Source organism: Carassius carassius, chromosome 37 (genome assembly GCF_963082965.1).
Source record: "Carassius carassius chromosome 37, fCarCar2.1, whole genome shotgun sequence".
Lineage (NCBI taxonomy): Eukaryota > Metazoa > Chordata > Actinopteri > Cypriniformes > Cyprinidae > Carassius > Carassius carassius.
Window position 1 is genome coordinate 25,768,042 of NC_081791.1, and position 72,089 is coordinate 25,840,130.

Genomic DNA, 72,089 nt, shown 5'->3' on the forward strand with positions numbered 1-72,089 from the left:
CCATCTTGTGCTGTGGCGCTGGGCTGGCGGCCATCTTGTGCTGTGGCGCTGGGCTGGCGGCCATCTTGTGCTGTGGCGCTGGGCTGGCGGCCATCTTGTGCTGTGGCTCTGGGCTGGCAGCCATCTTGTGCTGTGGCGCTGGCTCAACAGCCATGACGTTAACCGTCTTGGGAATCTCTAGGATCTTGAACAGCGTAGCGAAATAATCCAAGAATGAGTCAGCGGCCCTCTTGGGCGTTGGCGCTGAGCTGGCAGCCATCTTGCACCGTGGCGCTGGACTCGTGATCGCCTTGGGTTGTGGTGCTGTGTTGGCGTCCATCCTGCCTCGTGGCGCTGGACTAGCGGCCATCATGGGCAGTGACGCCACTGTGGCGGACGTGGGCTTCCTCTCTCCTCTCCGTCCGCCATGGTGAGACGGTGGCTCTAATCCATCCCACACGAGCCCCGGGACGAAGGGCGGCCCTGGTTGAGAGCGGTGCTGAGTATCCTCTCGACCACTCCCTCCTCGGCGACCTCCTCTGGTTCCCAGGAAAACCACCAGGCGAGTTCCTTCAATTCCACTCCTCTCCCGCACTGTGGCTGGGGAGGAGACATAAGCCGACATACCGCTGGCTCTTGCAGTGACGGAGTCCTTCTGTCACGATCGGTGTTACAGAGAACACAGGAGAGAGAACCAAGTGCAGGTATGTGACTTTATTAAAGGGCAAATCCAAAGGGTAAACAGTCCAGGCATGAGTCGAAACCAAAACATCCATCCAAACATAAACCAAACAAGTAGGCAAGGCAAGGCAAGGCAAGGCAAGGCAAGGCAAGGCAAGGCAAGGCAAGGCAAGGCAAGGCAAGGCAAGGCAAGGCAAGGCAAGGCAAGGCAAGGCAAGGCCAAGAACTGACGGACATGAAATAACATTAACATTAAACAAGGACTCCGTAACACAGACTCAGACAGACCGGGTATAAATACACAGAAGGATAAAGGGGAAACAGGAGACAGGTGGGGAACAATCAATTAACTAAACAAGGAGGAAGGTGACCAAATAAGGGAACAGGAAGTGATAAGGTGACAGACACCGTGAGAAAGGAGGACATCTAGTGGAAACCCAGGGACACAACCCAGACACTGTGACAGAAACTATCCAAAGCTCTGCTAATCCTATAAAGCAGCCAAAACTGCATCTCTATATATTTATCCTCAGTGTCCTCTTATGGAGTAAATGTATTACTTTTATTTATTTATTGTTAACCTAGTAACACATCCCTTATGCAAATGAACCATGTTTTTTACCACAAAGAAAAAAAAGAAGAGAAAAAAAGAGAAAAAACAGCTCCATGTGTAATGTTCTCTCTCTCCCTCTCTCTCTCTCTCTCTCTCTCTCTGATGATGATGACACCTATTGACTCATATGATACGACACTTGTTTTATAGAAGAATAAAACATCATCAGCATGCGCTAGTGGTAAACTAAAAGAGAATGATGAATCAAACTTTGGCAGTTGTAGTTGTTAGGTGTGCGGAGAAAGAGGAAGCAGTGAAAGAGGAAGGAATAAGAGCTTGAGATATGCAGTTTTATGTTTTAGCGCCATGTCATGTTGATTTCATGTCGCATTTTATTGGCTGGTCAGTAAAAATGAGTCGTAGCAGCAAACACACTGTGTGATGATCATGCTGAATTTCTGTCACTGTCAGAAAATTATCGTAGGCTCTGATCTTTTCTGAAAGGATCTTTGGTCGTAAGACGTTGACAACGGCTGTCTTTGAACCTCTCTCACTGTACGACACAGGACCACCGATTATGAGCCACGATCACTCACAGAAATCACCACGATTGTATCACGATGCCAAACTTTCATCTGGTACAGCCAAAAATCGTGCATGTGTTTCGTGCTCTGAAGTCCCAAAAATTCGGGAACCTACTCCGAAGTGTCAAGCTAAATAAAAATTTAGCAATCCTCATTTGTGAACCATCATTTCAAATCGGGACTTTGGAGCCTTCAATCTTTCAATTCGCAAAATGTCACGTGAACCTGATCAATCCGAAGTTCCGATCTGAATCAAAAGATTTACAATCCCGTTCCAAAGTCCCGATCTAAATAAAATGATTCACAATACGCACTCTGAAACCCTGATCTGAATCAAATGATTTGCGATACGCTAACAGTGGATTTACTGAGTTGGTATTTCGAAAGCTCTTTCACCCATCACTATATGCTTTTTAAAATGATTACAAGACATGTTGAAATTTGAAAATGAATGGCTCTTTTGAACTGGTTTTTGCTAGTAAATCACTTGAACTGAATGATCAAAGGACTCGGTTTGAATCGGTTTGTCTGTTCCTCCACAATTCGCGTCTTCAGCCATGTTTGTACAACACTGTCAGTACAACTACTGGATAGATTAATGACATTAACTAAAATAAGTGAAAAAAGTATGTTTACAAATATAATATCCAGGCCTTTCCACCGAATGGGTGCCATTTCTGTCCCCAGGACATTATACATGCACAAACATAAATACATTTTATTATTAAGCAAAGTGTCCTGCACATTAATCTAACTGCAAATTTTAAATATATAATTTTAAAGAATATTAAAACTACCTAAAACACTGAAAATATTACATTTGTACATGTCCCTAGTGCTTAAAACTTTTTTACATTTTAAAATGAAATATTTTAAATCCTTCAGAAATAATTTTTATTTTGCATTTTTGTGTACCTCCACATCCCATCGGTGCTTTAAATACATTTATTTCAAAATAAATGTATCATATTTTGGATAAAATACACATTTTAGTCATGTCCCCAGGTTTTCACCCCCCCCCCCCCCTCTAAAAACTGGGAAACTTCAACAAGATACATTTTCAACATAATATTGCAACATCTGGATCATCCGAAGGCAATGACATGACCAAAAGCATGTGGTCTTATTTATTTATTTATTTACTGTCCTGTTACCTAAATTATTTCTTAGATGTTACTTGTTTATTTTAAAAATACAAATCTTTGGTGAATCACTGTACTTTGCTGAGTATTCTCATAATATTAACATGTTCTCCATGAGGCTAGATTATATGTATTTGCTTATTTTATCCTGTTACTTTCAGTCCTGTTACTCATGTACTCATTTATCTTATATATAGTAACTGAGTAAAAGTAATAGGAGTGAGTAGTGTCTTCAGGTTTATTAATGTAAATATTAGGCTACATCCATTATTCTATCCACACCGAGACAATGCTTTTGCCCAGAGAAAACCTATGGTTGTTCCTGCATTGTTGTTTTATATAACATTCCTGCAAGTATGACAGAAAATGTACTTGAAATTTTTGTCCTGTGGCAATTATGTATCAGAATCATACATGGAATGGCATTTGAGTGTGAGCTGTAAGAAAACAACATCCACAGAAAAACTGAAAACATAAACTTTATCATTCAGTGGAACTGTGCATATACTGTGTTTGAAACACTTCGGCTACCTTTTATGTTCTTATTCTGCAAATGTATGTCTTTGAGCATATTAGTTACTTCTCAGGTAATATCAATAGTAAGAACTATTTCAGATGCGGCATGAATTACAGCAGTGGTTACTTGTGCATATATTTAATTGCTTGGTCAAAAGTATTGGTAGTGACACGTCTCTAGCATCCCTACTAATTCTTCCGAACACTTATGACTACCTTTTAATATTAAGTTACACAAGGTTGAGTAAATGATGGCACATTGCTCATGTCATGTTGAACTATGTCTTTAATGGTCAGCAGGCTTCACGTGAGGTTAGCGTGAGGGTCTCAGAGATATCACATCTCTCAGTGACGTGTTAATAACAGTTAGGAGAGCGGCCGTGAGTCCGCAGGACAATAGCAGCTCTGTTCTGCCTCCCTCTGTCAGCAGCTCTCTTAATTTACAAATACTTGAAGGTAGCACACCTAACGAATCCTCCTCAAGCACTTCCACAAATGCTGGCACTCTATAGCCAACATAGCTACATTTTTATCCCAAGAATGCTTATGTCTGTGAGAGAATGTGTCTAGATGCTTCTAGAGCAGCAAATAAGAAGGATTTCTGAAGATCATGTGACACTGAAGACTGGAGCAGTGATGCTGAAAATTCAGCTTTGATCAGAGGAATAAATTACATTTGAAAATATATTACAGTACAAAACAGTAGATTTTAATTGTAATAATATTTCACAATATTACTGTTTTTATTGTATTTTAAATAAAATAAATGCAGCTTTGGTGAGCAGAAAAGGCTTCTTTCAGAAACACACACACACACACACAAATCTTACCAACCACAAATTTTGGGGTTTATAAATATTTAAATAATTGTGGGAGAATAATGAAGACTCTGGGAAGGTCCCGGCCCCCTGAGGCTTTAGGAATCTGATCCAGACTCTGATCTCTCTGTCTGTCGGCTGTGACACACATTAGTGCTGACAAGGGTTCTCCAGCAAACCCCTCTCCAGCCCCAAACCCATGATCTCGTGCGCACACACACACACACACACACACACACACACACACACACACACACACACACACACACACACAGCTGGGACAGTGCGCCTGCGTGGGAAAACACCAGCATGAAGAGCACACTGCCCTCACAATTAAGTGCCTAGAATGCCATGCATCTTTTGCCACATGTTAATTGTTTTCCAAATTTGTGCTGCCCTGTAGGCGGTCCTGACACATGCCCTCTTTGGAAATATCAGACTTAACAAAGCAAACTATTAAGAAATTAGCTGTAAACTTAATCATAATGAAATAATTATATATATATGTATATATGTACACATACAGTATATAGCCATGTGGAAACCAACACGAGCAAACCCTTTTTTTCCCCCCAGGAACATGTAAAACTATATATTTTAAATGTCTTCATGTAGTAAATAAAGAACGAGTCATTTTACAGAGAGAAATAATTTGTTTATTTTTATAAATTGGTTAAATAGACAAAAAATGCAACAAAAGAGATACAGAAAGTCTACGATTCATGGATATAGTCTAAATTCTGAATTAGGCCCATCTACTCTTTACAAATGTAGAGATAATTAGGAAGAAAATCCTAAAACACATGCGATTGCAGCTGAGTTGAATGTACATTGTATATTGCATAACTGTATACCACATATTTATTTCATACTGTTCTAATAAAAACTAAGATTTTCAGAAAATAAGAAATAAAATAAAATCTTTTACTAGCTTAATTTCTTTTTAGTCTACTCTGGTCAGAACTGGATGGCCAAGCAAATAAAAGACAATAATTGTAAAGTGGTTTAGTTAGTAAGTTATGTTTAATAAACAATCTTAGAAATGAAAACAATTATTATTATTATTTTATATAGAAACTGGGCTGAGCTTAAATAACCAAATAAATTGGAATAATAATATATAGTGCTCAATTTGATTGACATTATGTTAAATAAATACTTGTGATTTCTATGGATTTATTAAAGTGATGCAGAAGTTTTGCATGGAATTCAAGTGGAATTCAAATTGGCTTTGTGGGTTTCAGTGATTGAAATCAGCAGATGACGGGTCAGTTTTTTCACAATCAGATAGTGTATGATTAAATAAATAGATTCTTTTCACATGCAAACGCACATGATGTTTGCTTTATCCCGTTGAAAAGGCATCTTAATGCAACGGCTTTTATTGCATGATGCAAAATGAGTAGTGTTAGTATAGTTAACATATTTTACATTTTAACATGCACATAAAAAAGGGAGTTTATCTTCAATGCAGGATTACATTTTCACTTTCACTTTTCCATCTCATGCCACACCATGCAACTCATTTCTCTGTGAAAAACAACACCTCCCTCTGGTCATAAACACATGTAGCACTTGCTTTACAGGGTGATCATTACACTTACTTCTGCTCTCACTAAATGCATGGAGATTCAGATTATAATTTCATAGTTACTTCAAACTTGGGCCTTGCAAATCAGCATAATACCTCCCAACTTTGGTAAATATGTTCTTATGTGCATGGCTGCCAATGGTTTTGGCACAGATGAGTGATCAAAACAAAGGCAGGGTTTTATTTGGCCTTCTCGGGTGCCACAGGGTCCGTTTGCACTCCAGCATCAGAATGGCGTTTTTGGCCCTGTGAGACACACCAACGCATAACGCAACATTAGTGATCCTAACTTAGTAAGAAAGTGTGTGTTTTTTACTGCTCGTCCGTAAGGTTGCCTGAAGCAAAACCTGTTTGACAAGTGGTCCTTTATTTGCAAAAGCGGATCTTGCTCCAACACGTCTTCAAAGCGCAGCTTTGGTGAATTTGTGTGCTTTATTATCTGAGATCATTTAGCTGTCATCACACTTTTGTCCGAGATACATTAACAGGGATGATCCCGTTTGAAATAACCATAATTGTAGATAGATACAATTATATTACATGACAAAAAGTATATATATTTTTTTTATTTATGAAGAAGTTATATATCGCAACAAAGATTAGAATTACATGTTTAGATGATGAGATTGAGATTTCATGCAATAAAAACAAAATTGCATGCTAAATTGTAGTGTCCTGTTTAATTAAATAATTTAAAATATTTATTACACTTTATTAAAACGCAACACAAACAAGCTGCTATGGAACTGATCAAATAATCTAGATAGGTTGATAATTGAGGCCATCTAGTGGTCATACACTGTAAATTTAGATTTTTGTATTTATAATTCCTCACCTCATAGATTACTGTTTTCAGATTAATAGCCAGCAATATCGAAATAATCAGGATGGTTAGATGTCGGACAGAATTACGAAATGTTTCTCGACAGCATTTAACTGGAAAACTACATACAACTGAAGAGTTAAACTACACAGATTGTGAATGCTCCCACAGTTGTGTGGGTGGAATCCCTAGCCCTGGAGAATCTCTGGGTTTCTACTTAACCAGGTTTTTGAAGAACAGCTGGAGGGAGTTCCTCTTCTCCAGCTTGCGGGGCATGTTGGGGGAGGCGTTCTCTGTGCTGTCGGCTGATTTGTTGTCCAGGGCCCCTTGCGTTACAGGAGTGGTGGGTCTCGGCTCCTCTTTGGCCTTTGCGGGTGGAGCAGCTTCTGCCACGGGAAGAGCAGCTGGAGTCTCCTTCTTGGGCTCTGGTGCCTTGTGTTGAGAGTTACGAATGGCGTTTAATGAGATGATTTTTTTTTAATTCTTGTGCACATTATATTTTAGATTTTGTACACTCTTGTTCGAAAGTTTGGAGTCAGTAAGTTAATGTTTTTATTCAGCAAGAATGAATTAAACTGATCAAAAGAGACAGCATTTGGCATTTATAATGTCACAAAAAATTCTGCTTAAAATAATTATGTTCTTTTAAACTTTACGTTTGACAAAGAATCCAAATGAAGATATAAATCTGGTTTCAACATCGAAAATAATTAAAGTTGTTATTTTTTCACCACGTAAGGATATTATAATGATTTAAGTCGTTTTAAATTGTAATCATATTTCATAATATTACTGTAATATTGATCAAGTAAATGCAGCCTTAATGAGCATAAGAGACTTCTTTTAAAACCACATAACATTTTGTCTCCAAACTTTTGAATGATAGTGTATACACACATATACACTAACACACATGCATACACACACTAAAAAAAATACAAAAAGTAATCAAATAAAGTAAATAGTGAACAAATAAATTAACCCACTTCAAAATCCACTCGAAAGAAAGAAAGAAAGAAAGAAACAAAGAGAAAGAAAGAAAAGGAAGGACGGACTGGAATGAAGGAAGGCTATTTAAAAGTAAGTTTGAAGTTTAGAAATTTTGAAAGGAAAGAAAGAAAGAAAGAAAGAAAGAAAGAAAGAAAGAAAGAAAGAAAGAAAGAAAGAAAGAAAGAAAGAAAGAAAGAAAGAAAAAGAAATTGAGTTTAAAAGAAAATTTTAAATATAAGAAATGTAAGGGTGAAAAATTAATTTTTCAGAAAACAAAGGCCATATTGCACTGCTGAAATATTAAGTTGGTTAATATGTGATACTGTAGATGTGTTTTGACTCTTGTATCGTCAGAGAACAGCTGTGAGATTGAGAACAGTGAAATCAGTGAGTCTGGTTAATGCAGAAGGGGCCTGATCTAGCGGCGTTTACCGCTGCAGCAGACATGAGGGAGATGCTGGCGGCAGCGCTGGACGCCGCGGCCTGGATCCTGCTGCTCACCTGGCCGAGCAGAACCTCGAATTCACACACAGCTGTTACTGCATGCACTAACACATCTGATACACTCACACACCTGCACTCCATGCATCCATTCTTTACCTTGGGTTTGAACATTTTTCCAAAAGTGGATTTCTTCTCAATTTTCTTCTCCTCTGTTTTTGGTGCTGGAGGTTCTTCAGGTTTGGCTGCGGCCTCAAGAGTGCTGGTCTTAGACGCGTCGACCTGATGTGTCAGAGGAAGATCAGAGAAGATGAAAAGAACAGTGAGAAGATTCAAGAAGATGGTCAACTGATTGTGTGAAAGCTTACGACTGAATCATCAGTAGAGAGACTAAAACAACTTAATATCTAACTACTGACAACTACCAAAACTCTTTTTTTTTTTTTTTTGGCACATTCCAACATTAGTGTACAAGATAGTACAAAATTAAAAGAAAAGGGAAAAAATAAAATACAATTTTGTTAACTGGGTTGCATATATAGTATATACATATATATAAATATATATATAAAAGCCCTAAGACTGGCAAGAGTGGCTTCCATATCTTCTATACTTTTCTTGTTGGATCTGTCCGCTGCTTTTGACACAGTTAACCATCAACCCTACTGGCAAAGGGCATCTCGGGAACTGCACTCCAGTAGTTTGAGTCTTATCTCTCAGATAGGTCCTTCAAGGTATCTTGGAGAGGTGAGGTGTCCAAGTCGCAACATCTAACATATGGGGTGCCTCAGGGCTCAGTTCTTAGACCACTTCTCTTCTCAGTCTACATGGCATCATAAGGCTCAGTCATTCAGAAACATTGCTTTTCATATCACTGCTATGCAGATAACACTCAACTCCTCCTCTCATTCCATCCTTATATCTTCCATCCGAAGATAGCTGCTCGCATCTCCGCTTGTCTAACAGACATTTCTTGCTGGATAAAGGATCATCACCTTCAACTCAACCTTGCCTTGCCTTGTGGTTCCATCAAACCCATTGTTTCATTGTTTCCTATCCCCATCCAGTTAGACACATCAACCATAACTTCTTCAAAAACAAGCAAGAAACCTTGGAGTTGTGAATTATAATCAGCTGACTTTCTCAGACCACATTTGCTTTATACGACATCAAGAAGATAAGGTCCTTTCTTTCAGAACATGCTTCACAACTCTTGTTCAAGCTCTAGTTCTGTCAAGGCTGGACTATTGGAATGCTCTCTTGGTCGGGCTACAGACTTGCATTAGACTTGCATTTACTAACTTATTGTTTTCTTAAAAAAAAAAAATACTAACACTAGCTTTTCTATTCTTTTTGTATTCTATCTATTTTTCTTTTTATTTATTATACAATTAACAAAAAGCAAAAAAGGCCTCTAACACTAGCTTACTCTGTTCTTTTTCTATTCTGTCCGTTTTCTTTTGATTTATTATATAATACAAAACAAACAAACAAACAAAAAAACATTAGCAACCCAGTTAACAAACTTTAAATAAATAAATTTAAATAAATTGTTAAATTGCATGAAAACCAATAGGGCAAATTCTTTTTATAAAAATGTAATAATTATAATAATAATATTTTTTTATATATATATATACACATATTTTTATGGCCAAAATACTATATATTTCATTTCAAGCTTTTACCAACCTTTTAACCTTATACCAAAATATATTTCTTAATGTTTTACAGGGGCAAGAAAATAAATTTCCAGTCTTACAGTGAAGTGAAGTGAAGTGACATTTGGCCAAGTACGGTGACCCATACTCAGAATTTGTGCTCTGCATTTAACCCATCCGAAATGCACACACACAGAGCAGTGAACACACACACACACACTGTGAGCACACACCCAGAGCAGTGGGCAGCCATTTATGCTGCGGCGCCCGGGGAGCAGTTGGGGGTTCGATGCCTTGCTCAAGGGCACCTAAGTCGTGGTATTGAAGGTGGAGAGAGAACTGTACATGCACTCCCCCCACCCACAATTCCTGCCGGCCCGGGACTCGAACTCACAACCTTTCGATTGGGAGTCCGACTCTCTAACCATTAGGCCACGACTTCCCAGTAGCCTACATTTAAGCTAAATACAAATATAGATGGCCTATTAGTGATAAAAAGAAGATTTATAGTGATTTAATAATGTTTAATATTTTTATAGATTGCAAAATTTGCATTTTTGGTAGCACTTTAAATTATGCCCCTCACTGATTTTTATTTAAACGAGTAATATGTTTGCAAACGTTATAGACAACAAATCAGGTGTTTCTTTAAACGTGACGTGAATGCATTTTTTTGGACTAAAATATAGATGGTAACATATATATATATATATATATATATATATATATATATATATATATATATATATATATATATATATATAACACATAAATGCTTTCTAAATATATATTTATACAATTAAAATATAAACATTTTTTAGAAAATATATTTACGTAAATATATTTTGAAAATATATAATTTATGACTTTTTGTATACTTTGATATATATATATACTTGAAAATCTTTTTTTTTTGCTATATGAGAAACTAAATTCAATGAATTTATTAATTTATTTTTTATTCATTTGCTTTGTTGTTTTTTTATTAATTATTATTATTAATATTATTTATCCAAGATAGGTAACAGAGTTGAAGATAAGTCTAATTTTTTATATTTTGGGACCAAATGTTGGTTTATAGTTACTAATATTATTATATGTCCCATAAACCTATTTTGGTAACAGGCTTGAATGGCTGATTTTGATGAATACAACCAAAACTATAATTTGTGTAAAAATTGATTGAAAATATTTGTTTCAGTCAAAGTTTGGCCACTTTTATATAATTTAAAATATAAAATATGTAAGAAAAAAAGAAGAAGAAAAAAAGCACAACATTAGATAAAATCTTCACATGTTAATAATGCAACACTGTATACCCATAGAAAGTGCCAAGTACAAAAGTGTAAATATGAGATGAATGATTTTATTCAGGAAGACAGTCCCACCACCGTGCAAAGAGACAATCGATCAGCTAAATGTATTTACCTGCACCTCAACCGGCTTTTTCTCTTCCACCACAACAGGCTGCAGGCAAGCACATATTGGTATTAATTTTGCAATAATCTACAAGTCCTAAGGCACTTTACACCAGCCATTTATCCTAGCAGGGACAAACACTGAGTCACTGGTTACGCCAAGTCTTACAAGAGCCGCTGGATAAATCTGATGTCAGTTATGAAGTGGTGGAGTGGAGAGTCACATGGTTTAGTTGGCGGATGTTGTGACATGAGGTAATGGCTGCTGTCAACATGATGTCACCATAATGGACCTTCACTGATTCATTCATTATTTACAATGAGTTTTCCACCAATTGAATAGCATAATGTATCTTGCCTGTGTGGGAAAACATTGCAAACACATCTTCTACCTTTGGATATTATGCATTATAACCAGAGCCTAAAATTAACACTCGCCACACGCCAAATGAGAGTAAAGATCAGCATTGGTATATGTGAAACTGTGTTACACACCGGTTGGCTGGTAACTTTTTTATTAACTCTAACAATGTCAGAGAATGCTTCATGGTTTAACGTGATAACTAAATTGCAAAGACTGTGCTGAACATATATATAATATATATAATCTGATAAATAAGAACTTCTTTCACAGTTTTCAGTAAATGCTGCTCCACCTGAACTGTTAGTTTGAGTTGCATAATTAATGCAACATGCGCCAATCAACACTTATACCATAATATGTAGTGGTATTATTATTTACTTATTATTATGTTATTATTAATTATAAAGAGATACTTTTCAATTCAACCGCATTACAGTAATGTTTTTATTGATTTATTTAGTTTTTTTTTTTTATTTGATTAACTACTATTAATACTACTACTACTACTACCACTAATTATTATTTTTTATTAATATTATTATGAAATTAATTATACAAATTAAATAAATGTTTAAATAAATAAACATTATTATTATGAAATACTCAATAAAATTATAGTGATATTTATTTATTTGATTTGTTAACTTTTTATAAATGGATTAAATATAATAATAATTATAATAATTATCATATACAATCAGATTATTATCATGAAATATTTCACAATTCAGTGATATTTCTTTAGTGATTTGTAATAATAACAATACTAATCAAAATATTATTATGAAATATTTTACAATTGAAAAAAAATATATCGATATTTTAATTGATTTAATTTTATAATTTGATTAAAAATTAAAATAAAAATAATAATAAAATAATAATAATAATAATAATAATAATAATAATAATAATAATAATAATAATAATTATTATTATTATTATTATTATAGCTATAAGATCTGTTTCCCCAATTTGTTCAACCGTTTGTTTATTTATTTATTTTTATAAATGAAATAATGCACATACAGTTTTATGGCTGGTAAAAAAAAAATTTATTCAGTAAATTCTGGAATTGGCAGGTGAGGCAAAATGTAAGATTTAGGCTCTGATTCCAGCTCTCTCACACAAAAGGAAAAACAACAGTAGCTCTTTATACTGTATTAATTTGCATGTCTGGAGTTAACAGCAATGGGTCAGTTCTGTTAATATCAGAAGAGCCTGTGCTTGTTCTCATTTACCACTCCTGATGTCTTAGCTCTGGCTCCACTGCTTGTCGCCGCCTGAACTTTTGACACCACCTTGCCTAGCAACACCTCAAATTCACATTACTCTGTTATAGTGTGCCACATACGCTACATGTAGATTTGACATGTATAATAAGAGTCCAAAGCTCGCCCCAGAACCAGACAGAAAGATTTTATTAATATGGTTTATTGTTACTGCTGTCAGGTTCGAGCTTACCTTTGAACGGAAGAGTTTGCTTAATGCACTGTCTTTAGTTTTGCTCTTGGCAGATCCCTCTGCTTTTGTTGCAGCTGCTGTTGCTGCTTTTGTTGCAGATGTTTCCTCTTTCTTCACCGCCGGCTCTGCTTTGCTTTCCATCTTAGGTGGTGCTGGGGGAGGAGGAGGTGCCTTGGGTGCTTCCTGTACCTTAGAAAAGAGTGCCGTTTGGTTTATTTTATGCATAAAACAGCAGTTCGGTATACATTTTTATTTATTCTTTTATAATGCTTTATTGTCAACAATGCACTTTTTTAAAAAACAATTCTTTTTTACAGCAGCTTTCCTGTGGCGTTGTTGTATCGCTTAAGGTGTTTGCGAAAATATGATTATAAAAATGATGGTGAAGGTGGAAATATTATAAATATTATAAAAGCAATCAAATATGTGATGTAAATGTAATGGCTCACATTTGTTGATGGTGCTGGCGGGGTCTCTTTCTGTGACTGAATAATAAAAATGAGGACAATACATATTATTTAATCTATATATCTTACTATAATATATTGCCCCCCCCCCCCACCCAAAAAAAAATCTAAGCTTGAATTGTTTATTTATTTAGTCATAAATCTATAAATGCATAAAACAAAAAAAAACAAAAATCATAATCGCATGAATAAATAAAGCGTGCTTACATAAATAAGTAAATAATTTAAAAACATTTTATTTCTACATTTTCTATTTATTTATAAATTCATAATTCATTAATAAATTAACCACCCGCAGAAAAATAAATAAATGTATTTTATATTTATTTTATGCATTTATTTATACATTTATAAATATTGCATGCTTAGATAAATAAACAATTTAATAAAATAATACATTTTGTCTTTTTTTTTATTAATACATTTATAAAGCATGCTTAAATAAATAATGCATCCTTAGCGAGATTATAAATAATAAATAAATAAATAAATAAAACCTTGATAAGTCAATACAATTTGTATTTATTTTATATTTATTCATAAATGTATAAATAAAGCTTACAAACATACATATGTGCATAAATACATTATTTATTTTACATGTATTTATTTACTTATACATTTATTAATAAAGCATTCTTTAATGAATGGAAGAATGGATAAATGAATAAATGAATGAATGAATGAATGAATTTAGGGAGTCATATAAAAAATGATTACAATTTAGGGAGTCATTAAAAAAGAAAATTCACCCCTAAAATAATTACGAAAAACAATCTGCAGAAATAAAAAACTTATATTATAATATATTTATATTGTAATATTAAATAATATTAATACAATAATTTCAATTCTTAAAAATGATAATATATTATAATATAATATCTCATGAATATGAATGAGTAATGCTGTGAGAGTCAAGGTTTTATTACCTGCTCTTTTGAAGCATCTGGAGTGGCTTTGGCTTCTTTGCTTGTTTTGGTCGGAGTCACCTTCGCATGCAGAAAAGAGAGCGGAGACACGTAAACATTAGAGTGACTGTGAAACACCATCAGAGTGGCATGTTTAAGCATATACTGCTCCTTCAGGTACTCCATGACTCCAAACCAGGCCTAGACATCAAAGATTGAGATATCAAAAATATAATGGCCGTCTGTCAAACCCAGACGCAGTTCAGCCGAACTGGCTTTGCCACAGGCACACAAAGAGCTCGCTGGCAGTGGCCGATCCCAGCATGTTTCTGCTATTGAGTCAGCCATTGTCCTCTGGAGATGGCGTAGGCCTTCCCGTGCTTTATCACAACTCCAAATGCACAGGCCTCCCTTGTGAGCTCACATTATGCAGCAAACAAAAGCCTACCACAGTCTGACATGTCCAAAGGATTGATTTAGCAGATTAAAGACACAGTGTAAAAAACACCACAATGATGGAGTAAAAATGCATCATTGTAGTCTGGCGCAACAAGTCTAGATTGTTCGGTTATAGACCAATGCACACTTGTTATGCTCATAAATCATATTCCATGAACACTGCATGGTTAAGTTTCTCAATAATATTGCAGTTGATCATTGTAGCTTAGTTTAAAACACCAACGAGTTCATGCATTTCAGTGCAATTCACTCTCATTTGAAAGAGAATTAGAACTGCATTCAAAAGTATTTAAAGAAACAATGCAATTAAAATGTACTTACAAATGTTTTGAAAAAGTTCATAACTGTCTTTTCTGCTGCTTTGGCCTCCTCTGATGGTTTGTTTTCTTCTGCGGCTTCCACAGGACTGGGTTCGAGAGCTTCAGCCTCCGGCTCCGGCTCTGGCTCTGCGCTGCTCTTTATGTCCACTGGATCCTATAGACAAATCCAGAGAATTAGCCCTTGGGAATGTGTTACAACCCTTTACAGCTGATGTGCAATAGATGCATTGAAATAGGGGCACAATTCCATCCATGCCTCTGCCTACTCCAACCAGCGGCAACAATCATCCTTTTATTAACGCCTGTTTCCCCCCCCTCACTCATTGATATTCAGCAATGTGCTGGACTTAACGTCTGCGTGTGCTTTATCTGAGAGTAAAATCTGTCATATTTAGATTATACAGTATGTGTTTTGCTTGTTATATTTTAGTGGAAATCAGTTATGTCGAACATATGACAGATGTAACTCCACAACAGCTGGTTGGTGATGACTGGTGTACAGTTACAGGAGCTGTCCATTAGTTGTTAAATATTATTTGCCTTTCATGCAAATGTAAAGTACACAAGGAAAAGACAAAACAAACATGTCTGAGACAGATGAACTACCAGTGAAATGTGTGGAATAATATATATATATATATATATATATATATATATAGAGAGAGAGAGAGAGAGAGAGAGAGAGATACATACATATATATAGTATTTCACAAAAGTGAGTTCACCTCTCACATTTCAACAACCATATTGGTATAACTTCTCAAGGGACAATACTATAGAAATGAAACTTGGATATATTTTAGAGTAGTCAGTGTGCTGCTTGTGTAGCAGTATAGATTTACTATCCTCTGAAAATAATTTAATATACAGCCATTACTGTGAATATAGCTGGCAACAGGAGTGAATACACCCTAAGTGAACATGTCAAAACTGTGTCCAAAGTGTCAATATTTTGTGTGAGCACCATTGTTTTCACCAGTTTTCACAATTGAGTTCACCAGAGCTGCACAGATTGTGTGAGCGGCTGGATGTTAGGCACATGGTGCTTCTCCACCTTCCGCTCAGTAGAGTTCAGGTCTGGAGACATACTTGGCCACGCCATCACCTTCACTTTCAATTTCCTCAGAAAGGCAATTGTCATCTTGGCAGTGTTTGAGGTTATCAAAACTGCCGTCCTGCCCAGTTTCTGAAGGGAGGGCATCATGTTCTGCTTCAGAATGTCACAGTACATTCTTACGAGCCAGATTCAGAAGAGGCTTCCTTCTGGGACAACGGCCATGCAAACTGACTTGTTGTAGTGTGTGGCCTATTGTCAGAGCACTGACAAGCTGACCTTCCACTTCTGTAACCTCTAAAGCCATGCTGGCAGCACTCATGCATCTGTTATTTGAAGCCAGCTTCTGCACCTTGATGCACAGCACGAGGACTCGACTTCTTTGATCGACCCTTGCAAGGTTTGTTCCAAATGGAGCCCATCTTGGAAAACTCTGTATGACCCTGGCCACTGTACTGTTAATCAGTTTCAGGGTGTTACCGATCTTCCTATAGCCTAGGCCATCTTTGTGGTGAGCAACCTTTCTAATTCTCAACTCCTCAGAGAGTTCTTTGCGAACCATGAGGAGCCATGTTGAGCATCCAGTGGTCCGTATGAGAGAACTGTACTCACATCACCAAATCTTAACTGCTCTAATACAAGATACACCAATTTGTATGCTCCTGTCAAGCAGACAAAAACATGAACATGATGAACAGGACATGCAGCTTTGTTGTCACTTAGGGTGTACTCACATTTATTTTCTTTAATAATGGCTGTATGTTAAGTTATTTTCAAAGGATAGTAAATCTATACTGCTATACAAGCAGAACATTGACTACTCTAAAATATATCCAAGCTTCATTTCTATAGTATTGTCCCTTGAGAAGATTGCTGAAATGTGAGAGATGTAGTCATTTTTCTGAGATACTGTATATGTGTGTGTGTGTGTGTGTGTATGTATATTATCAATGTTGAAATGTTTTTGTGGAGACCATTACACATTTTGTATATATAATTTATATATACCATTCAAAAGTTTAATTCATAAGTAACATTTAAAATAATACGAATAATAATACAACTTTAGAAAGGCCACAGATATTGATCAAAGTTGACAGCAAAGACATTTATAATGTTACAAGGATTTTTTTTTTTTAATTTCAAATAAATGCTGTTCATTGAACTCTATAATCATCAAAAAATCCTATACTATATTTTTGTTTCCATACAAATATTAGGCAGCAAAAATAATTTTCAACACTGATAATAATCCATTATTAATAACTGAGCACCAATAATAATTGACAATAATAAAGCAGAAAAATAAGCATGTTAGAATGAAAAAAATGCAACATATTCAAAAACAAAACAGTTATTTTAAATTGTAACAATGTATCACAATATTACGGGTTACACTGTATTTTTTGGTTAAAAATATGAGATTTATTTCAAAGACTTAAATACATCTTAATTATTTCAAACTTTTGATTGGTAGTGTTCAGTAAATAGAGACAAACATTTATGGGTTTTGATTCAATGTTACTTTAGGAATAAATCTGATCGTTGATGTTAATTTTTGTTAATTGATGACAAGCATCTTGAGGAAAGGAGTTACTAGTACATCTGCATCTTGATTGAATCGCATGCGTTGAGGTCGTCCATGCTGTGGTTTTCTCGTCGAACGATCGACGGTATTTGAACTGACTTTATTCAGACATGTGAGCTCATCTGGGCAAAGCTCAATCGTGACGTGAACACTGCTTTTATCAACATATACATCGACACTGAACACCTTGTAAGAAGCATCTTCAAAAACCTTAGTGCACACAGACCTCAGCTGGGAATGCAATTGAGAAGAATCTGCTAAATTACATTTACTTCTAGTGAGCACAGGTTCTTCAAAACTCCCAGAGATGTTCACTGGTTCCTCAAGGATCTCCCAGCTCTCCTCATCAACCACCACTGATCCACTAGCGGCTTCTTCTTTAGCACTCAGCACTGGTTTCACAGAGGTTGTTACTGGTCCCTGTGCAATGAGCAATGCCTTCTTGAACTTGTTCCTTTTAAGTTCTTCTACATCAAGGCTTTCTTGTTCCTGAGTGACCTGCAAGATTTCTGCAATTTCTTCAGCAACTAGCGATGGCTCTTCAGCTCCAATAACTGGTTCCTCAACACGAGACAAGACCTCAATGGTATCAACTGCTTCATCAGCTACTTTCGTCAGGTTTTTGGAAATAGATGCAAGCTCTTGTTTGGTTCCATTTGGTTCGCTTTCACATGCTTGTTCCTTTTCATCCGATATTATGCTTTCAACAAGTTGTTTAGGTTCTTTGTCTTCTTTCAAGGCCTTGTCATCCTCCTCAGCCTTAGGTTCTGCATCTGCAGACTTTGGATATCGTATATGTATCTCACTGGCTTTTCTTTTAACTGGCTCTTCTGTTATTGATTTTTCTACAACAGCTACTGGTTCTTGTGTGGCATGCAAATCTGGGAGGATCTCATCTGTTTTCGAGGAATTCTTTGTCAAAGAACTTGAACTTATGGGTTGCGCGGGAATGGCGTCAACCAATTGCAATTTGATCTGCTCTGCGACTTGCTCAAGAATCTCCTTTTGGTCTGCATTAATGAAGACTTTATCCTTTTGGAATGAGAAATTGGTCACAGTCAGAGTGCAATACATTTTTTTGCGATTTACTTGGATTTGTTGTTGCCTGGTAGATGGTCGGCAGAAAACTTCCTGCTTTATGATGAATGTGCGTTTTTATATAATGCATTTTCCAGTGTCAAATAATGTTTCTGTCCACACTAATAGCAAAAATACTGTGCAATGTGACAAATTATAGCTAATTACTAATATTTGCTGTTTAAAATACAGCCCGGTTCACTGTGGACGAAGCTACCAGAGAAATCTGGAGACTGGGAAACAGTTCAATAAAAAAAAAAAAAAAAAAAATAATGACAGTTTGTTGAAACTTTATTCACTCTCAGGCCATCCAAGATTTAGATGAGTTTGTTCCTTCACCAGTACAGATTTGGAGAAATGTACCATTGCGCCACAAGTTCACCCATGGATGCTCTGCAGTGAATGGGTGCTGTCAAAATGAGAGTCCAAACAGCTGATCACAATAATCCACAAATTCATAATCCATAATAACGATTTCTCTAGTGAAGAAGTTCATCCGCTGTTGTCCATTCATATCAAAATTCACCCACACATTTAGACTTTTTGGACTGTTTTTGGCTTGTAAACTATGCTCGATCTGTGCATATATTTCTCCTGATTCAGAAAATATTTATTTTTTACTGGAGAAAGCATTATTATGGATAGAGGAGCAACAATTTAAAAACATTTCATTGATGTTTTATGTGTTTTACGTGTTTTATGTCTTGATGGATTTGTTTCTAGCAAACAAGCAGCTTTTCAATTCATAAAATGTTAACTGATGGACTGGAGTGGTGTGGATGATTGTGATGTTTTTATCAGCTGTTAAGACTCTTATTCTGATGGCACCCATTCACTGCAGAGGATCCATTGGTGATGCAATGCTAAATTTCTCCTGTTCTGATGACGAAACAAACTCATCTACATTTGAGGGAGAGTACATTTTCATTTATGCAACTTCTACTTACAGTCTGCATGTTGATTTTGAGATCCACCGCTTTGGCCGGTGCATCAACTGAATCGTTGTTTTCTGCTGCAGGTTTCACAGGTTCGCTCTTCTTTTTGAACATTTTACCAAGGAAGTTGGACACCTCATCTCCACTGGGCTTTGGGGCTTTTTTGGGTGGCTCTGCTTCTGTTGCAACTGTCGTATTTTGCTCAGGGGTCGCATCCACATGTGCGGTTCCGTTGGCTTTACTGCTGTCTACCTCCTCTTTTTCTGATGGTTTTGGTTCATTTGTGACAGGCGCTGGCAGGGTTTCACTCTTTTGCTCCACTGCTTCTTTTTTGCTTGTCTCTAGACCAAAAACATGAAAGAAACAATGTATGCAGTGTACAGGGACAAATAATGTCTATTGCCTTCAGTTATCAATATGATAATAATTTTGACCAGTCATAAATTACAATACACAACCACTTCTTATACACACTTGACATTTCAAAGGACATTTGAGGTTACAGACAAAATAATGCAAGAGGACAACTATATTCAACAAGACGCGTTTGCATTCTAGCATAAAGTGGGTTTCAGGTCTATTTTTATGTGCATTGCTTTCATTCTCTCATAAAATGTGCATGAACAAAATCATGCATCTGTATCTTCTATAAAGGCTTTGTGAAAGTGTTAGCAATAACAAACTAGCAATGGACACAAAATGCTAATTAAACATTGCTTTATCCACCATACATCCTACTACAACACCCAAAGTTTATACAGAGCTTTGAGTCATGTTCTTGATTGTTGGTTAAGGTTCCTGAGCTAATCTAAACAGTGTAAACGCCTGTCTGTTCAACTTTAAGTAGCTTCTGATCCTTACATTGAAATTATGTGAGAAGATACATTTAGTCACATGAACAGAAATGTGCTGTATTTCAGATACATACCAGGTTCAGTTTCATCTGCAGCTGGTACTGCATGTCCATTCAGCTCTCCATTTTGGGCTTTCTTCTCAGCATTTGCCTGGTGAATGATATTAGTTAGTTTCATGATCTTTTATATATATATATATATATATATATATATATATATATATATATATATATATATATATATATATATATATATATATATATATATAGTTTCATTGAGATTCTATTATGGTGTATATTTTATTTTATATTTTCCATTTTAATTTTAATTGTATGTATTTTATTTTACGTCTGTATAATTTTTCTTAATTATTATTTTCGTTTCAGTTAGAAATTTTGATTTTAAAATTTAATTTAAATTAAATTCAATTAATATAAGTTTATATTATATTATATTTTCTTTTTTTTTTCTTTTTAGTTTTATAGATTTTTATGGTTTTAATTTAGTTAATTAAAATAACCCTGGTTTAAATGGGCAGAATTGTCTGAGTAAACATAACGTTTAATGTGATAAAGTTTTTAATCAAATAATTGAATTGGAAAATGAGAATTATAATAATTTATATGAATTTATAATGCATAATGTATAATCATTTATAATCTGCCTTTTCTGAATGGAGAATATACACAAATATCTACCAAAACAAACACATAGCTGACATAAAATCAGTTGCTATACATTGAAAACTATCATCTACAACTTATTTCAACAAAATATTATAAAATATTACTAAATATTATATTTGTACATTTAACAACTGTATTCGTGATGTTGCTAAAATGCTGATTAACATTTTTTTAATGCTGCGAAATAAATGATACATTTTTGTTCTTGTATATTTCACTGAAAAACAAAGATGTTGCATAAAGCTTGTTAATATAAAACAATTTTAAAAAATCACCTTCTGAGGTTTATTCTGTGTTGAATGCTCGTTTCCCATGGTCACTTCAAGTCAGCAACTAAATATCAGCATTGACAGTGAAAATAGTTATTAATCATATATATGATGAAAATATCCACAAATACTTTTTCATGCGCCTGAGCTAATAGTTAAATTGAATCATATCACAAGTCCTAATAAGAAACTACAGATCGCTGCAGGGTGGAGTGCCTCATGACCTGTTTTTGTAAAGGCTATAGGTTCAATCCCATGCAAGCTTGATAATTAGAAACACTAATTACTATTTATGATTACTATATATCTAACACACAATTGCATATACTGATTTAATAAAAAATACTTCAATTAATAAAAAAATTGTATTTACCTTTCCACTGTCTTGTGCCTAAAAATGAGAATTAGAGTCAGTGTAGAGTTTCCAAAGCTCGATTAAAGTAATCTCCAGCAGTCTGCTGTCTGTCAGCCCGCGTGTGTACACATATACCTGTCCTAAGAGAGGGTGGGGCTCCAAACTTATTACCTTAAGATACTTGTGAGACAAAACTGTGGCCTGTGAACCTATTAGCACTGATGAACTCATGTCCTATTGTTTCTCACTGATGAGCGATTCCACCTAAATAAAGGTGACATGATTATCTCATACAGTACATCAAAGATAAGACATCAGACGTCTCGTCCGATGCTTCACTCAAAGCACCGAACCGGCGAGAGTGTCAGGCTTATCTGAGAACAGCTCTCGTGGGGCACAGCCTGTTTTGTAGGTGTGGTTGAGCCCAAACAGGATGTGTGTAGAGGATACAAGTTTATTTGCGCTGTATGACTCCGATCCAGGGCTTGAGTACAGAGAACATGACATCAGACTTACCAGCCTAAGCCTTTATTTATTTAATGATTGCTCGCCTGCAGAATACGAAACATAAAAAAACACTTAATTTTTAGGAGTTATGTTGTTCTTTTGAAGTTTACATTCATCAAAGGTTCCTGAGAATCCACAAAAATATGAAGCAGCACAATGGTTTTCAACATCGTTAATAATGAGGAATGCTTCTTGAGCAGCAAATCTGCATATTAGAATGATTTCTGAAGGATCATGTGACACTGAAGACTGGAGGAATGATGCTGGAAATAAATAATAGGAATAAATTACATTTGAAAAAATATTCAAATAAAGAAGAGTTAAATTATATTGTAATAATATTTCACAATTTAACTGTTAATCAAATAAATGCAGCCTTGGTGAGCATGAAAAAGGGTTTAAAAAGTACTGTAAGCTGCCTTAAAAATGAATATCAATTTCAGACAGATGATTATAATTTCCAGCATGAGTTGAGATTATTTCAAAAAGCATCTTGTGCTTTAACTGAAGTAAGAAAAATCCAAAAAATAGTTTACTTTAATGCTTAAATTAGATTTTTACTCATATTTTGAGTTACATTTTATAAGTAATTTACTAATAATCATTAGTAATTTTATTTTGTGTTTTTGTCATTGTGATTTTATTTATTTTTGAAAAATTGAAGTAAAAGTAATAGTAACAAAAAAAGCATTATATTTTATTTTAATTTAGTCAACCTTTCTTTCTTTCTTTATTTAGTGAAATGGTTTTAGGTTTTTTAACACAAAACCACTGCTTTGGACTTAACTGAAGATTCATTGACCAGAAGATCTGATCTTTCCAGCCTGTTAAACTCATCAGTTTAAGCTCATCATCAAACATTTTTGTTGATGTGTTTGGGCATCGTGATGAACCCTGGTTTTGATCAGTGGCTCCAGATAGCAAAAAAAAACTCCTAAAGCATACCATCTAAATACAAAGTATTTGTACAACAGACTGCTGTACACTACAATGACTCATGTTCAATAACATGGAAACTATATTTCAACATCTAAAGCAAATATTGACATATGAGATGCGCTGCAATTCATTTGATTAATTAATCAGATAATTGTATAATAATTGTAAAATATAGGAATAATGATATAGAAAAAGTACATACAAATCTTGACAAGAAAAAAATACTATTACTGAAAAAGAAAAAACAGACAAAAAAAATTAGTTAGGCTTACATAAAGTTGATTGTAATCTTGTGTTGTGATCACAGCATAATTAAATACATGGCACTGTGAACCCTATATTCCTGGCATGCATTGTTTTATCATAAATTATTAATCTAATTGACCTTTATGATATGTTCTCAACATAATACAATTCTTTACATGCATTATGCACAACATGCATAAATATAGTCTAAACACATGCCAAATCAGGCCATTTCAGTCATTCTCCATTCCCATTAAATGCAGCTATTCAATTGACACATGTATATTTGTTCTGAGGAATCCTCTCGCTTTGTCAGAATGTACCGTAAACTCTTTAATATCTTATTAGATGCCAACAAGAACACTCTACAGCGCGCTGTGTTTTCCTCTTCAACAGAAAGCATGACAAGGAACAAAGGAGCAGATCAGCCAATGGTGAGATTTTGTCATGTAAGCGGCGTTCATGGATACAGAGTCACATTGTAAATGTACACACTGGGGGCGAACAGCAAATTCCTTCGTGGTCACTGTGAACTTGGTCTGCCACCATGAAAGGAATTCTTGCAACATGCTAAAAACCTTGAAAAAACCTCAAAGGCATTCCACTAAATCATCCAAATGAAGCAGATTTTCATTAAGATATAAGGCTGCACAGAATTCAGACATGTTTTCACATTTATCAAATGAATATTTGTCATCGAGAATCAAATATACACATGTAAATTAATGACAGCTATTAAAAACAAACATATATGAATAGTAATGTTGAGAAAAAGCGAGGAAATTGGATATCATCCCAATATTTGTCTTTGGGTGGAACGCTGTTTACAAAGAGGATGTTTAAGAAACTAGCACTAGCAACCACAGTGAGTTTGTTCAGCTGTCATTATGTTAACTAAATATTCAAGAGCTTGTGTGTTCTGTGGCTGGACTTAACAGGAGCACATTGGGATCATGTGGCTATTCTGAAGCTGAAAAAGAGAAAGATTCATTTCTTAAAGACATTTTGAGATGTCTTGAGGTTCGGTTTTTCTACTTAGCAATACAAAGATTGAATTGAAAAAGAAAATGCATCGGAAAAAAGCACATAATTTATCACAAATGCATTTGAAAATTACTAAAAAATACAATGGGAACAATCAAAATAAGTACAGTAAAGATGGGGTTTATCAAGACAAGAGCAAAGCTGAATGGAAGTATATGGGGTTTTCTTCATATGGCCACTTGTGGCCGTTTGGGTTTTTAGAAAGTAAACAAGTAGGCCTACAATAACGTTGTGAAACATGTCATTTTTGAGATGCTTATTTATTTATTTATTTATTTGTGGTTCTTTGAAAAGGCTATATCGACAGGTATAAAGGTGGAAAATGGAAATCAACACCTGGGACAAGAAAAAAAAAGAAAAGGCTACTGGTTCAATTTCAATCTACTGTATGTAAAAAAAAAAAAGTAAAAAAAAAAATACTGTCCAGAAGATGTCAGTGCGTGTTCTGAAAACCCAGTGAAAACCGAAAAAATGGGTAACTAATACTTTTTGGAGTATATTTAAAGATGGGTACTTTTACTCTTACTTGAGTAATTTTTTTGGGAAAAATCTGTACTTTTACTTCGTTACTGTGGGCCACGCTCCTCTCGTTACTTTATCTTAATGCAATAAATGTTATAAATGCTTCACTTTGATCCAAACGCGCCGTCTACGTACTTTTCTCTGGGCAATGAGCGATGCCCATTCGTGAATGATTCATTGTTTTGAGCTGATGATACTGCGCATGTGTGATTCAGCGTGAAGCAGACTGATACACAGAGCGCATGAACCGAACTGATTCTTTTGGTGATTGATTCTGAACTGATTCTGTGCTAGTGTTATGAGCGCGGGTAAACCGAAGCCTTGAATCAAGGGCAATCATCGCAAATGACGCCATTACATCGAGCACAAAAGAACCGGTGAACCATTTTCTTCAACCGGTTTATTGACACGGAAGAGAAGACAATGCTGAATAAAGTCGTCGTTTTTGCTATTTTTGGACCAAAATGTATTTCCGATGCTTCAAAAAATTCTAACTGACCCTCTGATGTCACATGGACTACTTTGATGATGTTTTTCTTACCTTTCTGGACATGGACAGTAGACCGTACATACAGCTTCAATGGAGGGACTGAGAGCTCTCGGACTAAATCTAAAATATCTTAAACTGTGTTCCAAAGATAAACGGAGGTCTTACGGGGTTGGAACGACATGAGGGTGAGTTATTAATGACATAATTTTGCTATCTGGGTGAACTAACCCTTTAAGAACAGAAAGAGCGTTGAAGACATGGCTGGATCTGCACTGAATTGAAAGCAAATCTGCAAAGGCTATTATTTGCTTGCGATGAAGATCTGCATTGGATGAACACTACGTGCGCTGTCTACAGTTCAACAGGTATAACTTGGGCTACACTCGATTAGAATACAAGATACCACTATGACATTAGTTTGTTGTACCTGTAACTTATAACAGAGGGGAACCAAGTTGAATGCAGCTTCCAAAAGACAAAAAATAGCCGATTAATATTTTCTATATTTGATACAATCACACCGGCGTGAGAACTCAGTGAGTCATATCATCAGCTGCTAAATTCAGATCTGTGTTCGCTGGCTGGTGGTCAGCCAGAGACAGACGCGTTTTTACAGCAGTGTGCATTATAACCAATCACACAAGATTCTGTTGAGCTTATTAAACCATTGGCCAATCAGAGGTGTTCCGATGAGTCATCGCTGAAATGCCGGTGCTTCCTTCACTCGCTCTCTGACGGAATACCGCTTTCTGGCGAATTCTCTCTTCAGAAACAACAAAGTGCAGATGTGTTTACGAATCTTTAATTAAGATATTGATTTCACAGTGTTAACAGGTTCAGTGATTTTAATGGGAGTTTCTGAGAGTGATTGATAGACTGTCAGTGAAAATGATCTTTGACCATGTAAATGTTATTTGCTCTCTTTCTGAACAATGAAAGATTAGTAGCAGTTTTTATATCACATTGACTTTCAATGTTAAATTCACATTTAATATTAAAAAAAAGGCGTATTAAAAATATGTTATGGCAAGACACCTATATTACTTAAGTAAACAGACAGGTTTTTATAATAAATTACATAATTAGGCTACTTTGACCATCGCATATTATAATTATTAACAATTTATGAAAAGTGAGAATCCATATATCTCATTATATAGTTCATGCTTCTGGGAATGCTTCTAATAAAAATGAAATAATAAATAAATAAATAAATAATAATGCTTAATAATAATTTGCCAATGCCGTGGCTGCTGTGTGTCACATGACGACCCCCCCCCCCCCCATGCCTAGACACAATTAATAATGATATTTCCACAATATTGACGCTTGCAGAATTATACATTTGCTTACATTTTGCAGAACAGATGAAAGAAGATCCGTCAATGTGCATTTGGTTCGTTATGTTCAGATGTTCAGTAACTTAGCGGTTATGTTAGGAGTTTTCACTCTTCTTTGTGTCAGAGGTTATTTATACATATATAATACATACTTATATAATTTATTTTGTGATGCAAATATATTTTCATCAGCTGTAACTCCAGTTTTCAGAGTTATGATCCTTCAAAATATAAATCTAATATATTGATTTATTATCAGTGCTGGAAACCGTTTTGCTGCTTAATATTTTTTTGGAACCTGAGATTTTGTTTAGGATTATTTGATGAATAGAAAGATAAAAAGAACATCATTGATAGTAAATCAACATATTGGAATGATTTCTGAAGGATTATGTGACATTGAAGACTGGAGTAAAGGCTGATGAAATATATATATATATATATATATATATATATATATATATATATATATGTATACACACACACATACATTACATACATTTTATCTATATATCTAAATAAAAATAGACTCAGTATATATGACCCAAAGTAACTAGTAACTAACTACTTGAGTAGATTTTTTATCCGATACTTTTTTACTCTTACTCAAGTAACTATTCAGACTAGTACTTTTGTAAATATTTCTATAAGTACTTTTACATTTAATTGAGTACAGTTTTGGGTGCTGTACCCACCTCTGTCCAAATGTCAGTCAGTTATAAAAGTCACCCAATAGACCCTTTTCACAAGTCGCATTTAACCGTGATCAGCATCGTCAAATGTTCTATATAGAACTAATATATATATATATATATATATATATATATATATATATATATATATATATATATATATATATATATATATATATATATATATATATATATATATAATGTTTGACTTAGAACGATAGCCTACTTTGTATTACATCACATTTGCATAAAAAAACGGCTAGTGACATGGTTCTCTCTTTTGACTGCTGTAATCAGTATCTCTCAATTAATTGCCCTTTTTGAAAGTCATGAAAACACCATCGAGGAAATTATTTTTTGCTTTTTTGAGCAAATGAGAATCCTCTCCCATTCACTGTTGTTGACTTTAACCTAACTATGACGATTTCCGCTGCTAAGAAACCCAGAAATGTGAAAAAGGTCCATATATGTTATTCCCCACTTGTGACTTGAAAAAAGAAGCACATTTTTGAAAACGCAATGAAAGCCCACGTGCTCCATTCCGCCGCCATTCAGGCGCGTGCACGCAGTCCGCTTCCAGTTCAAGATGGCAGCCACCATGAAGAAAGGAGTGGTATGTGTTCAAATAAACGCCGTTCTGTCTAGATTGCCTTCGCATCTTTGCCGCTCTTTAGTAACACGTTAGTGGTTCTGAAACGGTGAAGGACTGTGAGAGCAGAGTGACTCTGCAGAGTGTTTGTTTTCACTGGCTGTGAGAGCAGCTAAAGGGCTAACGTCACATTATTGTGACTTTCGGGCGTTGACATTTTTTTATTATTATTTACATTTAAGTTAATCTTTCAGCTGAAGATCATTTTCCTTCTGCTTATGTGCAAGTTGATATCTGCGAACATCACTGTGTGCTTATTTTTTATTAAGTTACAGTTTTATGCCTTTTTTCTATATGAAGAGTTTGCAAAAAACAACTCAGTTTTTTAAAATGTTCAAAAGTCATATTTTGTATTATGTAATAATGTTTTCACTGCGTTAATTAGCTGTATTTCGGTGTTATTTAACCTAATCAAAATAACAATACTTCAGTTTGACTGAGATTAATTAAAATGCACAATGAAAAAACATGATGTTTGAAAATGTTTAAAAATACAGTTATCTGGTTTTGCAAATGAATTCTTCATATATATATATATATATAACATTAATCAGCTTCAGGTTTTCTGTAACAAAAACATATATATAAAACAAATAATTGTAAATCAAAGCAACTGGTCATATTTTAACATTCAAACAACAACATTCAGTGCATCAAAGAAAATGATTTTATTATAATTTTTATATCATAACTTTTAAACATAATTCTGTGTTTATTTGCTCTAAACTATTATTTTATAATACTGTTTAGGTCTACAGACACAGTATACGGTCGCAGTTATTGCAGGGCATTATTTATTGAGTTTATACTTTACTTAAAAATATACTTGATTTTAACTTCTAATGTGCATTTTAATGTGGAGAGCAGAAGGATTAGTTTATATTGGAATAAATGCATTGTATTAATCGGAAAACTCGCTCGCATCGTAACAGGCAGCTGAAGATGTCAATGTAACATTTGAGGACCAGCAAAAGATCAACAAGTTTGCCAGGAACACAAATCGGATGTCTGAACTTAAAGACGAAATCGAGGCCAGAAAGGTAAATAGATGGTTTGAAATGCAGTCTAGTTTGCATTTTGTTCAGACGGTGGCTGATCAAACTCTTTTCATCCAGAAATCCGTACAGAATCTGGAGGATGCCAGTGATGACCTCATGATGTTCGAGGACGACGCACTGCTTATCCCGTATCAGATCGGAGATGTGTTCATCAGTCACTCTCAAGAAGAGACGCAGGAAATGCTGGAGGCTGCGAAGGTGACCAACCAAACCCTCAGAGCTAGGCAGCCCGACTGAGCCTGGCCTCAATCTGAAAAAACTTGTAGCCTAGTGGTTAAAGATCTGAGCTGGAAAGGCTGAAGGTTCAAATCTCACAATAGTTGATTCGACTCTAATCATTGTGTTTGTGCACGTGACTTAAGCTCAGGTTACTGCAGGAGGACGTATAAGACCTTTACTAGATTTACTGGCTATTACTGTAAAATGTATTTAGGAGCACATGTGCATATAAAACCAGTCCCTGCAGGTATTTAAAAAGTCTTGAATGTCTTAAATTGTATAACAGACATCTTTTTTTATATTTCAAAGTTTGCAATAGGTGAAAACTGCACATTCAGTCAGTAGATTAATTATTATCGACTGTTGATGAAATATTATAATGTTTTCTTCATGGTGTTTATGTTGTGGATGGTTGTAAGAGTCCTTCTTTTTCTGAACAAGTAGCTAATAATAGTAAATCATATACATTTCAAAATAAAAGTCCCGGTGTATTTCTGGATTGTTCATAATGAAAAGTCCTTCATCAGTTTTTTTTTCTGGTTAATATTGGTATTTTGGTATCTTTATCTAGCATTTTATTAAACATTAATTCTTGTAGTTTTTGTCTGGGCTGCCCTGTTATTTAACACATATTACTCAATATACAGATTCGGCTAGTATTCGCACAAATCGAGTTGCAATTGAAGACAAGTAGCTAACGCAAAACCATCAAGCAAAAAAAAAACTGACTAGAAAAAATTTTTCCCAGAGTTGTCAGATGTTAAATTATTTTTTTATTGCTTGCCGAGTTTGATTTGAAGCCTAGTTGTAGTGTTTAACATTTCCATACTTACATTCTGGTCTCCACAGGAAGCTCTGCAGGACGAGATCAAAGCTCTGGAGGGTCGTGTGTCTTCCATACAGGGGGTCCTTGGAGATTTGAAGGTTCAGTTATATGCCAAGTTTGGAAACAACATCAATCTAGAGGCAGACGAGAGCTGAGACCTCAAACATGTGGACTTGACCTCACAGACTGTCAGTCTCCAACAGGAAATGGCATTTCTACTCAGACAACGAGTTCTCGGCCTGTTCACTCCTGGTGATGTTTGTTGCATTTCACATGTCGTTATGTTTAGTGAGTTGTTTGAGCTGTTGCATACAGGTGGTTTACTTAAAACATCCAGCAAGATAGAATGAGAGGCACTGATATCAAAATAAAACAAAGCTTAATATTTACATTGTTTCCATCTGTTTTAATTTTCTAATTCATTTTATTATTATTGGTGCAAATATGTAGGCTTAGCATAGTGGTTAAAGCTTTGAGGTGAAAATGGAAAACTTACAGCTGATTTCTAACCAATGTGCCCTTGAGCAAGACTTTTAACCTATATAGAGGGAATAGCGTATTGAGTGTACTTTGAATCACTTTGGATAAAAGTATCAGGTAAAAGATTTTTTTTTTAAGTTTATTTCTAAACCTTTTCTAAACCTTTTCAAAAGTTTTTGAGGTCAGTTTTTGAAATTAATTCTTTTATTCAGCAAGGATGCATTAAATTGATCGAAAAAGTGACAGTATATAAGTTTGTTATAAAATATTTCTATTTCAAATAAATGCTGTTCTTTTGAATTTTGTTAAAAAAATAAAATAAAATAAATGCATCATGGTTTCCACAAAAACATGAAGCAGCATTTTTTTTTTCATTTTGATATTTTTTATCAAATAATTGCAGCCTTGGTGAACATAAGATAACTCTAAAAATATAAAAACATCTTACTGACCCCAAATTTTTTGAACAGTAATATGTTTGAAATTAGTTTAATGGTAAAATCTTTGGATTCATTCAGTGCAGTTTACAGACTATAATCCAAAGGAGTAAGCATTCCGTTTGAGTTCTTGAAGTGTTGTGATAGATGTGCAAATAGCAGTTGTTTTTTTAGGTTTTAAGATAAATGTTTGAATTAACACCGGCCCCAGCGAGGATCAAACTCACGACCCCTGGTTTACAAGTCCAGTGCTCTAACCACTGAGCTATGGAGCCAACTGATACTCACTGCATAGTCCACCCAGAAATGAACATTTGCTGAATGTTTAATCACCCTCAGGCCATCCAAGATGCAGATGAGTTTGTTTATCATCAGAACAGATCTGGAGAAATGTAGCATTACATCACTTGCTCACTCTGCAGTGAATGGGTGCCGTTAGAAAGAGAGTCCAAACAGTTGATTAAAACATCACAATAATCCACAAAACTCCAGTCCATCAGTGAACACCTTAAGAGCTGCATGTTTGTAAGAAACAAATCCTACATTAAGTTATATATATATATATTCTTTACTTCCATCTAAAACATCCTATAATCCATAATATTGCTTTCTTCAGTGAAAAGGTTGTCTCGTCCGAATCAGGAGAGAAACAGGCAAAGATCAAGCACCGTTTACAAGCCAAAACAGTCTAAAAAAATAAAAGGCTGATTTTGGACAACGGGATGGAAGTTTTCACTGGAGGAAGTGGAGTTATGTGGATTATTGTGATGTTTTTATCAGCTATTTGGACTCTCATTCTGACGGCACCCATTCACTGCAGAGGAAGAGCTGAGCAAGTGATGCAATGCTACATTTCTCCAAATCTGTTCCGAGGGAGAAACTAACTCATACATCCTGGATGACCTGAGGGTTTCTGCAAATTATAATTTTTGGTTAATCTATTCCTTTAACATTCTCTTTTAAGTGTTCGAAGGAGAAATTAATACCTTTATATAGCAGAAAATATGGGCTGTAACTCAGGATGCAAATGATCAGATGTGTTCAGAATTCCGAAAGTTTCTAAAAAGCCTGGATTGAATCTGAGTTGAATAGCAGTTTATTTATGTGTTGTTTTGATTTTCAGAAGGATGCTTCGAAGCATGCATTGGCTGGACTCCATTTTTTATATTTTAGTGTAAATACAGACAGCTGCATTTGTGCATTAAAAAGCTGTGACCTTCATGCATTATTTGCACAAGATATCATCATAATTAATCACACACAGTTTATTCTACTGAGCAAGTAGTATAATTATTACCCTCTGTAATAGCATCATTACAGTGTAAGCACAGTCACTACATGGCAGAACCGTGCTAATTGGCTAGAAGAAGTGAGTACTGAATTCCAGCTGTTGGGATTTCTTCATCTGCATAATCAAATGCTGGTTTGGTCCTGCTGGAGCCGCGGTGATGGTTCTGGCCTGATTAAAATGAGCAGATAAATGAATGGAGTCTCTGGAGAACCCAGATCTCAGTGAACAAGTTCCTCTTCCCTGCAGGCACAAAGACAAGCTCCGCCCACTGAATCCTCAATCTGATTTCTAACACAACTCTACTTCATTCTATCCTGTTCTATTTCTTCATTTTTTCCATCTTGTGCCTCCCCCTTTTTCACTCATGTCCATTCTTCCTTCACCCCTCCATTCCTGCTATGTTTCATAAACTTTTTTTTTCTCCCATCGTCCTTGATTTCCTTCCTTCTTTTAATTTCTTTAAAGTTTAAGCTTAAATTTCCTTTCTTCTTTCATGTTCTTCCTTTTCTTGTTTCTTTTTTCCTTCATTTTCTTTTTTAATCCAGCCATCCTTCCATCCATTAATTTCCTTTCTTCATTTTCTGTCATTCTTCCTTCCTTCATTCTATTCATTTTCCCTTCTGCCTTCATTATCTTCCTTTTCTTGTTTCGTTCATTCTGCTTTTATTTCCTTCATTTCCCCTATCCACTATTCCTATGTCTACATTTCCTCTACCTTTTTTTTCTTCATCTCGTTTGTTTTTATTTCTTTCTTTATCTTTTTTCATAATTTCCTCCCTCCTTCCTTCTATTAATTTTCTCTTTTTTTCTTGACCCTACTTTCCCTCTTGCATGCTGTCTTTAATCATTATTCTTGAGTGTGTGTTGGTTTCAGTTAACACTCGGTGAGGCTGCAGGCACTGAGCTGGTGTTATGAGTATAAAGTCATCACAGTAAATTACCTTATGAGCCTTTTGCACTTCAGATCAACAGTGTTTAACTCGAGTGTTACTTGTTTGAGCAATTAGACTTTTTTTTTTTTTGGGTCAAATCTACTGTACTTTGGAAATGTATCACACATTTTAGCATCTACTGTACCAGGTGAAGCTATACTCCAAAATGTAACACCTAAACTCAACTGAGGTGACTCAGCAGCTTTAGAAATCCAAATATGTGAAGTCCACATCAATTATGCAATTTGATGCCAACTGTGACACCAGTACTTAAGAATTAGTATTTACAAATTCCGCAGTAAGGTATGATTCATAGTTATATGGTTTGCAGTGCACTTCCTCAGTCTTTCCACTAGGGGACTCTCAAGTAATTCCATTCTAGGCGGATTTATTTTAGACTCCAGTTATTCCAGATTGTCTATGGGGGTTATACCGAAAGGTCACCACCAGCAAATCAAGGTTTCTGAATCTCTCATTCTAACAAGCCCACTGAACGTGTCTTGTTTATTCATTTTGATCACCGTGCAGTGTTATTGCCCACAAACAGATGGCAAACACATGGTGCGCTGTGCTGCCCATGGGAGAACAACCACAAATCTGTCTCCCAAAACTCTCTCCTTCCCTCTGAGGGTTCATAGTCATCGCTCAATATCTCCCTTGAGCCCAATGAAACTTAAAACTGCACAGAGGCGTATCACACATGCTCCTTTTTGTGTCAGAGGTAATCTCAATTGCCAAGGAACGAACATCACTAATTTTTTTAATGCTTTTTTATGCTGCATGCTGCTACTTGTGGATTATTTAGGAGTATGAGAATCCCTGGTCTGAAATCGCTGTGCTTTCCTTGTGTTGCCTTCAATCTATGTGTACTGTCTAGTCTCTGGATAGATTATATTGCTCATTTTGAAATATGAAACAGACTTTTACAATTCTTTTTAAATCCAGACGCTCAGGTGTAGGAAATATTTTGTGAAAGATCCATCTCGAAGCCCAAATCTGAAGTTCATCTTTTAAATATCTAATGCACTCAGCAGGGGTTTTAAGTCTTGGAGTTTTTGCTGAAATTTCCTACTAAAAAACAGTGCAACTGAATGTGGCTTGACTTGAAATGCATGTGGGAATCTAGTGCTCTGATTTTTCTGCAATGTGGATGTATCATGTAGACAGCTTATTGACTTCAAAGCAAATAAAATGCATCAGTGAGCCGAAGGTCACACAAACACATGATAATAAAACCTGTTCAGCAAATGTTTGAAGAGACAGGTGTGTAGAACACATTAGACCATCTTCTATGCTGATAATAGTATACCTGTCTAACAAATGCTAATGTTGCATTGCTTTGTTTATCCTCTGCAATTGAGCAGCTAAGAGGCATTTTTATAAAGAATCATCAACACATTTGCAGAGTAAAACCGCTGTCTTGTTTCTAGTAGGATATCAAGTACAAAGCCAGCTTACTAAAATATGTTTTAAGAATGTTTTACTAATGTTCAAAATGTCAACTTTTAAATGTTTTGAAAACACTATTTTCTTGGTTATACGAGGAGCATTACATTTAATCATTTTGCAAACATTATGAGAAACCACAGTTGGTGGTTGCCATTGACATCTATAGTAGGAAAAAAAAATACAATGGAAGTAAATGGCAACCATCAACTGTTTGATTTCCAGCAATTTTCAAAATATCTTCTTTTATGTTCAACATAAGAATATCTGCTGAACGCAAACTGCGTACGGTATTCTGTGTCAGCCGCCCGTGACACAAGGATACGTTTTCTACGCGTTTTTATGCTTTGATTTGAACAAAAACAGCGCATCCGTGCAGCGCGGCTTTATTTATTTATTTATTAAATAAATGCAGCCTTGGTGAGCAGAAGAGACTTCTTTCAAAAACATTTAAAAACTTACTATGATGCCAAACCTCTGAACTTCAACTAGAACCATATTCTGTTTTTGAGGCAACTTTAAAGTATTAAATTAACTTTTAAAACTATTTTCCTAAATAATTTGACATCACAGCTCAAAATTCAAAGGCTAGTTTTTCCTCTTTTTTTGTTGTTCTTTCCCATCACCATAGAAGTATATACTTTTAAGTATGTAGTGTATGAAGTATCAGTGTGTGCGTTGACACTGAGACGTAAGATGACGTTTCTCTGCATCTAGCGCATTCAAACTGACAAAACCAAAATTCAGCTTCCCCTGCACACACAATGGAAAACAATAGCCTTCACATCACAGCCCATAGAAGACATTATGACAGCCTGACATGTACAGGAGCGCCGGGGGATTTGTGGCAGATTCTAAACCTTGGCCCACTGCTGGATGTGGCATGGAAAAGAGCTCAGGGACGCGTGATACGATGCACAGCGTGGGCCGTGTAAGAGAACTCATTGAGGATTCGGCGTGAAAGAGATGCTACGTTGGCCCAGATGAACTTGCAATGAGGAAGCAATCACTGTCAGGGACTCGGAGATGAATTAATTTGCCAATAATTACATTTCAATCACTGCAGCTTGGGACACTGCTAGGATGCCAAGGGCTTGCTGAATGAAGTCATATTAATGTGTGTTTGAACTTTGCAGGGAACAAACTCTTTGAAACAGAGTTTTAGAGCCATGCCTGTCATTATCACCAGTCTGTCATTGCCTTTGGGAGAGGCAGTGTTGTTTTAAAGGGAAAGCTCATCCTATTCAATTAAACTTCTGTCATTATTTACTCACCCTCGTGTTTATCTAAACCTTTGTGACTTTCTTTCTTCTGTGCTTCAGGAATGGAGGATGAATATGTCATTTTTTACATATATTGAAATTCAAAAGATAACTAAGGCTGTCAAGCTCTAAAAATAAACTGAAAACACCAAGAAAATGTGTTTGAATCAACATAAGAGTGAATAAAAGATGACAGAATTTCAATTTTTTGGGTAAACACACTCTTTAAATGTAAAAACAATGTTTTATACATGTTTTTGTTTTTATTTATTTTTTTTATAACTCTGGTGGATCTTTAAAATCATTTGAAACCCATCTTATTTAAGGTTGGCCATATTTCTTATACATCATTTATCCTGACATTTTTGATCCAACATTATATGATTTGATCAGATAATCTTCAGAACTTGGCTGTCAAAAATGTTATTATTCCAAACCGTTTTCCTGAAACATTTCCACTATTAATAAATAAATAAATAAATAAATAAATGAAAAAGAGTTTGGATCAACATAGGAGTGAGTTAAAGATGACCATTTTCATTTTTGGGTTCAATTCAACCGTGTCTTTAAATGTAAAAATAATATGCATTTCATGATTTGGCACAGTCTGGTGGATCTTTAAAATTATTTAGTTTTATTTAGTTTTATCTAGAGAGAGAGAGAGAGTTAAGAACTCTTTTGTTGTGTTGTCTTTTTTGTTGTGGAAAATGGTTCAGGAAAAGAGTTTGGAATATAAAAACATAAATAAAATAAAAAATTAGAGATAAGATTTACTCTAGCATGGGTTATTTTCTTATAAATACTTGAATGTGGGCTATTTTCATAAAAAAAAAAAAAAAAATTATATATATATATATATATATAATAGTAATTTTGCATGTGCATTTGCAGACAATCTTTTGATCCTTCTTCTTCTTTCTGTGTTTTATCCAGAAATGTATCACTCAATCAGAAAGTGCATAATAGTGCCTCCTACTGTATATCAGCGAAAACACGCAAAGCTGGAAAATTCCATCAATGGTGGGGAAAGAGGCGAAACACTGATCATTGTTTTGGGATTGGAACACATCCATCTGCAAGCTCCACCAGCCCTCTCTCTCCCTGTCTCTCTCTCTTTCAAGGGCACATATCCAAACAGTTTCTGATTACAGAATCACTGGTAATTTTGCTGCCGCCCTGCATTTGATTCATTCTCAGCATTAAACCCATCCAGTCATTCCAGGCACGTCACATGTCCACTTCTCAACACAGAGAGTTTTCTGTGTGCCTGCATCAAATTATGAGGAACACCAAATCCAGAGCCTCTGAGCATTGTTTAGCAACTTTATAATCAAATCAAGTTTTTTGTTCTAAAGCACTGAAATTTTGAGTCTAAAGCAGCCTAAGAACAGTCCTGTAAACGTTGTGGTAATACTTTCCAATAAAGATCAATGCATTAACATTACCATGAACCAAGCAATACTTTACAGCAGATTTTAGATTTAGATAATAAATGGTGTAAAATTGTTGTTCATGATTGAACCTTATCGCAAAGTGATACAGTTTAACTATTAGTTGTGTTCAGAGTAAGTTGATTTGAAAATGTATTGATTTGAATCTACATCCACTAAACTGATGAGAATCTTGACTTTTAACTTATAGGCCTGTTTTCATTTTTAAAGGGCACCAATTATACCCTTTTTACAAGATATAAGTCTCGGGTGTCCCCAGAACGTATCTGTGAAGTTTCAGCTAAAAAATACCACATTTTGAAAATGTCTATTTCGAGTGGAAGCAGAAACACACTTTTTTCTTTTCTTTTTTTTTCATTTTCTCTTTAAATGCAAATGAGCTGCTGTTCCCCGCCCTTTTTTTTCCAGGGCTGTGCCTTTACAGCTTGTACCTCAGATACTCTGCTAAAAAAAAATCTGTTTGGTTTTAGTTATGTCTATCATGCTGAAAACATGCATTTTAAAGCCATAAAAGTTTAAACTTCTGACATTTGGTTTCCTGAGCGCACACATCTGCAGCAGCTGCCACATGGTGTGAGGACACTTAAACTGTCAAAAACTCACAAGTTTATATTAATAAGTTACAAAAACACAGTTGGATATGTCTGTAAATTTAAACAGCTGGGAAAGCAATTGCATATTTATATTACATCTGTGTATTAAGTAACAGCACGCCGTTAATATGACACAAATAGCCTAGTAAAATAATAGCAGAAAATCACTCACCCCTATTGACTAAATAAGCTTTAATAAGAAGACATACTTGAATGCTGCTTTTATTGTATTCAGTAGTTTCAAGTTTCCTTTAAAGCACAAATAAAGTTGAGATTTAGGGAGCTGAACAACAAGTGAAGTTATATATTGGCAATGCTTTAGCATAATAAGTGAAATCACTATGAGAAAAATATTAAGAGTAATACACATTTCTGTAGTCCAACCCAGCTTTCCACTGGCTTTTGGATCATTGCAGGAAATAAGCTTGGTTACCAACAGTACTTGGATAAGCTTGGATACTTGCATGGTTTATTCCCCTTTTGTGGATCTTAAAGCTTATTTGTTTAGGCAGGTTTTTATGTGATTTTATGTCTGTTTGTTGTATTGGATTTTATTGTTTAATGTTATTTTTTTACTTTGTTTTATGGACTTTGTAAGTTTTTTAATTATAATTATAGTTGGATATAATGCAAACATTTAATTTTGACCCACAGTCCTCAGTATTTATTTATTATTATTATTTATTTATTTTGTGCAAATTTGTGTAAAAAAAATAAAAAGACTTAAGAATTATTTTAGTATTTATTAATGCTTTGAATTAACTTTTTCAGTTTTCAAGTTTCCTTTATTTTAATTTTTTGTCTTTTTTTATTAGTTTGTTGGGGTTGTTTTCTATTTAGCAGTATTTTTATGTCAGTTTTAGTTTTTGTAAACTTCAGTAAACTTTAGTACTTCAACATATTTTATTTCTGTTACGTCTTTCATGTAATATTTATATTTTAGCTTTATTTCTGGGAATGAATTTTTTTAAAATAATTTTAGTATTATTTATATACTATAAAAATATTTATTAATACTTTGAATAAGTTTTTTAGTTTTCGTTTTAAGTTTCAGTCATTTTAATGTGCTTTTTCATTTTTATTCGTTTTTTAGTTTTCTCTGTTTTGCTAAATTTCTAGTTATAAGTTCTAGTAAGTTTAGTAGCCTACTTAAACTTAGTCCTAACTGAAGTTAAAGTTATCTAAATTTTAAATTTTATTTCAGTGAATGTAAATGTATTAGAGTGTGTTTATATATATATATATATATATATATATATATATATATATATATATATATATATATATATATATATATATATATTATAATTTTAAACAATAACAATGCTGCTATGAATGTGATCCCTCCATTAAAGGCTAACAGGTCCATGCTAACAAGCCAAACTTAGACCCTTTTGTTTTACCAGCTCATCCTCCGGGGATGACTCAAGGTGCCTCCTGATGCCGCGGTCCAGTTTATGTGAGCGAAGAAGCAAATGCGTTTCGAGAACATCTGCGGCTGGTAATCAATCAAAGTTCCTCTTGGTATCAGTCATCCATTGCTATTAGAAATGAGCTAAAATGATTAGAGCAGAAACACAGAGAACTTTTATCATCTGTCTTTCCGTTCTGTCCCACCTGCAGCGCTTTGAGACAAAGCACTATTGGGTGAGGGATAAAACATTAATGTTCTTTTAGTAAGTGAGGTAACTGCTTTATTCCCGTGAGCCGAATTTAAGTGTGTATGAAATTATAAGCTTCACATTTATGCTTGTAACTCTAGATAAAATGGCCCTATTCACTGCCATTGTAAAGTTGATGCTAAAATCGATAAAAAAATATGCCACAGAAATATGCCACAAATACAGCTGACTGAACTAATTTGCACACCCAACCAAATATGTATCAAAACTGCATCTGATGCTCAGGACACTGACAAATTTGTCCCAGACATGTCTGTATCCAGTATTTATGTCCCTGGAGTGAACGGCAGAGGGGACACAACGAATACAGTTCTTAGAAATGGACAGATATTTCATGATAGATGGATGTCATTAAGGGCCCCTTTGCACTTGGCATTTTTAATTCATAATTTTTAATTCACATCTAGAAAGTTCTTTAGCTGGATTGCATTTACACCTTGCATCCCAAACATGGTGTGATGGATCTTATTTACCTGTGCAAAAATCACATTAAATTTTATTATTTATATATTTGATTATTATTTATTATTATTATTATTATTTAAAATGTATACAAAATTAATACATTTGATGTATTTTATCAAGTAATTTTATTTACATTTATTTTAGTTTTTATTTATTTACATTTTACTTAAATCTTTTTTTTTTTTACATTTTAATTCTCATTTTTAATTTTGATTACTGTTAATTTGATTATATTTTCAAGCACTATGTAAGACTCTTGCGATCGGTTTGTTTAAACGATTATGTAAATGCATTCTATTGATTTATTTCCCCTCAAATGAATCGGTGATCCAATCAAAGTGCTTTTATACTTGGCTTTTAACTTAGAAGATCATCAATATCAGGAAGGCGATTGGCACAACCTCAAGCAATGCAGAGGTCAGACAGATTTGGCCAAAATATCAAAAAGATACTACACTGGTAAAAATGATGTGTTGGATTTACTTAAAATATATATGCACCATTTTTGCAACACACTTTTTAAGTAAACCTAACTCTGAACAATTTTTCTTAAAATAAACAAGATAATCTTTGTTATATGTTATAACTTAATTATTTGAGTTGACTCAACGTTCTTTACTTAAAATATTCAACATAATATAATCTACCAAGTAATTTCAAGTTGTGTTAACTTAACATTTAAGCTAATTTATATTTAAAAAATTGAGTTGAACCAACTTAACATTTAAACTGATTTTAGATCTTCAGCTATTGGTCTGCTTAGTCATCGCATCTTAAATAAATTAAACAAGCAAATTACACAAAAATAAAGCATTTCAGTTTATTTTTTTGACAGGCTGCGGTGAAGGTGAAGCCTAAAACCACACATCATGAATGTACAACAAAATGTGACAAATATACAAATGGAGCTTCATTTCCAACATGTTATTTTCTTGATTTCTCACCCTTTTCAACACTTCTTAAAGGGTTTACATTTTTCAAACATTTACTTTTGTACAAAATTCCTAATAAAACTAGAAAAAAAAAGCATTTTCCTTCTTTCTTTTTATGTTTTGTTTGTAACACAGAGATTGCAAACTTCACAATAGATCACTTTTTTTCACCCTTTGCAACAATTTTTCTAACATTTACTTTTGGAACACGCAACAAACATCCTAAGAATAAATCAAGAATTTAATCGAACAGTTGCAGACAAACATTGCACATTGAGCTCTTTGGGGTAACTCAGATTAATTGCATAAATTAGGCCAAGCAGAAAAACACAAGCCTTTGCAACACCTTCCAATCCCATCATCACCTCTATGCCTTCCAGCACTATCCCAGTCTGTAATGGACCTTTCATGATGATTTTAAGTGTGAGCAGTTCCAGTTTCTCCTTATTCCCGTGAGTATCTTTAAAAAACAAAACAAAGCAAATGCGTATTTACTTACAACACCACTTGATATTTTTTCTGATTGTTTCTCAGTGCAAAAAAAATACATTGCAATGAAATAACACACAAAAAAAAAAAAGATTTTGAAATAGACATTTATATTTTAAAATTAAATAAGTGATTTACAGCCATTAATTTAATTTCTATCTATGTTGGTTGAATTTAATTAACTGCCTTTATATAAGTTATTTAGTTTTGGAGAGTAACTTGGTTTTTGATCGATTTCAGATGCTCACCTGATGGTGCTTGATGAGATTCTCAGAGAGGCAGAGAGTTAAGCATAGAATTACAACTTCTTTACGTTGTTCCACAGGGCTGGTCTAAAAAGTAAAACAAAATGCGGCTTGTTATGCTGCATACACACAAAATCACAACTATACAGTGACTCCATAGAGTTTGTGAATCAAGGCATTATTTGACCAACTCATCTCTAATGACGGTGAAAGTGCTGATGGAAATGAAGTTGAAAGGAAAATGAATTTTGAAAGAGAAAATAAAAATCTATACACAACAATGATCTGAAATTTCTACAGTGAAGATTTTTTTTTTTAAGCTAATTGGAGAATGGCCGAGTCAGTCAGTTGATTCACACAAAATGTATTCATTATTTACTCATCCTCACACTGTTCCTGATTAATGACTTTCTTTAGATAAACAGATAAACAGAAATAGATTTTCAATCCTGATCCTGAAGAGCCACCGCTCTGCACATTTTGTATCTACCTTATCCATTAATGGCACTCTCTTCGGATCAGCGGCAGAGGAAACACAGGTTTAAATTTACAGTTGTGATCATAATTTAGAAGGTTTACTAGACAGAGGAATCGTTGTCATTTAGAAATAAGTTTGCATGTGTCTGAATCAAGGTCACCATTATTTAATTATCATGCATACATATTGACATGTAGCATATATTTTACAATGTAATATAAACCAAACCTCAAAATTAACCTGTGCCCATGCAAGCCCAGACTGCCACTTATAGAGAACATGAGAACAATTATTATTATTATTATTATTATTCTGGAATGGGTAAACATGAACAGACTCTGTTTTCATAAGTATTTATAACACGTTTCTAATTTCAGAAGCATTATTCTAAGCGATTCAGAAATTCAGTTTAACAGTTCCTTTTAGATCACAAACGCAATAAACGAGATAAATCTAATATTATACTTAGTTTTCAAAAAAAGTTAGCTTACCTCTTCTCACCGTCTTCACATGTGCTTCACAAAATGGCTTCTTGGCAGGAAACAGCATATCACATGACTCACAGTCAAATACTTAAAATTTTATGCTATATTTACTTAATTTTAACATAATTGTACTAGTAGTTGTCATGACTTATTTTCTTTCGTTGTATTTATGCATACACTTAAGTTCACTTTGTAACTTATATTTTTGTGTTACATGAACTGTATATGCTAAGTAGACATTGAAAAGTTATAAATACTTAGTTTTTTTGTGTTTAATATATTTACTTTTATAAGTAATGGTTGTTCAGACAACGAATCGTTTTTTTCAGAGTATGTCTATTTTTGAAGCAATTGATAGCAACATTTTGGAAGACGTGCATCACCTGAAATCGTCAACCTGCTATCTTGAGACACTTCCCACATCTTTTTTCAAAAGTGTGCTTAACTGTTTAGAAGCAGATCTCTTACAAGTGGTGAACGCCTCACTTCATTTATGGAACATTTCCAAACTCCCTGAAAACTGCAGTTGTTAAGCCCCTCCTGAAAAAGAGCAATCTTGATAACACCATTTCGAGCAATTATAGACCAATATCTAATCTTCCTTTTATAGGCAAAATTTAAGAAAAGGTAGATTTTAGTCAGCTGAACAAATACTTAAACTCAAATGGATACCTGGACAATTTTCAATCTGGTTTCCGACCGCATTACAGCACAGAGACAGCACTCATTAAGATAATAAATGATATTCGGTTAAATTCTGACTCTGGCAAAATATCAGTGCTGGTATTGCTAGATCTCAGTGCTTGTTTGACACTGTCGAGTCCCACAAGGGTCAATTCTTGCACCGTTCTTGTTTAGCCTGTATATGCTCCCACTAAGTCAAATAATGAGAAAGAACAAATTGCCTATCACAGCTATGCTGATGATACCCAGATTTACCTAGCATTATCTCCAAATGACTACAGCCCCATTCACTCCCTCTGCCAATGCATTGGTGAAATTAATAGTTGGATGTGCCAGAACTCTCTTCATTTAAACAAGGAAAAAAACTGAAGTCATTGTATTTGGAAACAAAGATGAAGTGTTCAAGGTGAATGCATACCTTGACTCTAGGGGTCAAACAACTAAACATCAAGTCAGGAATCTTGGTGTGATGGAGACAGACCTTAGTTTCATATGTTCATGTCAGGCGTAAAAGGTGGCCTCTATTTTATTTTGTTTTGCATTGATTTTCTTTGTTCTGTCTAGTGAAACGCAGCATTACTCCAACATTACAAACACACAGTCCCACAGTCAGTTGTTGTCCAGAAGTTGACCACTGTGAGAAGGTTGACGTGTTTGTAACCCCAAAATCCCTGAGCATCTGATGGTTGGCTGTAACATCTGCTGTCTCATTTGCCATTCTGTTTCAAATCCCAGTGCGGCAGAAATCGGGAGAGAGCGCTCTAATTGACTCAAATTGGAACATACTTTTTCAAGAGTTGTTTTCAGAAATATTTACGCTCACATCTCACAAAGGTCATTGGTCAGGGACACTTAATGACAAAGAGTTTAACTTGTTTTAAACCTGAATGATTTTTTCTTTTGTAGAACAGAATATATATATATTCAATAATACACGTGAACCAGAGTTTTGAAGCTTCAAAAAGGATGCGAAAAGTTCCATAAAAATCTATGAGCTATATTTGTATGTCATAAACAAACCTACAGTAAATGATTAATAAAATTAATAAGAGCTGATTTCTAGAATCAAATCGGTCCAAATTGTGAATGAATCAATCAGATTGGCTTTGTGAACTGGATCGATTGATTCACCAAAAAGATTCAACTCAAAACAACGATTCTTCTAATAACACCATGTTTTTAGAGTTTTTAAATCACCAAAAAGGATGCAAACCCTTTTAAAAATCATAAAAATGTTTTTGCACCATATTCATAGCTTTGTATGTGAAACAAACCAAAACCAACAAGGGCCAGTTTTACTAAACATGGCAAATTAGCACGACAGCACAATTCCAAAAGAAATTTCTGCGGGTGATTTACTAACAATGCACAAAATAAAGAACACAGACGCAACATCTCATTTTCATTTCCACCAACCACCATTAAGACTGGATTTGTGAACTGGATCAATCAATTTATTGAAAATATTAGACTCAAAAGAATGATTCATAAATCGTAGAGATTTTTTTAGTCCCTAAAAATGTAAATAAAATAGTTCATGACTTCATGACGCTATATTCCATTTATTTTGAAGTAGCTTTATGTGCAAAACAGACCAGCATCACTCAAATTCACTAATAATCAGATGAGTAAGAATTGATTTTGAGAATCAGATAATTTCCCAAAAGCATCGTTAACTAACTTTGATCACAAGTTTCATTAACTTAGTATTGATAATGTTGGAACTTGTGACCATAGTAGCTATTGGGAAACGCACCCCAGTTTGATTTGTGAACAAACTAGCTGGTAAACTGGATCGATTGATTCATTGAGAAGATTTGACTCAAAAGATTGATTCATTCACAAATTGGGCACCACAACGAATAAAAAAATAATGTATTATTATATCACTAGAAGTAAAAAGCAAAATGCACAGTAAAATGCACTACTTTTTTTGTTGTTGTTTCTTCTGTCGTTTTTTTTAAAGCCCTCATCCACCTTCACTTTCATTTTAAAGAGCAGCCAGGATATTTTTAATGAATTCCCTTTTTGCTGTCGACTGAAAGTTTGGTAAATAAAGTCAAAAGTTTCATTTTTAGACAAACTATCCCTGTAATGCAAAATTTATTGTATCATTTCCATAAAATGGTGCTGTATAATTTAGTGAATCTATTTGAATCTCGGCTTCCTTTGCTTCGGCTCTCTTCTGCATGGCCGACAGACTTTAATGGAAAAACAAATGACTTGCACGGAGAGAAAAGTCTGCATCTCCCTAAAGTCTTCGCTGGTAATACATTTCCGACTTGATTAGAGGTAAAAGCTTGGAAGTTCTTTCGTTTCTGCTGATTTACTTGATAAGGGAATGAAATGAAAGGCCATTTCTACTTGCAAATGAAAGGTGCATTTCAAAGGGTCTGTTCTGTCTTTGTGTATAACCTTATTATTAAGAATTACATTTGTCTTCAGAAACTAACTTCTGTGCAAACTATTTCAGTCTTAGGAAGTTATTGCATAGGCATGCAATGGCCATAACAAATACCAAAGTGCTCCTCTTGAACCTCAACAACAACAACAAAAAAATCTAAACAGTATTAGATTTGTAGTTATTGTTCAAGAAATGCAAAGTACAGGTTGCTTTTATTTGTATTAAGATGTGCAAGGGCTTTAAAAGCATGCTGTGCCATTTAGAAACAGAGTAAAGCAAACATATGAATAGACACTTTGTTTTGACCCGGCCTCTGTTTGTTAGACCCGGCTGACAATAGCTGTGGGTGGTAATGTGAGTTTCTGAGAGCTGTTGTTAACTCGGCAAAGCATGTCATAAAAAAGGCTGACACGTATATGGCCTCCTATTGAGTGTGTTTAACAGTTAGAAGGTAGTTAGAGCCAAGCTTCAATTCTCATTTAACAGTGAAAGCCTTTCGCCAAACGCAGCTTGAACTATATATTCCAGAATTCCCTCCAGTGAAACATGTTCATAATTCATTTCGGAGATGCGATTGTTTTGTTTTCTTTCAAAGAGCTGCTAAAAGTTTGTAGTGATTATTCATTCCAGTGCATAATACCTGTTCTGGGTCATTAGGGAACTGAGGGAAAATTATGAAACTAGGAAATTATTTGGAGACAATTTCAGGGCCTGTACAGATCAGGAGTTTGTAAATTAGCATTCGCTGCCAATGTCAACATGCTATAGTTTATGCAGAACATAATATACAGTACAGTATATTCCTACATGATGTAAATCAAATATGCATATTCATAATCAGGTGTATGCTTCAAGTGACAACTATACAACCAGAAAAGACATCTTCTGAGTAATTGTATTCATTGTAATTTTTTAAAGACAAAGTTTTGGCTTGTAGTTCAATGTGTTTTAATTCTGTGATATATTGTGCACCTAAACACTTTATGCATATATAAATTATAGTATTTTTCTTCTGGGAAAACTGACTAAAAGCAATTTAATGCCGTCTTTAACCGTTGTGCATCCTTGGGGACATTTTTGTTTTTTGAAAATGTTGGCTGTATTAATGCAAACAGCAATTGTTTGTTTTTTATGTTAAAAAAGTGTTTATATTGTAGTTTTAACATTTGACCCTCATTTCCTTTTATTAATGTATTTAATGTATGTAGGTTTTTATTTATTTATTTATTTTTAACGTTTTTACCCTTTTGGCACCATTTTTTCATGTTTGGCTAGGAGTTATGGTTATGGAGCAAATAACGTTTTCTAATCACTGATGTATCCAATGCTTTAAGAAAAAAGCTTTTAATTTAATATATGGAAAATGCATGTGTATTCATCTATGCAGTGTCCTCTTAAGGTGAAATAAAACAAAACCCATAGTTACTATAGTTAACCAAAAATTAACCATGGTTTTGCTACACTAATCATAGTTTAATCATTGTATTTGTATTAAAACTATGGGTTATAAAAAAAAAAAAAATTGCATTTGTGTAGGCAAATTATTTCTTTCTTTCTTTTTTTTTTGTTTGTTTTGTTTTCATAACTGTACTGCCTTAATGGTTTAATTTTTTGTATTGTTTAATAATAATAATACAAAATAAATCAGAAAAAAAGGTTTGTGATACGTACTCCGAAGTCCCATTCAGAATCAAATGATTCGCAAATCCACACCAAAGTCATGTCACATCTAAAATCAAATGATTTGTGATCTGAGCACTGTAGTCCCAACCCGAATGATTCGCGGAGCACAAATTGTGAATCATTTGATTTAGATCAGAATTTTGGAATGAATGATTTTGAAATGATTCATGAGCCCGCTCAGAAGATCTGATCTTAATTAAAAGATTCACAAACCTACGTCTAAGTCCTGCGGTGTGTTCTAAACAGGATATATCGCCCTCAGAAGAGCACTTTGGAGTGAAAACAATCATGGCCGCCATATTAAAGGGTCCTTCCAAACCACTTCAAAGGACCCTTCAGAATAAAGGATTTTGAAGGGTACATCTGATGGACACTTCAGGCTTCCATGATCCTTTGTGCAGATTCTTTGCATGATGACGGCACCTCCGTGTGGGCACGTGATTATGACGCAGAAGGGCACTTCAGTAAACTATTGTTTGGTCCCCTACACCCTTCAACCCTTCGAAGCTCTCATTCCAATGGTTAAATCCGTTGAAGGGATTAGGGCATAGGGATGTGCCCTTCCGAATGGAATGCAGGACTGATTTAAATCAAACGAATTCATGATTCACATTCCAAAGTCCCAATCTGAATCAGATGATTTCTGAAGCCAAACCAAAGTTCTGATCTAAATCAAATGATTCACGATTCACATTCCAAAGTCCCGATCTGAATCAGATGATTTGTGAAGCCAAACCAAAGTTCTGATCTAAATCAAATGATTCATGATTCACTCTCTGAAGTCCCGATCTGAATCAAATAATTTGTGAAGCCAAACCAAAGTTCTGATCTAAATCAAATGATTCACAATACGCTCTCCGAAGTCCCGATCTGAATCAGATGATTTGTGAAGCCCCACCAAAGTTCTGATCTAAATCAATTGATTAACGATCCAAGCTCCATTATCTCAGATTGTGACTTTGGAGCATGTATTGCAAATCATTCAGTTCGCAAGGGGTTCCAGTGTAAATGATTCACTCAAATGAATTGTTTGTCTGTTCCTCCACTTTTCATGTCTTCAGTACATTTAATTGTATGATTGTTAGTAGTCGCTGGATGGTAGGCACACGTCTCTAGGATCCCTACTAAATTCTATGCTCTTGCTTACCACAGACCTTATTTCAAGCATTTAACCAAAAACCTAGTCAAAAACACATTCATTTTGGGACAATGAAACCGGAAGTGCTAATATGCACTCATTTTAAGATTTTGGCCTACAAAAATATGTCATTTCTGCAGCACCCAACTTGACATTTAATTATAGTAAGATGTAAATGCAATTTCAGGTTACAGAGGTTTCAATATTTATAGTCAAGACATTGAGAAAAGTTGCTTTACAAAGTTTGTGCATTAAAACTGAAATATTGCATTAGTCATTTTCACAAAAAAAGGACTATTGTTTACTTTTAAGTACAGTTAAATGGAGACTTTTTTTTAAACTTTCACTTAAGTAAGCCGGGTTGTTTTGACTAGGACTTTTAATTAAGTCAAATTTTGACACTTAACCTATAATTATGCATAATTTCTCAGTACTTGTTATAGCGCTGCTTTTGCATCTATTCAGGCGAGTTAATTACCTTATGGACTAAACAGATTTTGAATGCATTTTTGGGGTGGGCGTAAGTGCAATCCTGATGAGAGTCCACTTCAGAGGTGTGTGACTTTTACTGTCTCCAGAAATAGCGAAAACATCAGGTTTGTTGTGTTTTAGCGGAGAAGATCCACTCGCAAACTTCTGCGAGTCCCTGTGAACTCTGATCCTTAGAGTGCACTTGCACTTCCCACCATAATTTATTAATACGGCGTCACCTGAGGTCTCTGTTCACAAAAAGGCGACAGAATCCCCAGCCGACAATTACACTTAAACAACAGTGTGTCGTTCTAATGAAAACCAAGTTGCCACACACATGCAGCTCTTCGTCAGAAAGATTGTTGCAAGGGTGACAGCTCTGGTCCTTCATGTCTTTTTGTAGCATCTCCTTAAACTTTTGAATATCCTTGCATGCTGTTGAACAGACATAAGCTGGTGGCTTTTTTCTTAAGGATGATAGATGGAGTTTAGAGCTGCTTGACCGTCCACATCGTGTCCCTATTCTCCCGGAGGGGAAGAGACTGTTGTCGAATAGCAATATTGTGCTTCCAGTGAGCTTTTGTTTCCCCTCAATCTACGGCGACTCAATTGTTTCATGCGTTTATTGGCTTCCTACATGAGTCGAGCGCTTATTGAAGACGAACAGCGGCACTACATTGTTCACTGTTGGATTTACTCAGCATTACTCAACTGAATTACACATGTTTTCTTTCTCCAAATTATTCCCGACGCTGCAGAAATGGATAGCGAGGCTAGTCTCACAAGGTTTTGTAGGCCTGAATTAGGCTGAAATGTATGTAAAATCAGCATTTGGCCTTGGCTGCAGGACAGGAAAATAATAATCATAATAATTATGTATTTTAAAAGTAAATGAGGCTAAGTAAATCTATCTATTCATCTATCTATCTATCTATCTATCTATCTATCTATCTATCTATCTATCTATCTATCTATCTATCTATCTATCTATCTATCTATCTATCTATCTATCTATCTATCTATCTATCTATCTATCTATCTATCATTTATACACATATACATGTAGTACTGGGTAGATTACTTAACGAATTGTAGTCTGTTACTGATTTAGATTACTTTTTACCCAACTTGTTTTAAACTTACCATTAACCCTCTCAGGCTCAAATTAAGTTTTAGTAATTTAGTAACTTTAGTAACCTTTAGTAAAGTTTTTAGTACTCCAGATACATAAAATATGTATCTGGAGTAATAAGGTTTTTAGTTTTAATGCCTGCCTTGAGAGGGTTAAATGTACAATGTTGATATAAAACCGCAAAGAGGAAGAAAATATATTCCATTTCTTGAAAACACTTACACCCTAAAAACAGAAATATTTAATTTGTTTTACTTGCATGTCAGTGTGACCATCAGCCGACATCAGAGAACTGTAAATATGTGAATGCCTTGTTAAATTAGTAAAATATGACGTTCCTTGAGGATTTCAAGTACATATTTTGTAAAAGAGGTTTGGCTGACCAAAAAAAAAAGAAATCCCTGCATTAACAAATATGAATAAACATGAAAACAGCAATGCCAAAAAGAAGAAGAAAAAATGAAGAATTAATCACTTCTAATTTACTGCCATTATGTGAATAATATGTAATCATGTAATCCATATAAAAATAACTGTAATTGAAATTTGATTACAAAATTCAGATAACATCTGTTCCTCCCTCATCACTGTATGTGTGTGTGTACACAAAGCATCACCGCATGGCTCAAAATGATAACTACTTGTTTACCATATTTTTAATGTGTATTATAATCTATTCAGTTAGAAACTTATTTCGCCTCCAGCAACTCACTTATAATTGATGAATGTTTCTTTTTGAATTAAATTATAATTTTGTTCATCACAGACATTGCAAAGACTTTATCACCTTAATTGTTTTTTAAACTTAAAATTCAAAATCAGCAGCATTATAAGGTAATTTTTTTTATGCAATGTTATTTAATGTAGTTTATTTTATTTTTTTTTTTTTATTATGTTCCCTTTCAGTCTGTCATTCTCGACGCCACGTCGGTGACCGACGAATATGGGATATCGCTTCGATAGACCAATCTACTTAAACTAAACGAGCCAATGCACATTGGCATGCAATTATTGTATCCAGCTGCTGCTGATCACTGCATGAGTATAAGAAGGCAGCAGGTGCAATGCATTCCAGCTTTTCGCTTCGGAGCCGAGCATTAGTATCGCTCTGCTCAACTGTGTCTGCTGTGAACTATGGTTCAGCACGCTTTCGGAAGCTTCATGTGTTGGCGAGAGGCGCTTCAGTGGCAGTCGTTCCTGTGTCGAGTGGATTGCACACTTCAGGCTGCACTACCCCTGTCGTGTGGCAGCTATGCTTTCCCGGGCCGCCGAGAGGGACATGAGGACAAGGTCCGGTTTCTCAATGCCCCTGTGTCTCTTCGGCGACGCAGTCGAGAACTTGGCCCAGCAAGTCTCGGCTGCCCAGAAGCAGACTGAGGTGATCCGACACATCCAGCTGCTGCCTCCACCCGCCCGCCGGCCGCAGTGCCCCAGCCTGCTCGTCGCCGAGGGCAGCCCCCTGCATCCACCCCCGCTCACGCGCCGCATCTGCAGCAGTTGGGCCTTCAGGTCAGCTGGGAAAAGAGCAAACTCTCGCCGTGGTAGAGGATCTCTTTTCTCGATATGGAGTTGGATTCGGTCGAACAGACAGCACGCCTCACAGAGGAACGTGCGCGGTCGGTGCTAGCCTGCTTGAATACGTTCAAGAGCAGGACAGCGGTTCCACTGAAACTCTTTCAGAGGCTCCTGGGGCATATGGTGGCCGCGGCGGCACATACACCGCTCGGCCTATTACATATGAGACCGCTCCATCACTGGCTTTATGGCCGAGTCCCGAGGTGGGCGTGGAAGCACGGCACTCACTGGGTCCAAGTTACACCGGCCTGTCGCCAAACCCTCTCTCCGTGGTCAGATCTTGCATTTCTCTGGGCAGGGGTGCCCCTAGAGCACATCTCCAGGCATGCTGTGGTTTACAGGGATGCCTTCACCACCGGCTGGGGGGCCACGTACAACGGGCATGCAGTCTCAGGGGTTTGGACGGGCCCGCAGCTGCAGTGGCACATCAATTGCCTAGAGTTGTTAGCAGTGCACCTTGCCTTAAACCGTCTCAAAGTTCTCTTACGAGGCAAGCCTGTGCTGGTCCAAATGGACAACACTGCGACTGTTGCGTACATCAACCGACAAGGTGGTCTGTGCTCTCGTCGCATGTCGCAACTCGCCCGCCACCTCCTCCTATGGAGTCAGAAGGTTCTGAGGTCACTTCGTGCCATTCACATTCCAGGCCTGCTCAGTCGTACAGCCGACGAGCTGTCTCGAGCAATGCTCCCGGGAGAATGGCTACTCCATCCCCTGACTGTCCAGCTGATTTTGAGGCGGTTCAGAGCCACTCAGGTAGACCTGTTTGCCGTCTCTAAGCAGAGGATGGCCCACTGGATTGTGGATGCCATAACCCTGGCTTATCAGGTTCAGGATGTGCCCTGCCCGTTCAGGTTGCGAGCTCACTTAACTAGAAGTGTTGCATCTTCCTGGGCGCTGGCTCGTGGTGCCTCGCTGACACCCCTAACACGTTCGCTAGGTAATAGAGGCGCAGGCGGCTCGCACAGGGCACTGGAAGGGGCAGCACCCATGGCGCTTTGATAGGGATCCCATATTCGTTGGTCACCGATGTGGCGTCGAGAGTGACCGACTGAAAGGGAACGTCTAGGTTACGTATGGTAACCCTTGTTCCCTGAAGGAGGGAACGGAGACGCCACGTCCCGTCGCCATGGTTGCTTTACCGCCGCTGAGATGCCGGGTCCCCGGCTCGGCTCCTCAGCAAAAAACTGGAATGCATTGCACCTGCTGCCTTCTTCTACTCACACAGTGATCAGCGGCAGCTGGATGCAATAATTGAATGCCAATGTGCATTGGCTCGTTTAGTTTACACAAAGTAGATTGGTCTATCGAAGCAATATCCCATATTCGTCGGTCACCGACGTGGCGTCTCCATTACCTCCTTCAGGGAACGAGGGTTACCATACGTAACCGAGACGTTTCTTGATGTTTAAAAGTTTGTGTGTCTGTGTGCGTGTGTGTGTGTGTGTGTTATTGTCAGGAAAAACTAGGAATAAATCAATAAATTATAGGACTTGATATTGAACTGTTGACTTGATACTTGGACTGTTATTGAATCTTTTTATCTTGGGCAATGTTTTTCTGATTTAGATGTTATTCTGAATCATCTAATGAACATTATTGCAACCTGTAATATGTTGAAATGATAAAAGTTGTGGTCACCATTTGCTTTCATTGTATCTTTTCCAACTCATATGAAGAAAATGAGTGTTGACTGAAGCTGTCAGTCCATAACATCTCCTTTTGTGCAAATTTGTATGTGAAAAGTACAGAATTATACATTTTAAACTATCCATAAAATATATAATGATTTTTTGTTCAAACTGGGACATAAAATATTAAAAAAGAGTTTCATCTATGAAAAAAGTGATCCCTCATGGGTTCTTGTACACACTTTTGTAGAGTGTTAAACTTTGTAATTTCACATTGTTGTGAAGGTCAAGCTGGACTGGACAGGATTTTAGCTGTCTTCCTCAGTGTGTGTGTGTGTATGTGTGTTCCTCAATGATAAGCTGTCATTAGTGGTTTATTCAGAGCTGGTGACCCTGCTCTGTGTTAACAGTCACTATAAATAAATGTTTTAAGTAAATGTTTGATGTTTAAATGCAAGAATCTTTTTGATTTAAAAACAGTTTTTCCTTATAAAAGGTCTGTGCATATTTCTCTCCTGCACTCTTAAAAATAAAGGTCCTTCTAAAGGTTCTTCACAGCGATGCCATAGAAGAACCATTTTTGGTTCCACAAAGAGCCATTCAGTCAAAGGTTCTATAAAGAACCATCTCTTTCCTACCTTTTTTTAATCTGAAGAACCTTTTGCCACTCTTATTTTCAAGAGTGTGATTCAAAGAAAAACATTTTTATTGGAGAAAGTAATAATGGACTGAGGACACTTATTTTAGCTGGAAGCAACAGTTTGTAGCTTAAAAACATCTTATTTCATTCACTCAAATTCACTCAATTTTGTTCTCATTTGTTTCAAACAGCCAGCTTTGCTCTACAAAAAACATTAACTGATGGACTGGAGTGGTGTGTTGATTACTTGTGGATTATTGTGATGCTTTTATCAGCTGTTTGAACTCTCATTCTGACAGCACCCATTCACTGCAGAGGAACCATTGCTGAGCAAATAATGCAATGCTACAATTCTCCAAATTTGATGAAGAAACAAACTCATCAACATCTTGGATGGACTAAGGAAGAGGAAATATACAGCAAAGGGAATTATTTCTTTAAACAAATACACAGATAATCAAACATTATTAGCAGCGATCGATCATGAGATAAGGTATATCACATTTAGTATGTCTAAAAGACATTTACAAGGCAAGTGGGAAAATAGCGCTATAACATTTTCCTATAACATTATTTAAACCCTTTTAACCCTCAAAAAGGCAAAAGAGAGCTTTTTTCCAAGTGAAATGAGATCATGATCAAATATAACAGCCAGCGTATATTGTAGCTTTTAAAGGTGGCTGCTGAATTATTTAGAATAACTTCTTTGTTCATTGAGGTTTGTTAAGGTTTCATAATAATGCATTTTCTTGATCATGGAAGCAAGGAATTAATTATTCTCTAGCTAAGTTTTTGAATGCAGGCCATTCTTCCAAATGAATATTATTGATTTTTTTTTAAGCACATTGATGTTTACAATGAAAAGACAAGTGAATACCAGTGCTTCAACCAACAGATTAGACTCTTTAATACCCCAAAGGTTTCTTTTAAATGGCAGTGAGACTGCATAGTGTTCAAATGAAAACTTTAACTTATGCTTCACAGATTTGATCTGCCCATGACAGTACAGTTTAGTCTAGAACTACATTTATTCACTGTTGTCCCACAAAGGGTAGAATAATATGATGCTCACCAAAATTAATACGATTTGCTCGTAATCTGATTAAAGGTTAACCGGAAAAACGGGGTCACCGGAGGGGAATCCCAAATTCATCGACACACTTTAAATTATTCTGGAAACATCAAGAGTCCCTTGACCTTCGGCTTCGTCTGCGATTCATGAGGGCCGTTATTGATTTAAGCAGATATAAGGAGCCGTCTCACCGCGGCGGAAATTCAATCTTACCTGACATCCACAGGTTTATTGCTCAAGATGCGGTCACAACAGCCTTTGTGCTTACATATCAAAACAAATGACATAATTCATCATCTCACAGTCTCGTTGTGTCATCCGCCAACAAATATTAATCTGTCACTGTACACTGGGTTGCTATAACAGCTCCAGAACACTTGAACATGTCTGAATGCCAGCCACTAAATTGCATTTAACATTTTATGTTCCAAAACAATTTATGCATGTTCATATTTCATATTGTAACACCTTAGAGTTGAACTACAGCTGTGGTTTCTCTGCTCAGATGCTAGTTAATTCAAATGAATCGCACAAATGGTTATGAAGTTGGCATTGTTAGTTTGCCGATTTTGTAACTAATGCAGTAAAATCCATATATTTTAACCGTCATGTTATGTTCAAGTCGTTTTGATTCATAGAGAATTTTCTTTTTCCAGAAAATGTTAGCAAATTTTTTGTCTTTTGGGGGGATTTTTTACCCCCTACCTTATGGTGTTCTCAGTGACTGGTCTATAAGACACATTATGTAAATTAGTCATCAAATATTGGATTCTGTCTTTGTTAACTTGCTGTTGTTGTTGTTTTATTTTTTATTTAGCACACATTTTGTATTTCTTTTTGAAACTGATTGGTCTTAGGCCTCACTGATCTGAGTTCATGCATCTCAGTTTTTGAGTGAAAAATGAATCATTTTGGCAATATTAAATAAAATATGAAAAATAGTTTGTCACTAGTGTAATAATGTTTAACCAGGAAGTTTGTTTCTAAATGCTTGTACTAAAGACACACTTGACCAGCCAAGTTGTCTATGAAAAATGTACTTGCAGAACAAAGTGCTTCTATAAAGCTATTCAGTTTGTTATATTAAGATCAGGAAGAGAACTGGTATTTTTAAGTCATGGGATCCCTCTGGAATTTCTTGTAGCTTTTATAATAGCTGTTTGTTTCGCAATTTTTTTTTTTCAGCATTATTTCTTTTTTATGAAAAGTTCAAATTTCTCTATTTCAGGACAGATATTGTGGAGAAATAATGTACTTATATTATAGGAGCTGAGTTTCATATCTTTGCATTGAAGGATATTCATTATTTGGTAAATGGCAAGTTGCTTTTAATTCTCTCCCAAGATTTTTCTTTAGTGCAAAACTCATTAACAACTCTAGAAAATAATTAGCATTGCGGGGAAGAAAACAAAAACAAAAAAACAGAAGCCCCAGAGGAAAAAAAAAGCATTCAATGTTTTGTTTGTTTTTCTATTGTGAGACAACCAGGTTTTATTTAAGTGTCAAAAACAGATGAGATTCACACATTGAGTGAACATTTGTGAGTGTATATTAGTACAGCAGAGATCAACGTAAGCTAGAAACAGACATTTTGTCATGATTTACTCATCCTTATGCTTTTCCAAACCTGTATGACTGACTTTCTCACAGAAACACTAGAATAATGTACATGTTGTTCTTTTCCATGCAATTACAATTAACAGAGCCTGGAGCTTTCAAGCTTCAAAAAGGATTCGCGAAGTGGCCTATATGATTTTGCATGCATGTTTCTGCCATAGATTTTTTCCCCTCACGATTCAGAAAATTCTCAATGACCTTTATTTATTTATTTATTTTTGTCCCACAGCAGAAACAAAAGAAGTCAGGACTGCAAGATGTGAAAAAAAAAGAATTGTGAGATATAAAATTTGAGAAGAAAAAAAAAGAAGAAAAAAGTTGATAAAGAGAACATGAGTTTATATTTTGGGATTTTGTCTTATGTTATGGAAATGTTTAGTTTTGTTAATTTGGCATTGATTGCATTAATCTCATTTAAGTATCTTTTTTAACATACAATGAATAAGGTAGTATATAGTCCATAGGGACATTGAGTTATTTTATGTAACTTGTGCACGTAACTCATCAAGAGAATCAAGAGAATGCCAAGAGTGTGCAAAGCAGTAATCAAAGCAAAAGGAGGCTACTTTGAAGAACCTACAATATGACATATTTTCAGTTGTTTCACACTTTTTTGTTATGTATATAATTCCATATATAATTCCACATGTGTTAATTCATAGTTTTGATGCCTTCAGTGTGAATCTACAATTTTCATAGTCATGAAAATAAAGAAAACTCTTTGAATGAGAAGGTGTGTCCAAACTTTTGGTCTGTACTGTATATAAAACAGGAATGGAGCACTTGGATTAACACACCAATATATATATATCATGTGTTGTCACAATGGAACATGCCATTTAATCTATTTTTTTAGGCTTTTCATGCAATAATGGAACACAATGGAAAATAATTAAATAGGCCTACATTTAGGATTTATGTATTTGAATTGCACTTTAAATGTCCATTCATTTGGATTACACAAAAACATTAATATGAACTAAAAACTTCTGATGCATATTTGGCAGTCACGCATTAATGCAACAGGCATTTTCACAATTGCACTTGTGTTATGTTTATAACTATATCCCACAATATGACTTTATATCTCATAAATGCAAAGTTATGTTATTGTGAAATATAAAGTCACAAATGTATGACTTTATATCTCACAATTACTAAGTTAATTGTTATATTTTATATAGACTTTATATCTAACAATATGACTTTATCTCACCAAAGCCTAGTTATTAGTTATATTTCTGACTCATATTTATCAGGTAAGAAACAGGTTGTCTCAAAAAAAACTTTATTAACTCTATGCATCTATTTAATTTTATTTAAGTGCAACTTTCATCCATTTATTAAAAATGTTTAGAATCACATTGGAAAAACAATGACATTTATTTATAAGTATAAAAGATTATTAAAATACAGCTAGCCATGGAACAAGCAATATTCAGTTAGTTAAAAATGTGTGATTTACTGATGTTCTGATTATTAGTACAGAAATCTTACAGTATGTACAGTATAACTGACAAATATGCATCACATTATGTTTATTAGTTATTAGTTTAATATGGATGGAAATTTTATGCTTAATCCACATACATAGGTCATAAATGAAGGTCTCAATAATGTTTTGAATGTTCAAAAATATTAAACCAAAACTCTTATAGTAACTGAGATACATCTTCCCTATGTGACAACTAGCCCCGGTCTCCCCGTAATGTAAAACATGCTTTAAATGAAGTGCATGGGTTGGAAAGCTGTCTGTCCTCTGTAGCATGCAGTGTGATTGAGCGACAAGCAGCCGGTGTAATTTATGGGTCCGTGGCACCTCAGAACGAATGAAAGTATTTCTCATTTAAATCTTGCATAAGAGTCATTGTCATTGCCCTTGAAGCCACATCATTCACAAAAATCATCTATTTGGGTCTCTTCTGAACTGGGTAAATCTTCATAGTGTGCTGTTTTCAGAGACAGATTTTCATAATTTATGCTTAAAGGGACAGCTCACCTAAAAAATGAATATTCTTCATGTTGTTGCAAACCTGTGTGCTGTTGTTCGTACTCTAGGACACAAAGAGTAAAATTTAGAAATTGGTTTGAGAAGCCACATCTATCAAGCTGCAAAAAGGACCATATATTTGCATGACAGCCTTAATGTTTAAACACAGTGTATTGACATGTAGAGCCGGCAGTGATGTATCTTTAACAGCTCATATTAAATGACACAGGTACACTAATCTGGGCTCTTGTGATTAAAACCCTGGTCACATTTAGCGAGCAAACAGGTTCAGCCCTATAAAGTCAGTGAGATATGCAGCTTCATGTCTGATCCAGCGAGGCATTTGAGGACCTCATTACATACACAGTGAGGCCAAGATTAGAGCTGATTTAATGAAATACTAGTGAGACGCTGAATATGTGTGTAGGTATGTGTGGATATCCACATGTACACATCAGCCATCAATCCCAGCTTAAAATACTTGCATTTCTTATTTCTTCAAAATGTTTGCTTATCTCACAATTGAACTCTTTCTTTGAATTCTAGCTTTATATCTTTATAGTCAGAGTATGAGTTCATATCTCACACCTGCACAGTTATATCTCAGAATTAGAGTTATTTGTTATACATATCTCACAATATGACTTCAGAGCTCACAGTTGCAAAGTTATTTCCCGTATTTATGATTTAGTATCAATTACAAAGTTGTTTGTTAGATTTTTGGCTTTGTCTTTTACAATATGACTTTATACCTCACAATTGCTAAGATACTTATCATATTTGTGGCTTTATATCTCACACTTACAAAATCATTTATCACATTTATGATTTTATATCCTGCAATACGACAATATAATTCAAAATTACAATATTATTTGTTTACATTTTGGCTTTATATTTCACAATATGACTTTGTATCTCACAATTGCAAAGTTATTAGTCATATTTGTGGCTTTACATCTCACACTTTATGATTTTACGCCACACAATATGACTCTAGATTTCACAACTATGGAGTTATTTATTATAATTTTGGCTTTATATTTCACAAGATCGCTTTATACTTCACAACTGCAAAGTTTTTGGCTTTATATGTTAAAATATGACTTTGTATCTAATAATTGCAAAGTTTTTTCTCATGTTTATGATTTTATATCCCACAATATGACTTTTGATCTCACAGTTGTGAAGTTAGTAGCTATATTTGTGGCTTTTTATCTCACAATTACAAAGTTATTGATTGTATTTTTATAGTTTATATCTTTTACAAATACTTGTACTTCTGGTAATTGAGAGTATTTGTTAGAATTAATTTCATTCAAAGCTTTAGGGATTTGAAATCTAATAAATGTAAACAGGTTTCTAAAGTATGAGTGTTTAGTATAGGTAGTGTTAGATTGGTCCCCATTGTGTGTGTGTTGATCATGCTCCATTTCTTTCCTAAGCTGCTCTGTAAATGGCTATTTGTCTGATACTGTGGCTTAAGTTCACAGATTGAGAGAAGAAAGAAAGACGGCCTGAGCAGCAGCGATGGAACAGATAATCAGCTGTAAGTGAACTTTTCTTCTGTCTGAAAGTGTTGAGAAAGGTGTCTGAAAGTACTGGAATAGCTTGTGCTTTGGTGAATTATTAAATATTGCAGTTTGCTGTGGCACACTACATAATTTTTTAGATTAACTGTGAGTTCAAGGCTGTTACTTGAGTTCACACTGAATGCCATTTTCCCCAAATGTGCCACAGTCTTTTATTATAAGGTTTCAAGTTCGTTGATCGTTTACAGCTTACAGACATTCCAAAAATAATTATTTTTATAACTAACTAATTTATTCCAATATTTTTTTCCCCCTGTAAAATAAAGTGTGTTTTAAATTAAATCACATATATTTCACTAAATCACATGTGATTTTACAAACCACAGGTGAGTTATTTACTTATTTGACTGGTTTTGAATGCTTCACGTGTGTAGATTTAAAGCGTCATATGCTCTTTTCAGATGGTATGTGAAATACATGACCAAACACATGATTTTGCAATCTTTAACTAATTTTAATCAGTGTTATTTAAGTATCATTATATAGTTTTTGAGAATATTTTGAATTAGCATTTAATTTGTTTTTTTTTATTTATGTCTATATATTTTATTAAGTTTAAGTTTTTAGTTATTTTAGCTTCAGCCATATTGTAATATAATTTTGTTAATATTTTGAATTTGATTAGATTTTTTTATATTTTCTGTTTGCATTTTAATTTTTTGATAACTTTTGTAATATTGTTGCGAGATTCACTGACATAGTTTTTGTTAATTCATATATTATTGTTGTTGTTAATGTTTTACATTTTTTTTATATACATTTTTCTTTGCACTTTCATTTGTTTTTTATTTAAAAAAATTGTGTTTAGTCATTTTTTTATTTATATTTGTAATATTATTATTATTATTTTTGAAAATGTCTATATAGTTTGCATTGTTTTATTTTTATTTTTTCTGGTACATCTACCTAACTGAAAAAATGTTGCCTTAAATAAAATGTAAAGGAGTTTAAGGTTTGTATAATTCTGTTTAGTGAAGTCTGCTATGGTCTCTCTCTTTCGCTTTGGGATTCTGGAGCATGTCTACCCAGCTTTCTTCAAAGCCATGAGTCATCCGGACCACATCGGCATGACGCTCAGCGTCTCCGTGGACAGATTTGTGCTCGGAGGCTCCTCGTACTTCCAGGCCGTGCTCTTCAGAGGAGCCTGGGCTTGTCTGGTTTACTACTGCTGCAACGAGGTTTACGACGGCTACCTCAGGAGGAAGCTAGAGGCCATTTGAAAGGACATTCAGACCAACTTCTCAGATAAGCAGGCAAATGGTTTCTGGGTGGTAGAGATGGAGGTGAATGGGAAGTTGAAGGTGGCCGGGCAGTGAAGAGCGATGGGTGGCATGTAGATGCAGAAGACACACTGTCTTTGGAGGTGTTTCAGTTGGTCGTGTCCTTCAGTCAGCGGCGTAAAGGTCTGGGAACACAGCTGGTAGAAATGGCCATAGAGTTTTGTAAGGAGCAGGGACTTTCTCGAGTGATCGTGGAGATCAGTTCACCCCCAACAGCAACTATTTCACTTTTCCGCAAACTCGGCTTTACTGTGATTTACTGTTTACTGAACAGCAACGCACACTCAAACCATTTGGTATCAAAACTGACCCGGATCAATGTTATACGAATGGAAAAATATCTTTAAGATGCCGTGTCAAAGCCTTGCAACAGAAATGTTTAGATATGTAACTTATATTCACACATTTTTCAAATGAGACTACACTTTGCTCCAAAGACAGTCAAACAGCAATGCAAGGTTAAATGAAATATATAGAATATATATATACTGTAGACTATATTCATGCTCTAAAGACATTACATATTTTGCCCTCTTTCTTCATTTTGTCGCATGGGATCTATACAAAAGCAATAAAAAACAACTTCTCTAGTTCTCTCACGTTCATTAGAATTGTATTATAAATACAAGAGTAGAGGCGTAAAAACGTTATATAAATTACTTCTAGCCTTCAGGTAAAGACTAAATCTCACTGTTCCAGAGGAAAGCCTGCTAGCTGACACATAATACCATATTTAAATCTGAAAATACCACTGAAATGCAAAACCAGAGAAAGCGCTGGAGGTTTAACATTCCTAAAGCCACCAAGGCATTGTGAGCTTTTTGTGTAGATTTATATAAATTCTAATGTTTACAACTCATGTTGTTGGGAATAAAATCCATGCTCAGATATATATCCAGATCTCATCTTGAGATGCTGACTTTGAGGGGACCAGCTCACTGCAAACAATCATTATCAGACTATTTAAATGTTGAGCCAGTGACCTCCTTGGCTGTGGAATCAGCAAAGGCCAATCAGCTGGTGCTGTGCAGTAATTCCATTAAAAAAATAAATAAATAAATATATATATATATTTATACAGTACAGACCAAAAGTTTGGAAACATTACTATTTTTAATGTTTTTGAAAGAAGTTTCTTCTGCTCATCAAGCCTGCATTTATTTGATCAAAAATACAGAAAAAAATGTAATATTGTGATATATAATTACAATTTAAAATAATTGTTTTTAAATTTATTATACTTTAAATTATCATTTATTTCTGTGATGCAATGCTGAATTTTTAGGATCATTATCACATGATCCTTTAGAAATCATTCTAATATGATGATTCATTATCAAAGTTGGAAACAGTTCTGCTGCTTAATATTTTTTCAGAACATGTGATACTTTTTTAGGATACTTAAGGATGAATAAAAAGTAAAAAAAAAAAAAAGAAGCTATGTTTTTAAAATATAAATATTTTTAATAACAATATACACTACTGGTCAGTAATTTGGGGTCAGAAATTTTTTTTTCTTTCTTTTTTTTTAAAATAAAATCAATACTTTTATTCAGCAAGGATGTGTTAAATTGATAAAAAGTGATAGTAAAGAAAATATATTATTAGAATATATATTATTAGAATTTATTTTATTTTTAATAAATGCAGGCATTTAAAGGCATTTAAGCATATAAGGGAAAAGACAATACAAGGTTACCCACCTAAATCAAAGATTTAAAAAAGCTTTTTTGGCAAATCCAGGTAATTTACCATAGAAATATGATGTTGTTGTTTTTTTTACGCTCATGATTGTTATGTTTTTTAAAACTTTGCATGCTTGTTTAAAATCACCTGTCGCATGTGTTCACCAGGTTTTGTTTTGAGTTTTCCCTTAGACTTTATAGGATTTTGGGTAAATTTGGACAGGCTCCTATTCCTGTTACAGTTTCCCAAAGGGTGAATTTGAACAACTTTTTTTTTATTTTTTTTTTATGATGATTATTGACCTAGAGAGTGCAGAAAATTTATTACAGTGTTTTTTATCCAGATTGAGCAAAAAAAAAAAAAAAACCCAAAAAAACACCATGACTATTTGGCAAAAGTAGGTTATTTTCAATCATTTAAAAATGATTTGATTGACAGCACTGGTTCCAGAGTCAAAGTTGTCCAGAATGAGGAGTTCTATCGTATGATACAAATATTGTGTGTATGTGCGACAAACCATACAACATAAGATTGTTTAAGACCTTGAAAAATGCAATATCACCCCCCAGTGGGCAATTTCTTTCAAATTTCTTTAGGTTTAGGAGTTATGAGTGATTTTATACTTTTGATTGCTGTAGCGCCCCTTTCAGGCCAATTGAGGCAAGCCTTGGTCACATTGTAGGTGGTGTGAGTACTACCATCCCACCAAATTTAAAGACTATACGACTAATGGTTTGTTCTGCAGTATCAGTTTTACGTGGAGCAAATCTAACAATAACAATTAGCCCAGTGTTGGCTAAGTTACTTTCAAAAAAGTAATTAATTGCTATTACTTATTATATCATCAATAACATAGTTGCTCAATTAGTAACCTATTTATTCAAATGGCTAAATAGGGTACAGTACATCTTAAACTCCCTATAAACCTAAACGAAATTAAACTCTTTATTCTTTCAATTTGAGTCAAACACAGAATAGTTTAGCCTTTTAGCTTTAAACCAACTGGAATGCTTAAATTTTTAAAATAAAAATTGTAACCTTCTTTGGTTAACAAATAGAAATACTCTGAATAACAACATATCTGAATAACAAATAATAAAAAAGCTTAAGAAAAGTTAAACAATACATTTCAGTTGGGCAAGATGTTCAGAAAAAGCCCAACTAGTAAAAATCTGTACAGGTTTATTTAAAAATAACATGTTAATTAATGTAGGTAAGAATATATGACATAAATGGTCTTGTCTGCTGAATAAAGCTGTGTCAGATTGCGCTGTTTTTTTTTTTTTTAAATCAATTTTTTGTATCTAGATGAGGGTGTTTGCGTGCAGGTGACTGCATATAATGAGCTCAGATACGGTAAAGACTGTCTCACTTTAGTTTCATACGGATTACATAATCAGAGAATATTCATTTTCAATTTGAATTCGTTCATTCAAAAATAGACACTTCAAGCTCAGATATGGAAAATTGAAAAGACTGTACCTAGCTTTAGTTACAAAATCAGATGATATTCATTTTCAATTTGAATTTGTTCATTTAAAAGTATAGACACAAGCGTTCTATAGACATATGTCTCTGTGTCAAATAATCCCTGAGTTTGTGACATGTAGGAAGTTGCTCACGGAGACGTAGATGGCTGAAAGTTCATACTGTTTGTTTAGTTTATTTAGCAAAAGCACAATGTTTTGTTGTTATTGTCAGTGTACACAAATAAAAGTAGGCCCTTTTTAGATTCGATTGATTTTAGTCTGTTTATCTGTATCTGAGTATTTAAGGTTTTCCTTAACATATTTATATTTATATACTGGATTTAGAAAATGGATTTAAAATTATATATCCAGAATTTACATTTGTGTATTCAGATAAATATCCTCATGATATACATCAAAGCATGTGTTCTGTGGTCGGTCGAGATGCACACATTACTAGACAGAGCGCAGACATCAATCACCCACTCAGGTGTTGTCAGACTGTATTAAACCACTGTCCAGTCATCAGGTGATGATCTGAGTGCTGCTGAGCCACTTTCAGAAACAATCATTATTATTCACACCATGCATATAGGTTTTTAAATAGTTGTCTAAATTGCACATCATGACTCTAATGCATGCATATGCACATATAAGTAAGGGACACACATAATGTCAGGATGGATAATGCCGTAGTTTCAATACTAAATAACTGGCAAGTGTCCAGCTGTGTGACTGCATTTTGGAAGCATTTACAGCTTGATATTATTCAGTCAGTTCATCAGATACTCACAGCTAACTTGGCACTAATGTTATTTATAATGGTAACATGCTGGCCAAAGTCAAAAAGCTGAGTCTGTATTGCTGTACAGGGTAAATTATGATGCTCAAACAAGCCAAGCAATGTTTAGATAGAATAACAGAGTTGACATTTTCCAGGGAATACACTTACAAATGGCTTGTTTATAGTTGTCTTTGCATATTAGGCTGGAGAAAGTATTCAAACAACGAAAAAATGACACACACATCACCTCTAAACAGAAAGGCCTTTTCATATACTGTCATCTCTTAGCAGACATTAAAGTGGCAAGATAAAGGAGGGATGAGAGATGCAAAAAGCACAGTTCTCTTTAACGAACTCACCCTTGGGTTTAAGAGGAAAGACAGAAATCAACACACACAGCGTGCAGTGTGAAGTGAGTGCTGAATGCCAATTAATTCTCACATTTCGTTTCATGTTTAATATGAAATCAGAAAATGAATATATTAAAACAGAGCTATCAACGGATAATTTTCTTTTATTGTTATTATTATTGTTGTTGTTGTTAAATTAAAAGTAGGTGAACAAATAAATACATTTATTATTTTTTTTCGTTAAAGTTTTAGAATTATTTTTTGCTATTTTAAGAAGTTGTTGAAATATATGTTTGAAATATATGTTTTTAAATTTTTTAGAAATGAGTGTCTATAGTTCTGATTTATTTTTATTTCAATTTTAGTTTAACAGATTTCTTCCCAGTTACCTTTTTAGTTAAATATATATATATATATATATATATATATATATATATATATATAGTACAGACCAAAAGTTTGGACACACCTTCGAATTCAAAGAGTTTTCTTTATTTTCATGACTGAAGGCATCAAGGGCTATTTGACCAAGAAGGAGAGTGATGTTGTGCTGCACCAGATGACCTGGCCTCCACAGTCACCGGACCTGAACCCAATCGAGATGGTTTAGGGGTGAGCTGGACTAACGCATTCTCATCCCAAGGCGTCATGTACTGACCCTCTTGACATTTCGTCAACATCCTACGCATATGGCACCCTCTAGTGCAATATGAGACACAGATTATGGGTTAAGGTTAGGGTTAGGGTGAGGGTTAGGGTTAGGGTTAGACCGCTAGGAGGCGCCTTCTGGCCCATTTTTATCTGCTTCTAATATTGACGCTAGAGGGTGCCATGTGCGTAGGATGTTGACGAAATGTCAAAAGGGTCAGTACATGACGCCTTGGGATGAGAACGGTCTGGCTGGACCGCAGACAGAAGGCAAAAGGGCCAACAAGTGCTAAGCATCTCTCGGGGAACTCCTTCAAGACTGTTGGAAGACCATTTCAGGTGACTACCTCTTGAAGCTCATCAAGAGAATGCCAAGAGTGTGCAAAGCAGTAATCAAAGCAAAAGGTGGCTACTTTGAAGAACCTACAATATGACATATTTTCAGTTGTTTCACACTTTTTTGTTATGTATATAATTCCAAATATAATTCCACATGTGTTAATTCATAGTTTTGATGCCTTCAGTGTGAATCTACAATTTTTATAGTCATGAAAATAAAGAAAACTTTTGGTCTGTACTGTATATATATATATATATATATTACATCAGTTGTGTGGTAACAAATATTCACCATATGTAACAGCAGGATATGGATCACTAGATTTTGTGATTTCACAAAGATTTAATCAGTCAGCAAATGGCTTCAAAGACACTGCAGGGTCATCTTAAGATAACTTTTTGAAGGAAAGTTCAGGTCTGTGACTTTCTTTGAACGTGTTCTCCTCAAAAGCTGGTCAGATCTGAAAAAAACAGTATCAGACAGAACAGGACCCAGACAAACCCAAGCTGGATAGTGTGATCAGTGTTCAAAATGACCACTTTAGCAGTCATGGTTGAGAAGTACCTCTTAGGTAGGTCCTTCAGGGTGTCTTGGAGAGGTGTGAGGTTTTAAAGTCACAAATTCATGCTACTGGGGTTCCTCAAGGCTCAGTGCTTGGACCACTTCTCTTCTCCATCTACATGACGTCATTAGGATCTGTCATTCAGAAGCATGGCTTTTCTTATCACTGCTATGCTGATGACACTTAGCTCTACTTCTCATTCCAACCAGATGATCTGACGGTACCTGCTCACATTGCAGCCTGTGTGAGAGACATTTCTAGCTGGATGAAGGACCATCACAGACAGAACTGCTTGTGGTTCCAGCAAACCCATCATTTTATCATAACTGCTCTGTACAGCTGGGTTAATAAACTATAACTCCTTCCAGGACAGCCAGAAACCTAGTTGTGACTGATGATCAGTTAAGCTTCACAGACCATATTGCTATAATGGCACAGTCCTGCAGATTTGCCTTATACAACATAAGAAGGATTAGACCCTTCCTGTCAGAGCAGTTAGTTTGAGTCTTAATTATAGGTAACTATAATAACCATGCAACAAATTATGAATTTGTTGCCACAAAGGGCTTCAAAGAAAGAAAGAAAGAAAGAAAAAGGTTTATATCTGCAAAATGTTGATCAGATTATGAATAAAGAAAAAAATAATCCATCATTAGAATTTTTTTCTGCTGTTCATCAGATTTGTGGCAGCTTGATTGCATTCAGACAAATATGTGTTCAATTTATGCTAAGTGAAGCCTCTCAAGTTTTGACAGACCCTATCAACAAATCACCCCGAATCCAAGATAAGTATTCATAACGAATGCACTTGTGAAACATACTATTACCCAACCACTCAAATTAAAACTGATAAATCTGCCTTTGTACTGGCTCAAACTAGCATATATCTCTGAAGCTGTAAACATCTATTGTTTTTGCTGTATGTAGGACTTTGTTGTACTGTCTCAAATTTTTCTGTCTGTGAAAGAAACACCAGTGGTGCTGTAACAACCTAAATGATCTCTGAGATCATACAGAGAGACAGGACATAATAAAACTCTCATGAAGAGTCCATAAAAATACAGCCCATGTGTCCTGTGAGTGAAGTGAAGTGAAGTGAAGTGACATTCAGCCAAGTATGGTGACCCATACTCAGAATTCGTGCTCTGCATTTAACCCATCCGAAGTGCACACACACAGAGCAGTGAACACACACACACACACTGTGAGCACACACCCAGAGCAGTGGGCAGCCATTTATGCTGCAGCGCCCGGGGAGCAGTTGGGGGTTCGATGCCTCGCTCAAGGGCACCTAAGTCATAGTATTGAAGGTGGAGAGAGAACTGTACACACACTCCCCCCACCCACAATTCCTGCCGGCCCGGGACTCGAACTCACAACCTTTCGATTGGGAGTCCGACTCTCTAACCATTAGGCCACGACTTCCCCAATTAACTGTGTTAATATGAAGGAATATTCCATATTGATTTTCCACAGGTGATTTACCGTATTTTGAATTATGCATTGCATAGTGTTTTAGGCTTGAAAGAAAAGTCTGTAACTTTAACAGAAAATGTGTTGGTATTTTTTCTGCCGTTTTGCTATAGATCTTTTTCTTACATTATCATATTTTTATCAAATATCCCACAACAAATTTAACGTTCTATGTATTATCTAAAACTGCCATATTTTGCCAATATTGCCATCTTTGCAGGAATGTAATATGAAGATTGTACAAAGTAACATTTAACTTTAGCAACATTATTTAAGTGAATAGCCGGCACACCAAATGTGTACAATATACATCACGTGACATCATTTTTTGTCCTCTGTTTTCCCAGTCCACTCTTTAATTTATCCATTGGACAAAAATGCCATCTCAGTATATACAAAAGGCCAAAGCATAGAGAAAATTATGAATTTTAAAATGTATCTGGAGTAATATGGACACTGACACATCAAAATAATGTTTTGTCGATGATGTCCGCGAGTGGTGTGGAGGACGGGTTTTGCATGGCGGCGGCGGATCTTCTTCCTTCCCGGGTTTCGGCACCAGTGTACAAAGGTTTAAGGATGGAAAGGAAGAGGACGAGGGGTCGGCTTGACTGCTGACGATTTTATTAAGAAATAAATTATCTCAACGGTGTCACTCACACCGGCAACAACAAAACTATTAACACTTCCGGGTTGCGGCTTCCGGCTCGTGCGGTCGTCAGCAGTCCTTCTCTCTCTACTACTCCGGTTTCCCCTTGCATTAAATACTCTCTCCACGCCAATTACTGAAACAAGAGACAGGTGTTGATTATTTCCGTTCAACCCGCTCACTCACCGGTCGTCTCCCGACTCTCTCTCCCGCTGCAGGCTTCACTAAAATACCCCCACCGCCTGACTCAGGTCAGGGAGCCATCCGGCCTGCAGCCCCCCAACCCCCCCCCCCCCCCCACTTCTGGAGAGGAAGTCGGCCGCAGCCATCTGAACACCCGGTCTATGGATCACTTTGAACTTAAAAGGCTGTAGAGCCAGATACCACCGAGTGATCCGCGCGTTGGTATCTTTCATGCACTGGAGCCATTGCAGGGGGGCGTGGTCCGAACAGAAGGTGAACTCCCGTCCCAGGAGATAGTAGCAGAGGGTGAGGACGGCCCACCTGATGGCAAAGCCTTCTTTCTCAATGGTGCTCCTAGAGAGCTTAAGACTAATGTACAGCACCGGCCGTTCCTCTCCCTCGATCTCCTGAGACAGGACTGCCCCCAGCCCCCTGTCCAACGCGTCTGTCTGCAACAGAAAAGGGAGAGAGAAATTAGGAGCGTGTAACAACGGCCCGCCACATAGAGCAGCCTTCACTTGGGTAAAGGCCTGCTGACACGGCCCCGTCCACTGGACTGTATCTGGTGCCTCTTTTTTAGTAAGGTTAGTCAAGGGGCTGGTGAGGTCCGAATAATTAGGCACAAACCGTCTATAATATCCCGCCAGCCCCAGGAACTGTCTCACCTCCTTTTTGGTCTTAGGAAGAGGACAGGTCGCAACCGCAGCTGTCTTGTCAATTTGGGGACGCACCTGTCCATGCCCCAAGTGGAAGCCCAGATACCTTACTTCCACACGCCCAACCGCACACTTCTTCGGGTTGGCCTTGAGTCCAGCCCCTCTCAGCGACCTCAAGACCGCCCTCAAATGCTGCATATGCCGCTGCCAATCATTACTAAATATAATGATATCGTCCAATTAGGCAGCCGCATATGCAGCATGGGGTCGCAGGATCTTGTCCATGAGCCGCTGAAAGGTGGCCGGGGCCCTGAACAACCCAAACGGAAGGGTAACAAATTGGTGTAAACCAAATGGCGTTGTGAAAGCTGTCTTTTCTTTGGATAAAGGAGACAAGGGGATCTGCCAATATCCCTTTGTTAGGTCCAACGTCGAATAAAAACGAGCCGTGCCGAGCAGATCAAGCAACTCGTCAACCCGCGCCATTGGATACGCGTCGAATTTCGACACAGCATGCACCTTGCGGTAATCCACACAGAAACGGACTGAGCCATCCGTTTTTGGAACCAAAACTATCGGGCTCGCCCAGTCACCCAGTTGGATTCTTCTATTACCCCTATTTCAAGCATGGCCCCTAATTCAGCCTGAACTACCTTTTTCTTATGCTCAGGCAAGCGATACGGCCGGCTGCGAACTACCACGCCCAGCTCAGTCTCGATATGGTGCTGAATCAGGTTGGTACAGCCGGGTAGGGGCGAGAACACGTCGGCAAATTCAGCCTGCAATCTTGCTACGTCAGTGAGCTGGGACGATGAGAGGTGATCTCCACCTGGGGCCAGGGTGAGGGATTGAGATTTAACATTTGCCTCCGGCCCAAGATCCTCCTCTCCACTAATCACCGTCACCAACATCACTGGCTCCACCTCCTTTCCATTTTTTAAGGAGTTTGAGGTGATATATTTGACGTGCCCCGTTCCTATCCGACCGTATAACCTCATAATCGAGCTCTCCGACTTGTCGTGCGACCTAAAACGGTCCCTGCCACTTTGCCATTAATATGGAGCTTGATGTTGGGAGCAATACAAGTACTTTCTCTCCCGGTGCAAATTTGCGTAACTTAGCGCCCCTGTTGTACAGCCGGCTCTGTCTGTCCTGAGTTTGTAACAAATTCTCCCTTGAT

At 35.6% G+C, this 72,089-nt stretch overlaps 2 protein-coding genes, 1 non-coding gene and 1 pseudogene across 10 annotated transcripts; 2 read left to right on the forward strand and 2 right to left on the reverse strand.

The window, feature by feature from the left end:
* Positions 1-4,919: 4,919 nt before the first annotated feature.
* Positions 4,920-21,997, reverse strand: LOC132118514 (neurofilament heavy polypeptide-like). 8 transcript variants are annotated; one of them, XM_059528403.1, is made up of 13 exons: positions 21,652-21,997; positions 20,765-20,840; positions 19,849-20,177; positions 15,184-15,336; positions 14,425-14,484; positions 13,475-13,510; positions 13,026-13,208; positions 12,803-12,877; positions 11,208-11,246; positions 8,278-8,400; positions 8,110-8,193; positions 6,910-7,119; positions 4,920-6,110 (listed from the first exon to the last, which is right to left on the reverse strand). In XM_059528403.1, the coding sequence occupies exons 1-13, from the start codon at positions 21,688-21,690 to the stop codon at positions 6,045-6,047; spliced, it is 1,473 nt and encodes a 490-aa protein (XP_059384386.1). In that variant the 5' UTR covers positions 21,691-21,997; the 3' UTR covers positions 4,920-6,044. The 8 variants fall into 8 exon arrangements, with proteins under 8 accessions (XP_059384386.1, XP_059384385.1, XP_059384388.1 ...); XM_059528402.1 differs by having other exon boundaries at positions 13,026-13,214; positions 21,652-21,969; XM_059528405.1 differs by lacking the exon at positions 13,475-13,510.
* A 6,275-nt stretch (positions 21,998-28,272) lies between these two features.
* LOC132118518 (prefoldin subunit 4-like) lies at positions 28,273-30,921 on the forward strand. The gene is made up of 4 exons (XM_059528413.1): positions 28,273-28,393; positions 29,362-29,469; positions 29,545-29,685; positions 30,556-30,921. The coding sequence occupies exons 1-4, from the start codon at positions 28,367-28,369 to the stop codon at positions 30,685-30,687; spliced, it is 408 nt and encodes a 135-aa protein (XP_059384396.1). The 5' UTR covers positions 28,273-28,366; the 3' UTR covers positions 30,688-30,921.
* A 730-nt stretch (positions 30,922-31,651) lies between these two features.
* On the reverse strand, positions 31,652-31,724 carry trnat-ugu (transfer RNA threonine (anticodon UGU)). Its single transcript has one exon. It is a non-coding gene; the product is annotated as a tRNA-Thr (tRNA).
* Positions 31,725-61,812: 30,088 nt separating this feature from the next.
* Positions 61,813-62,456, forward strand: LOC132118690 (probable N-acetyltransferase camello; annotated as a pseudogene).
* The last annotated feature ends 9,633 nt before the right edge of the window (positions 62,457-72,089 follow it).

What these genes read in the sequence shown, in the direction of transcription:
- LOC132118518 (XM_059528413.1), top strand. Translation starts at nt 28,367, where the DNA reads ATGGCAGCCACCATGAAGAAAGGAGTG. An exon ending in CCACCATGAAGAAAGGAGTG is followed by an intron (nt 28,394 to 29,361) that starts GTATGTGTTCAA and finishes GCATCGTAACAG; the next exon opens with GCAGCTGAAGATGTCAATGT. An exon ending in AAATGCTGGAGGCTGCGAAG is followed by an intron (nt 29,686 to 30,555) that starts GTGACCAACCAA and finishes TGGTCTCCACAG; the next exon opens with GAAGCTCTGCAGGACGAGAT.
- LOC132118514 (XM_059528401.1), bottom strand. Translation starts at nt 21,690, where the DNA reads ATGGGAAACGAGCATTCAACACAGAATAAACCTCAGAAG. An exon ending in TGCAGATGAAACTGAACCTG is followed by an intron (nt 20,178 to 20,764) that starts GTATGTATCTGA and finishes TTTTTGGTCTAG; the next exon opens with AGACAAGCAAAAAAGAAGCA. An exon ending in TCAAAATCAACATGCAGACT is followed by an intron (nt 18,857 to 19,848) that starts GTAAGTAGAAGT and finishes TCATTCCAAAAG; the next exon opens with GATAAAGTCTTCATTAATGC.